Consider the following 72,089-nt stretch of genomic DNA (forward strand, 5'->3'; position numbering starts at 1 on the left):
TTACTTTTGTGAATCGGGCCCTTGGTGCGGGGGATGTGGTTAAATGCAACACCAACTTACTGCTTGATCTTCTACTACCTTGCTCCCAAGTGCTGGAATGTCTTGCCCCCAGACTTGCGTCTTGAGCCATCAGAGGCCCTGTTTAGGAAAAAATTAAAAACTTACCTTTTTAGCAGGTAGTTCCTGGGAGAGGGGGGGATGGCAACTGCTCACTTATCATAGCGCGGGGACACGCCTTCTGGCGTCACCAGGCGCTTTAAAAATGTCCAAATATATATATAAATATATATACCTGAGCAATAGCCACACCAGCCCCACTCAAACTAACCACGCATAAGTAAGAATGTCATTCCTCAATGTAAACATCATCATTCAGGCCTTTGTTATGCACAAATAAAACGCTTAACCTTGTTGACTACAGAGTACAGACTTTTGGTGCATTTTTCCTGAATTGAGGATTTCATAACTTTGGTTTTCAAATTCCATGCTCACCATTGCTCAGAATAATTTACTATTGCTAGTTTTTGTTGTATTATGTGGTATTCTTTAGTGTGTCATGGTGGTAGTAGTCTGCCCTTGGTCTTTCTAAAGCTAAAATATAAATGTATATGCATAACCTACTAACTCTCGGTTTTTCTTTCAATTTAGTTACCTTTGATTCTTTTGATTAATCCTACTTTTGGGGTTCACCTAGGTGGGAGTGGGACCTCACTGTGATGCCTTCCTACTCAGCGCACTACCTTAAGAAAGGAACCCTGGGAAACCATGAAGTAAGGTGTTGGAAGAGGGACAGAGAGAGCAGCCACCAGCCATCACTTCATCGATTTAGGTAAGAGAACCATGGGAGGAAGTGAAGTACTTACTTTGTACGTAACTAACTTGTACTATAGATGAGATAAGTAATTGTTTATTCTATAGGCAATACAGGGAATGCAGCATACCCTACTAACTGGAATACACTTTTGAGAAATAGATGAAAATTCAGTGCAAAGTTAAAGTAAAACATTAAAAAAACTTCAAACATAAAGTGGATTTTAAAAGCTTTCCCCTTTACTAGAGTAGATATATTAAAAATAAAACCCACCCTCTCCACCCACAATAGGCCTACCCCTCTCCACATCCTTCCCCCTTCCCAACCAATGTCCAAAATAAACCTCCAAAATGCCCTGCCCAAATTCCCACCCTCTCCACCCACGACAACTTCCTCCCACCAAAACAAAACATTTAAACAGGGCTACAAGAGAGCATTCTCTACAAGGCTCTCCAGATGTTTAATGCAGGCCTTGAGAGGTGCCAGGCTATGACCCATGTGTGCCAGCTTTCACAGCACACAGCGATGGTGGAGCAGCTCTGAAATGTGGCAGCTTAGCGACGGGCATGGGCAGCTCCAAGTTGCCGGCAGCACTGGTGTGGCCTAGTGGATGATGGCACAGGTGGTTGGCTGGTAAAACTGGGCCCAGATGAGGGGGCATGTGCTGGGGCCTCTTCATCCACCAGCCACTGATAGGGTGCCCTGGTGGCTACCAGCCTCTGCCGCCGGTCACAATCTCCTGCCGGTTCAGTGGTGATGGTGGACCAGCGGGATCAGCCATATCAAGAAAGGAAAAAAAACAAATACTAAAGAAACACTTGCTTTTTTTAAATTATATAGTGGTACAGTATAAGTACATTGCTGGTTTCATATGGCCATTGGAATCTTTGATGTTATTAGGAGAGTCAGTCACAAGGGCATGATTTTAACAAGACATGCCTCACATAAAAGCACTGACTAGCTAAAAGAAGGCAGCAGAAGAATAAAAAAACAGAGTGATATTTTTTCTTGTAAAGGATTTCCTAGAAAAAAGATTACCGACACAGACACTTTACGTGGAAAAAAGAGAAATAACTCTGTTTAATGAGTAAGGCATCTATCCACTATGGAGTACAAGCATTCAATTCTTGTTGTGCTAAATGGCTGGAAGCGTGCTAGCTAGCGCATCGGGTACAATTTTGCTACACTCTGCAGTCTCTGCAGCTGGGGCAGCTGCAATGGACAAAAAAATATCTTTGATTCCAATTGTCTTGCTCTTCTCCAAATGCCTTTCAATTCTGCCCTGACTCCAAAGAGGCAGATGATTAATATGTCCCACACATCAAGTATAACATGCGGATACAGGATATCCTGTCTGCCATAAGTAGACAGTCATAAAAATGATGCACTGTAGTACAGGGAAAGGAATGGGATATATTGATTTTATTGGGCACATTCGTAACAGAGTATTTCATTTACAAAACACAAAATCATAGACACTTATTCCCTCTGTACTTCTGGGCCTCACCCTCAAACACAAGTTATTTGAATCAAACACATTCGTTTGGCAGTAAGGGAAGGAAGCTTGACTTGGGGACTGATTTGGACTAGAGTCTGACAAAGGGTTACTCTGTTACAAATGTGAGAGATATCAAGTTCAACATATTACGATTCACAATAAGGGAGATGGAATATCTGTTACTTTTGTGCGAGGAGGGTCACTGATGATTGAGTAGGTAGGCGTAGTCAAGCACTTCATTGGAAGTTGAAAGTTCATGAATGTCAAATTTGAACAGGCATACATCCATTATGGAAGCCATATGATGAACCACTTGTCCCATAACATGTGGTACATGCCAACATGTTTTTTTATTTTAATGCTTTTGGTAAGCTAGGACAGAACTTAGGAACAATAAAGGAGTCCAGCACTAGGAGGTGACTGAGTGGGCACTTGGAGGGAAGAGTAAAGCACCTTGTTTTCGTTTCAGTTTGCAATCCATTGAAAGCTTTGTAAATGCTACATTATCAGAAACAGACACACATTGCACTGCCAACACTGCAGTGCCAGATTGAACCATGCTGTATTTGGGTAGGGTCATGGCCTATGGGTCGCGACTCACGATGAGCCATGGACAGGGTGGTCATGGATGAATGATGATGGGTGGGATCTTCCTCAATTAACAAATACAGTGGGAATACTAGTAATTGTCAATAACCAAGCAATGTGACTTACCATCACCCATCCTGGCGTCACCCAGATTCCTCCTTCAGCTGCTGCTGGTGCACTGGTACTGCTGGTGCCATCACTGGGGTTCTTTGCGGCTAAAAACAAACATCACCCATTTTATATGCCAGGTACACCTCCCACTATTAATTTTTTAAACAAAATACAATACATGACTACAGTTCAGTTTGCAGTATCTCTTCTCCCTAAAATATCATGTTGGGCATTTTGCTGGTTGACAGTGTTAGAAATTCCAGTAGTCAAGCCAACTGAAATGGCTGGGAAAAGATATGATGATCACTGTGAGTCATTTAAGGCGCAATGAAAGGTAGAATAAATTGGTCAATAAAAGACATATGGTTTTGGTTGGCAAATGCATTGGGACCGTCCTCGTAGTAATTTCCAGCCATTCTGCACTGTCATTGAAATTGCTGGGTACTGATACAAAAGAGCATTAGGGGTGCAGGGTCACCATGGGGCGTGCTTTGGACGCTGAAGAAGATGGTGGCTTAAGCGCCCTCCTCCTCGCATGGCCCAGCTTCTTATTCCTTTCTAGTGTGCTTTTGTGAGCAACGGTAATGCATTTTTCCGCATTTCCAAGGGGCCGATTATGTGGAGGATACACCGGCCCTATTTTGATTGATCTCACTGCTTGCTTGGTGACAGGTTCAGACGAGGAACGGCACCATGGCTCTGGCCTGATCTCCCCCGCCCCCGCCGGGGGTCTGACTGCGGGAACGCTTCACACAAAGATCCTGCCACTGCAAAAAGGTGAATGGTGTCCCAGCTCTCACACTCTCGAACGTACGAGTGAGTGTGTGCCCTTGAAGCCTACGACCCACGGAGCTCCGACAAAGGAATGCTAGCGCCTGAGTAAGTGCGTGAAACAACATATGCGGCCAGCATAAGGGAAAGCCTTAGAATATCGGCGATTGCATGAAACCACTTTAACGATTACACCGCTTGGGGCTGCCACGTATTCTAGGTTGCCAGCTCTCATATCGGGCGCCGCGGACGGACTACTAGGTCCAAGGAGGAACCAGACCGAACTACTCGGTCTCTTTCTCTGCCAGGCGACCCATGAGGCTTTTTACTGAGAAATAACAGAAAAAGCTTGAGGGAATCCCCCTCTAACAGTTATAGCGCCTTAGCGTGCGCAACACATAGTAAAAATCAGACACACACTTAAGTTAAGTTTATTATAATTTTGCACCTTTTCACATTTCTCTTTGGTCCTGAGGAAAGCCAGCTTAGAATTAAAAGGCACTGGCTGAAACATGTAGACCACACTGGACGCCGGAGGTCATCTTAACACTCCTTTAACGTCCTCTTGCCTTTTTAACCTGCTAACAGAGGCCCAGTTTATTAAATATTGTTAACCCTCGGGTGCATTTTAAACTTCACTTATCACACCCCTTCACTGCACACTCAGCAATATACCAGCTCCGCAGTCACCTGGCGTTGTAGCACACCCGGGGCACATTCGGTGCCACTGTGGTGGGCCCGATGATGAAGCATGCCACCGACTAGGTCGGTGGGCGAGGGCTTTCTAAGGAAAACAGTGCTTTTTCCTTATCCATTTGCTGACGTACCTGAGTCATTTAATAATCTCCCCCTTAAACTAGCTAGTCCACATTGATTTACATATATAATACTGGGGATACGGGCTAGCTTACCTAGTCCTCTCTCTCTCGTTGATCTGTATAACGTATTCTAGGTTGCCAGCTCTGAAAATGAACTCTTTATACTTAATATTTTATGACCTTGTGATCGCCTACCAACGTTTTTGCGACCACGGAGCGCAATGCACACACATCTACACAATATGGCGGGCGCTCTCACCGCGATCTGCATTACTGATCTTTCCTGACCTCAATTGGCCTGCAATCAGCATGTTCTGCCTTTGCGCCTAGAGGGGCTATAAGCGCATGCTTCACTCAAATAGTGTTATGTGTATTATGACCAATGTAAATCTCGTGCCACCATCACCCCTGCTTTCCTGCTGCCTTGCTGCCTGACCCTAAAATGGCCGCCTTCGGACACTTTCATGCTTTTCCAGGCTCCGCCTCTGCCTGACCTTAAGATGGATGCCTAATAAAAGTTTGCAGTATCCAATTAAGTGCTTCTTTGCTCCCTGCTAATGAGTTGGCGCATCTGTAGTCTCCATATCTCAGCTAGTAAGGCCAGTGCCCACAGCTTCAGAGCTGAATCTGCAGGATTCTACACCAAATCTAGAAGGAACATCATTAGTGTTTGTTGAGGTGCATTAAGGAGCATTAAAGATCATAGCTTTGGCTCTTGCTCTAGCTCATTCGTCTTATCTTTGAATCTCTGAGGTAACGGGCTTTGAGGTGACACTGGTTTATGTCACAATACCCTGCCTATATTTCACAAAGATGGGAGATGAGGACACTAAAAACCTCAAAAGGCTCAACGCTGAACCACCGAACCCGGACTCACCCACCAAGGGCAGGAAAGACTTAAATGCTACTATGGACACTATACTACATAAGCTTGCAGAAGTACATGACCTGGCTAAATCCACCAAAGAAGAGACATCAGCGATCAGGCAGGACATTAGAGAAACCAATGCGAGGCTGGCTGAAACCGAGAATAGGATAAGCCACCTTGAAAACGCAGAAGCAAAAGTCTGCAAGTCCCTCAAAAACTTATCAACCACGACAGACTCACTAGGCAGGAGGCTATCTGAGCTTGAAGACAGGAATCGTAGAGGGAACCTCCGCATTTTCGGAATAACGGAAGGATCAGAGGATACTTCTGACTCTTGCATTTCCTTTCTAGAATCTTGGTTCTCACAAGCTATTAATCTCACCTTTATTCACCCACTCGAATTCGACAGGGCCCACAGGGTCCCTACTAGAATATCTCCAAGCCAAAGAGGTCCAAGACCAATTCTATGTAAGCCTCTTCGCTACCAACATGTCGAACAGATTTTGGCCTTCATGCGCAAAAACAATCACATATTATGGAAGTCCAATAAAATCTAAATCTACATCTTGCCAGACTATAGCAAAGAGATGGTGGACATTCGGAAAGGTTTTCTTGCTCTTCGTCCCAGATTGCGTGCCTTAAATAACAAGTATGGATTTATCGGACCAGTAAGGTTCCTGGTGTTCATTCAAGGGACTCCCCAGGTATTCGTTGATCCCAAAAGCCTCAAATGCCTCCTCGATGGTCCAGAGGATCTATCCATGGACACAACAACGTCTGGTCAATCCGCTTCTGGCCCTTCTACTAGTGGCACATGAACATCACCCTGAATCACTGTATTACATTGCTGTTGGTACACTATACTGAGTATGTTAATGCTCATGCCCATTTGTAGTAAGCTTGAACTATTATTTTCTCATTGGGCTTAGGCCCACTTCTAATTTGCACTTAGTGTTTTACCAAGACCCCAGTTATGTCATTGTCTCACATTAGGTGTTAATGGATCTTTACCAATTGCTAGGCTCTGTTTTCATGCATAATTGTGAATGCTTATATGTATAAATGCTTCATTCGTGCATGTCTTTAGTTCCATAGGCTAGAGTATGTTATCAGCCCAGACCGATCTCAGTAGTCACACTGGGGTTTCACATAGATCTGTTCTTTGTGAAGGTTTTATGCAATTATTCCTGCACTTAACGCCTTAATATGGTGCAACTTGGGTCAATACTCACACATGTATTTCATATTCTGGCCCCAGGCCTGCTCTAACTAGTTCCTAGTATCCTCATCAGCGCATACTTGACTTTTAGGCCCACAATGTTATAAATGTTATCTGTTTATTCACATCTAGCAGTCTTGCTGATAGTCCCTGCAGTCAGGGTCCTTACAGCCAAGTCAGCGGCTGTCTCGCATTTAGTTACTGCCAGTTATGCAGTTATCCTACATTGTTTTGAGGATGTAAACATTTTCAATAGCCTAACATGGTTTTGGTAATTGCAATGGGAGGGGAGTTATCTTCCCCTGGTCACCATGCTTACTAGTTTTTCTCTGGGAAGAGTGGGTGGGAGGGGGTGGGTGAAGAGCGGATGGGAGGGGTTTTTGCTCTGTTATTTTACTTTGTTTGCTCTTTTTACTTTGTTTGCTCCTCTATGTATGTCATTATTATTTTCCTTGCTCAAATGCCATTCCGTGCTCAAGTACCAATCTCCAGTTCTCGAGTGCCAATCTCCAGTTTTCAAATGCCACTTCCCGATACCTGCCTGTAACTTCAGATGTCGGCATGTCGGGCAATCCACCACATGTTAAACTATTAAGGGTCCCAATATGCTACAATTAACACCTGTTTGTCTCACCTATACAAGTCAGCCTGGACTCTGCGTCCTTCGGTCATAGGTACAACAAAGGGCTCCGGCGCCCGGTACCAGTACTATACCCCCTTACACTACAGTGGTCGATCCCAATCTTAACCTTGGTCCATACTTACAATTCGCTATAATGCCAAACACTACACTCAAATCCCCTCCGGGGACCTCCTCTTTAAATGATCTAAAAATACTTTTGCTTAACGTCAAAGGACTTAACCATCCGGTTAAGCGTAAGAAGATCTTGGACTACATAAAGAGATTGAAAGGTGATATTGTCCTCTTACAAGAGAAAAAAATTGACGCCAAACAATTCAGCACACTCAGGAACAGATTTTACAATGAGGTTGTTGGCTCAGAAGCGGTAGGCAAGAAAAATGGTGTTCTGACACTCGTAGCGAAAAGATCAAACATTGAAAGAGCATCTCATACGGCGGATACACATGGGAAATGAGTCACAACTAAATAACTTAAAGACAACACAGAATTTTTCATTACCAATGTTTATGCGCCCAATATCAGCGAGTTAGATTTTTGGAGTCATCTCTAGAACAGATCGAAACTATCCCAGACTCTAGTATGCATATACTGGCGGGAGATTTTAATCTACCCTTTGACCCCGCGTTGGACTGGGATTCCCGCTGTGCCTATCACAATAACAACTCCCATAGAGCCTTTACTAACTTCTGCTCCCGATTCAACCTGTTAGATTCATGGAGACTACAAAACCCCACATGTATGGAATACACGTTTGACTCTCCACCACACAATTCTTACTCACGTATAGATTACCTATTATTACCAGCAACGCCACTGCTAGAATAGTTGAGACGGCAATTGAACCCAGGGTGATTTCAGACCACTCCTGCTTTTCCTTGTCCATATCCCTCTGGAGACTAAATGATGAGGTACTAGAGGAAGAACAACATAGGAAAACCATAGAGCAAGTAATTAAGAGTTACCTCTCCAGTAATAAACGGAATGACACGTCCGACCTAACCCGCTGGGAGGCCATGAAAAGCACAATCAGGGGTGAGATCATCAAAATCAGATCAGCTATTAATAAGAACTATAATAAAATACTTGACGAACTAGAAAAGGAAATCTTAACCCTTGAAAGCCAGCATATACCATCTAAAGATGCATCAATATTGAACGATTTGGTAAACAAAAAATATGAATATAACAAAATAATAACTAATAGAGCTGGGGTATGGCTTAATAAACAGAAGAAGTTCAGGTATTGTGAATCCAACAAGGCTTGTAAAAGCCTCGCAGCATATCTAAATTTCAAAGAACAGAAAAATATGATAAATAGTATACGAAATCATAAAGGTGCAGCCCACTCAGAGCCAGATAAGATTGCTGATATTTTTAAAATCTTTTATGACACTTTATATTCTAAGAACAAAGATGTTGATGAAAGTAAAATTCAGGATTATCTCAATGAATGCGACCTCCCAGCCCTGTCAGATTTAGAACGATTAGAACTCAACAGTCCAATAACCACCCTGGAAATTGAAAAGTGGGAAAGCCCCAGGCCCAGGTGGGTTTAGTGCAAAATTTTATAAGTGCTTTCCCTCGCTTCTGGTTCCTCCTCCCTTGAACCTATTCCATGAATTCAGTGAGACAGGCAAAGTCACGGGTACTCTGGCTGAAGCTATTATTGCAGTACTACCTAAAGAGGGGAAAGATTAAACACTTCCCAAAAACTATAGGCCGATTTCCCTCATCAACTTAGACTGTAAGATTTACTCCATGATTTTAGCTAACCGTTTACAAAAATTCTTACCTAAACTGATTCATCCATCTCAGGTGGGTTTCTTAAAGAATAGATTGTCTAGTGACAACACCAGGGTCTTAGCACAAGTTTTGGAAAAGGCGAAATTAACCACTTCACCCACAGTAGCCATCACGCTCGATGCTGAAAAGGCATTCGACAAAGTTGATTGGACTTATCTAGAAGCAGCACTGAATAAATTTGGATTGGGTGAAAATTTCACGCGTATGGTCATGCCATTATATTTCAACCCCTTGGCCAGGGTCCGGGCAGGAGGTTCGATCTCGTCCGCCTTCCAGCTCAAACAAGGAACTAGACAGGGCTGCCCCCTCTCCCCCTCACTTTTCCTACTGGCCATCGAACCGTTCCTGTTTTACATCAGGAACAATAAACATATATCTGGGGTCCGCTTTAATGATTACACCGTCAAGATTAAGGCTTACGCTGATGATGTCCTAGTTGTCGCTGAAGAGGCTGATAAGGCCATTTCAGCACTGATGTCTACGATAGATAATTTCTCAAGGGTGTCTGGATATAAACTAAACAAGGATAAAACTGAAGTTAAACTCCTAAACAATATCGGCAGTAAGGACATTATGGGCAACTCCGGTCTGTCGTGGCAATCTAAAAGCTTTAAATATTTAAGCTTTGACTTCGAGAAAGACTTAATATCTACTCTCCATGTCAATGAAGCTTCGGTCTACAAGAAGACATCCACATTATTGGAAGGATGGTCATCCAAATACCTCTAATGGTGGGGCAGGGCTGAAACCCTAAAAATTATGGTGACTCCCCCGGTCAATTACCTTGCTAGCATGCTCCCATTGACCGTCTCTCCTGATTTTTTAAACCAAATATATAAACTCTTTTACTCGTTCCTATGGCAGGGTAAGAAGCCCAGAATATCATTGAGTAAGCTACAGCTTTCTAAAGACAAAGGCGGTCTGGGTCTGCCCAACTTTGGGAACTATTAAACGGCATTTCTCTGTAAGCAAGGAGCTAACTGGTTGACAGGGTATCCAGACTATACTCCAATATGGCTGGAAATAGAAAGGTCACTCATTGATAGAATGCCTCTATCTGCTCTCCTATCCATGGACCTATCTCACCTTCCTCATTCACGATATGTTCTCCTCAACACCAAAAGAGCTCTTCTACGGTTAGACCATCTTTATAAGCTTAAGATAAACAGGTTTTCCATGGCCTCTTTATGGAAAAAACACATAGGTATAAACCTAGTTGAAGACCTTTTTTCAGGTACACAACCGCTACCTTTCTCAACTCTCCAAAGCCAATACAACTTAACCCCCATGGACTTCTATGAATTCCTAAAATTGAAATCCCTCCTCTCTTCGCACCCTACGTCCCATCGTTAGCTACCCAATTACCATTGTTATTGAATTCAGGCCACACTGTATCCAGAATATACAAGCTCCTGACACCTAACCCAAGGAAAGCACAGAAACGGAATGAAGCTAAGTGGGAATCCGAACCCAACACTACTAATAATTCATTTGACTGGGGAAAAATATATAGCACAGCCTTCTCGAATACAATATCCCTTATCTTATCACAGACTAAGTACATGTTACTCAATAGGTCATACTGGACACCAGAAAAACTTTTCAAACTCCATCTGCGAAACAGTCCAAGTTGTTGGAATTGCAACTCTGCTATTGGCGACTTCACACACACCCTCTTCACCTGCCCCACTCTACAGTCATATTGGGATAAAATCTACCAATGCATAGGCCACATTTTTAACACTCACCCTCCCAGGGAGTTCTCATATACTTTATTGGGCGTCTTGGATCCAACACTGGTCAATGATAACGACCGACACCTGATGGACCTCTTGTTTACCCTAGCCTGTAAGGTTATATTGTACATTGGCAAGAATGGCTGTCCTTTCTGAGAGGTGCGGACAACCCGGCACTTCATTCCTCCCCGTGGCGCAAATCCCACCGGAAACTGTGGAAATTCTTAGACGCATCAACACTGTCATTTGAACCCCCGTGAAACTAGCCTATTATGAAATGTATAGTTTTGTACCGTATCGCCATTGTTATGAAGAAGTATGCTGTGTTCTTGTCTCACTCTTCCATATGGCACTTAATGATTACTTAACTGGACGCTTTTGGTATTTTACTATGTCTGAGGTTTCTTTTCTTACCCTGCGACCCACAATCGATCTATGGCTGAATTTTATAGGCACTTGAGCATAATAGTATTGCATTGCATAGTACGTATTATTTTTCGTTAGCTTGTATCTTCTAGCTAGTTTGCATACAATGATTGTCTTGTATTATGTACCGAGATGTCATTTGTATTGCTATTTTCTTTCACTTTTTCTTTATTCATTGTTGTATTCTTTTTTTGTTTCTGTGCGATTTTTTGTTTCCAATAAAAATGATTTGAACCCAAAAAAAGGGGTGCAGGGTCACCATACCCATGGCCACACTCTCATCAATTGAGAATGAGCAAGAAATAGAAACCCTTTTCAACAAACACGCGTAGACAAGCTTGCTTTTTTCTGCAAACTCGGCAATTTTTGCAGTAAACTACCTAATTTAGGGCTAGATGTAGGTAATCATGAAATACCGATTCCTTAATACCGAATTTTACTGATTCGATATTAAGGAATCGGAATCTCCGATGTACGTAAAGATTGGCTAAAAATTGCCGAATTGGTAAAAAAATAGCGATTCGGAATGGATCAGTAAAAAAAAAAAATACTGAAACCCCAATACTGAATCGTAAATACCAAATCCCAATACCGAATCGGTAAATACCGATTCAGTAATTTAAAAATTCAGAAATTGTGGAATCAGCCAATCCTGTGCATCCCAATTACCTCCCAAACAGGAAGTGCACTGAACCTGGAGCTGACTGTGAGGCAGGTAGCTGAGCAGAGGAGCCAGGAGCCAGTAGCAACACAGCCTCTTTTTGCAAATCTGGCTTGCTATTCAGAGCAAGATCAATGCCATCGGAGTCACCCAGCGCTCGATAGAGGACATTAAAAAAAGATGGTATGACCTGAGGAAGACTGCGAAGGCGAGGATGGCGGAGAGGCAGAAGCAGGCCAGAAAAAGTGGTGGAGGGTTGAGCAGAGCACCTGCACCAACAGCCCTGGAGCTCATGGTTGAGTCCACCCTCCAGCTGGAGAGTGTCAGTGGCATTGACGACGCAGACAGCTCAGCCAGAGCTGCCACCAAACAAGGTAAGATACATGCACAGCATGCTGTGCACCCCCCTCCCTAACCCCAATCCACAGAGAGGCATAGGGACTCCCACTTCAGTCCATGTTTTACTCATAACCTGCAATGCATTATGGGAGATGTAGACAGAAGTAACACATGTTCTGCACAGTACGTCTAGCAAACCCAAAGGCATGTGACAGCAATTAGCAAGCAGAGGTCAGTCAGTGTGATTGGAAGGCATAATGCTTATTGCAAGGCAAATGCTGCCAAATAAGTGAGCATACCTATATTCTGTCTTTACAGGCGAGACATCTCGCAGTGCAGCAGAGGGGAGCAGAGGGAAGGTACCCAGGCCAGAGGGGAGACAACAGGTGGAGGACCAGTCACTGCAGGGCACACAACCACACCACAAACGCCACCACCACCACCACCACCATCACCACAGCTCCAGACAACGCCACCACCACTGCCATCACCACAGCTCCAGACAACGCCACCATCATCACCATCACCACTGCCACAATCAACGCCACCACCAACGTCACGCAGGAGGCATGCCGTGGACACCCTACAGCAGATGGATGTGTCCGAGGAAGACAGCATAGGAGGCCAACATTCCACAGTGGCTGAGGACGGCAACAGGGAAAGATCACCGTCCCCATCAGAGCGTGCCCACACATCCTCCAGACGCTGCAGGGCAAGGGCAGCCAGTCCTCACATCCAGGGCGAAGATGGCAGTGTGTTCGCTGGGCTTGAAGGCAACATGCTGAAGGTCCAGCGCCTGCAGGGGAGAGCGATTTGGTCAGTGCAGCAGGAGATGGCACACATGAATGAACATATGCATTGCATAGAAAAGGGCATCAGTGCCATTAACACCACCATGGCTGAGGGCATGAGTGACGTGGCGTTGGCTCTGAGGCAGCCCTGCAGCAAGTTGGAGGAGGACCGCCTGTCTAGGCCCTGGGAGAAGCAGAGACTGGATGCTTACACCAAGGCGGTAAACCGTCAGTCCACTGTTACCTCCCTCATGTGCAGATGCTCTTTAGCCATGCAGGAGGAGATGGCACACTGTAGTCGGGATGTGGCTAGGGGAATGGTCACAGTGACCTCAGCACTTGAACTGCTGCAAACAGACAAGGTGGCCCCTACAGCAGATGGGGGAAGTGAGGAGGCTACTAGCCATAGTAGCATTACTCCCTCTCCCACCGACCCAGGAGGCACAGCGAACGCCAAAGTGCTGGCCCAGGACAAACTGGCAGTGCAGAGAGTGGGGCTAAGGAACGTGGCAGTGCAGCACGTGGGCGCAAAAAATAGAGCCAGCCATGGTTGTACAGAAATGGGTGATGTAACCCATGGGTGTATGGACACTGCTTCTGATCATGGTGGTGTGCACTGGTCATTAAACACCATCACTCAAATACAGTAACTGGCTTGTAGTTCCGTGAGTTTGTGGGTCTGGTTCGGTGGTTCCAAACCCGTTCAATAAAGGTCGTTGGAAATAGACGATTTTGGTGTCAGCAGACCGCAAATGGCGAGTGTAGCGTGTATGAGTGTTTTCGCATGAATCGATCTGTGAGAACACTACGTATTCAGTGATTCCGTTTAAACCTTCGGGTTCCATTTTGTGTACGGCAGCCATTTTGTATGGTTGCCCTCACATAGGCCGATGACTGCGGCCGAACGAGTCCTTGAGACACGTATGCCTTAGCTGACTTCTGAATGACTTGGCCAATCTGACTCCTTGCCCGAGGCTGACCTCGCTGAGCCAGTTCCTTGTTAAGCAGCTGGTCAGATAAAGATCAAAGGGTAGGACATGCCCGAGTTTATAGTACACTGCTCCCACCTTTCTATCTTGCTTCCAATCTGTTTCTGTTCCTTACTTTACAACATAATCACTGATTTGGGTTGAGGGTTTTATGATGGGTTTGTCGGCCTGACTGAACAAGATAATGGAATGTGCTTGGTCATTTCTGGTGGGCTGGACAACGGAAAATGGGATTGTCGTCATACGCTACTTTTAAATTGTCACACTGTCATTGGTCGGTTTGTATGAACCCAATGCTAATTTTGAATGTTGCCTGAGGCTTAATTTTTGGCATAAAAGACCATGCTCCGCTCATTGAATTTGTGCAGTCTCTAGCGAACCACCCGTGTGTGCTTCGTAGATCTCTGTTCCTGGTTGCAGCCAATAAACTCTGGTCTTTGACGTCGTGAAAGAGCTTTCCAACCCCAGCGCAGGAAACAACGACATCACCCCATCGCAAGACCTCTGCAACTCCCTCGCCTCATACTTCCACAACAAGATCGCGGACATACACAACAGCTTCAACAACCAACCAACGCACACCACGACCGAACCACCACCCCCTACCACCACCCTCCGCGCCTGGACTCCGATCAGCACCGAAGACACCGTCCGCACGATGAACTCCATCCATTCAGGATCTCCGACCGACCCCTGACCCCACCACGTCTTCAACAAGGCCGACGCTATCATCGCACCCCACCTGTGAGACATCATCAACACATCCTTCGACACCGCCACCTTCCCTGAGAGCTGGAACTCAGCGCTCTACTCAAGAAACCCACAGCGGACCCCACCGAACTCAAGAATTACCGCCCCATCTCGCTCCTCCCGTTTCCAGCCAAAGTCATCGAGAAGACCGTCAGACAAGCAGCTGGCCGCCTTCCTTGACACGAATGGATCCCTCGACCCCTCACAGTCTGGCTTCCGGGCCAACCACAGCACCGAGACCGCCCTCATCGCCGCCACCGATGACATCCGAGCCCTGATGGACAACGGAGAAACAGCGGCCCTCATCCTCCTAGACCTCTCCGCGGCATTCGACACTGTCTGCCACCGCACCCTAGTACAGCGCCTCAGCAACGTCGGAATCCAGGAGAAGGCTCTGGAATGGATCATCTCCTTCCTCAACGGAAGAACACAGAGAGTCCGCCTACCACCGTACAAGTCAGAGGCCACCGAAGTCATCTGCGGCGTCCCTCAAGGATCCTCGCTGAGCCCCACCCTCTTCAACGTCTACATGAGCCCCCTCGCGGCCATCGCACGCCAACACAACCTCAACATAATCTCCTACGCCGACGACACCCAGCTGATCCTCTCCCTGACCAACGACCCCGCCGCCGCCAGAGCCAATCTGCACGAAGGGATGAAAGAGGTAGCCGAGTGGATGACGACCAGCCGCCTGAAACTGAACTCAGACAAGACGGAGGTCCTCATCCTAGGCTCTTCGCCCTCCGCCTGGGACGACTCCTGGTGGCCTCCCGCCCTGGGCACCGCACCCAAACCAACAGACCACGCATGCAACCTGGGCTTCATCCTGGACTCCTCCCTCTCCATGACCAGGCAAGTCAACACCGTCTCCTCGGCGTGCTTCAACATCCTAGGCATGCTACGGAAGATCTTCTGGTGGATCCCCACCGAGACCAGGAAGACCGTCACCCAGGCCCTCGTCACCAGTCGACTGGACTACGGCAACGCCCTCTACGCCGGCACCACCGCCAAGCTCCAGAAGAGACTCCAGCGGATCCAGAACGCCTCAGCCAGACTCATCCTCGACATCCCACGAACCAGCCACATCTCCGGACATCTCAGAGACCTGCACTGGCTCCCCGTCAACAAAAGAATCACCTTCCGCCTCCTCACCCACGCACACAAAGCCCTACACGACCAAGGCCCGAGCTACCTCAACAACCGAATCAACTTCTACGCTCCCAAACGCCACCTCCGCTCAGCCAACCACGCCCTCGCCGCCGTCCCCCGCATCCGAAGAGCGACTACAGGAGGAAGGTCCTTCTCCTACCTGGCCGCCAAGACCTGGAACTCCCTCCCGACCGACCTGCGCCTGACCCAAGACCACCTCTCCTTCAGGAAGAAGCTGAAGACCTGGCTGTTCGAGCAGTAACGGCACCCTCCCACCCCCCAGCGCCTTGAGACCCTACGGGTAGGTAGTGCGCTCTATAAATGTCTTTGATTGATTGATTGATTGATCAAGAAGTATCCTGTGTCTCTGTTTGCCAAGGCAGGGGAACTTGAAGGCATCGGGCGTTCTCCCTGACGCCGCTGGGTTCTAAAACCCGGTCCTTCAGGCTATGTCGCCTTACTCACTCAGAAATAGTTACGTGTGATCTCAGCCCGTCTGTGTCTCCCATCCGGTGCTGCTGCCACACCAGCTGCGCTGTGCTCTGGTTGTGGATTGTCCTCACCCTCGTCCTCAGAGTCAGTTAGTTCCACTGCTGTTGCTTTCTTTGTGGCAAGGTTATGCAGCATTGCACATGTTGCTATTATTTTGCAGCAGATGATGGGGCGGTACTGACATGCACCTCCACTTTTGTGGAGGCAACGGAACCTGCTTTTTAGTAGTCCAAAAGTGCGCTCCACAACGTTGCATGTGCTTTTATGTGCCACATTGTATCTCCTCTCCCTTAGGTTAGATGGGTTGCAGATGGAGTTAGTATGAATGAGCGGAAGGCATATGCGCTGTCACCTAAATGGGAAAGAAAGTGCCATCAATTTGGGTCACCAATACGTTCATCCAAGGTATACATCAGGGTGTGTCACATTGATTTACCTAGAAGGCATCCTTCTCCAAATTCACCAGCAGCCAGATGTGTATAGATCCCACTGTTCCTGAATATGTAGGAGTCATGGCTACTCCCTGGGAATTTGGCCACAATGTCAGTAATGATGAAGTCTGCATCACATATCACTTGCACGTTGATGGAGTGAGTGGATTTGCGGTTGTGGTATATGTATTCTGTTGCAGCAGGTGGGCAGATTGGTATGTGGGTCCCATCGATGCAGCCTATTACATGTGGGAACTGTGCCTTTTGGTAGAAATCCAGTTTAGTCTTCTGCAGCTCCGCCTGTGTGCTGGGGAAGCGTAGGTAGTGATGCATTCTCGGCATCATGGCGTCCAGAAAGGAGTTGAAGAAATGGGACAGGCAGCTCTGTGACACACCACCTGCTACGGCTATCACACTCGGAGAACTTCCTGATGCCAGGAGGTGCAGGCAAAAGAGTACCTGTACATGAGTGGGTATTGCGTGCGCCCTTGGTGTCTGATGCTCCAGGTATGGTTGCAGGTCCCGTATCAGGTCAAGGATGGTGTGTGGGTGTAGCCTGTACCTGTAACATATTTCTGGCTCAGTCATTTGGAACAGTGTGACATGCAGTCTGTAAACACGCTCTTCCCATTTCCAAACCCTCAGTCCTGCTGCTTGCAAACGTAGCCGCCTTGCTATGATGTAGAGGGCCGCCATTGTGTTCACACTGTTGCATTTTGGGGCTGTTTTTATGCACTACACCTGATTACCACCTGCTCTGGGTCAGTGGTATTTACCGATTCTTAAATACCGAATTTGGACAAATTACGTTCTACCGAATTTTGGTACATCGCATTACCGAATTTTTACTGATTCCTTATTTACCGAATCAGTATTTTGGGGTTTCGGTGTCGACCGATCAGTAAATAAGGAATCGGTAACTGATTTCTCTTCAATTTACCAATTTGTTATTACCGATGGCATTCGGTAATACCTACATTGCACAGGGCTAAATACCGGTCGGTAACGCTGAAATTTACCGAATTTCGGCCTTACCGACCGGTATTTGGACACCTACATCTAGCCCCTAGTGTCTTAGTCTCACAGTACCAGTCCACATAATAATGTTAGGGGAGAGGGACAGCATAACCAAGCAGAAGAAAGCTTAAGCTACAGATTAGTACAGACGCAGGAGGGTGTCAGCCACAGAAATAAGAAATAAAGAAAATGGGATAATGCAGGGAGGGATAACAAGAATAAACATTATATAGAACAAAGAGCATTTAAAAAAAAATCATAGTATGAGAGAAAGGAAGAAAAATTCCTCTAATGGGGAGAGGTAAAAGTTAGAGTAATAAATAATATTGCTAAGAACTTACTGGGGCCTGCAGAGCCCTCTACCGTGAAGCCGGTGGTGGAACTTCCAACCGCCAAGGCACTGGTGGTGGCACTCTCCTTTCCCTCACCCACTGATGCCCTCGACTTGCCTTTGGGTGCAGATGTTAGAAATAAAGAAGATTTCAAAAATAGATTAATGATACAGTAAATCTCTCCTAGAAAATATTTTGACAGGCAAAGGCAAACGCAGTAACATATTGACATAATACTTTTCTAAATCAAATTGCCTATATTATCGAGTTGAACTATTCCTAATTTCCGAAACCCTACCTAAGCCCTAATCTGAATTTCCTAAACCACGTTTGAAATACTAATGCATTGCAATGAATGATCTTTGCTTCACAAATCACACCCCCTTTGATGCGCAACTCAGTCAGTTTACCTTTTCAATGCATAGATGCATATTTTGCATACTACATCACTGGAAGATTGCTTGGGAATGTACAAGCTACGTTTAAAGAAAGACACAGTGAACGCTAACTCACGGATATTATATCACTACTACTACCACAGTACCACTATCTTAGTGACAGGATGACAAATGAGCCAGCATAACTTCTTAAGTTATCAGCCCAAGCGAGCGCCTACAGCAAAGAGCATAACCAGGTAGCACCTAGCACCTAGTTCCCTGAAATTTGATCAAGTAATATTCATAATGGTACATTACGTGAACTTAACTTACCTCTAAGTATGATTTATAGGATAAAACAAAACAAAATTAGTAATAATGAATTACTAGTACTCACCAAGCCCCACAACCTGAACATGCAGCAGGTCGAGCAGGTCCCTCTCCCGGTCCAGGATATTGGCCTAGCGGTGCATCAGCTGCTGCTAGGTGCACCGAACCCCAGAACAATGGCAACTGCAATGGTGCATTCTCCTCCACAGCAGTCGACACTCCCGCAGGCCATACCTGATGGAGATGGTGCTGCACAAAAGACCACATGCTGCCACCTCCTCCTCGCTAAAAAGGGTGCAAGGCTGAACCCCCTTTTGGCGCAGGCACCTGCAGGGTGTGCAGTTCACTGCACCACTAGCATTGGTGCCAACTCTCCCACACTCTGCCATGGCGCTGGGTGGAATATAAAAAAAAGAGAAAGACATGAGGAGGAGAAGGAACACAGAGGGAGAAATTAGGAAGTTAGGAGAAAAAAAATAAAGGGACAAAAAAGTCACAAAAAATGAAAAAAGAAGCAAACATGTAAAACACACCAACACAAATGTACACACCAAGGAAATAAATGTAAAACAGGGGAATATAAGTTGGATGAAGTAAGGAATACAAAGATATAGCAAGGATTGAAAAGTAGACCCAGCACCATGCACAGAATAGTATAAAAAACAAAATAGCTGCACGCACGGGCGACTGCATAGTGGCGTTTAAGCTCGAGCTTGTTTTCACTCGGTGGAATCCCGCAAACCCGGCCCACCCCACGGGAGATCATTCCAGGTCTTGGTGGCGATGTAGGAGAAGGAGCAACCTCCTGCACTTCTTCTGTGAATGTGAGGGATGTGTGCAAGAGAAAGAGACCCTGATCGCAGTTGACTGATGGGTTGATAGAGTTCCTTTTTCAGAAGACCCCGACGGGAAGGTCATCACCCCTTGGTCTGGCACACCTTCCAATGAGTCAGGTCTTCCAACAGGGCTAACTGTCCTATAAAAGGTACAGGCAGTATTACTAAGACCATCTGAGAAGATGGTCTTATTACTTGGCAGCCTTTGCTTTATGGCTGGATTACAGAAGAGCTCTAGGAACACTGCTGGCATTTGTACTCATCCTTTGTACATCTAGTACCCTCCTGTACTACAGAGTGGGCCACAAATGTTTACACTGACTAAGCTGTAATACCCATTGCATGTTTCCTGCTTGTACAATGTGAAACAATCATTCCATATCATGTCATGCAAATGAGGGTGCATGTTTGCCCACGTGGTCTTGCCATATGCTTCACAACACCCCTTTTTGGGGTATCAGTGTACTCTGCAAATATGATTCCTTTGTTCGTTCATTCATTCACATGAACAACAGCAGTGCACAGTCATGGGTCCAGGATAAAGCCATCCTATCAAAAAGATCTCACGCATGGATGGTATTGAACACATACCAGACACAAGTCTCCCAGCCTTATCTCGGTCTAGGTTATGCAAAAAAAACTAAATTGACCTTCTTAAGATACAGACTGGGCTTGCTACCATGTATTCAACACCTTCCTCACTGGCTGAGATCGAAAGCAGGAACACTATGTAGGCTATGCGGCACCGGGGCAGAAGATATGCTGCACCTGCTTTGCTCGTGTGAGGAACTGCAAAAAGAAAGGAAGCTCCTGTTGAAACGCCATTTCATTCTACAGGGGGTACGCACACGAAGGAGCGCAGTGCGAACCTGCTTCTCAGCACAGGACCCTCATCTGAGCTGCAGCTTCGTGAAATTTTTAAAAGCAGTGGGAAAAAATTACCAAAAGTTGATCCATGAAAACCCAACAATTTAGGACACCTGTTCTAACTTATACTGCGGAAATCATCTATGTCGCAAAATTGCATGAAAAATTTTATGCAAAACATGAATGGACTAGCAGGCTTTCATGGTAGATGGGAAGCATAGTATGGCATGCGGCCTGCAAACAAAATCACCCTTTTATGTTGAATTGTTTATTTTTATCTCGCTACTGTATAGCATTGGTCTTAAACGCATGTCTTTTATGCTACATTTTAACTTTTCTTATTGTGTTATTGTATCGCATTGGTTTTAATTAACTGTACAATAAACTATAAACTATACACTATAAACATTTAAAGAGGCTAACTTTTGAATCTTACAAGTCTATTATAGTTAGTGTATGCTCTAAGCAAGCTCCTGGGATGGCACATGGAAACACCCAGCTCCAAAGGCTATTCACTAAGCCCTAGCGCAGTTGGCAGAGTGCCACTACGCTGAGTTCCACTGAGTTGGAAAAAAACTCTGTGGAACTCCGCTCCGCTTCCTTCCACCCTCCCTAATTTAATTATAACGTCAAACAGGCACTTTCCTGCTGTGGCGTTTCCGGGCTGCTTCCTCCCTGCCGTGGTCTCGCTCTCCTCCTCGTCCTCACCGTCCTCATCCATGCAAACCCTACGTTGTACGTCTTGCACGCGGGTGGGTGAAGTGGCCGGCTAGCTCCCCTACAGAGTCGGAGAATTGCCTGAACTCCGCGCTCTCAACGGAGCACGGAGTAGGCAAATCCCTGTAAACTCCGCTGTTGGAGCAGAGTTCTCCGCCCAGGATTACTATACTCCCCTGGTATGAGTCACTTTAATATATAATGGAATTCTGCATGTGTTTTTCACACATGCCTTTGGAGCTCCACCATTTGAACGAATGCGTCTTTAGCACCCATTTGCTCTGCACGCAAATCGTTTTAACAACTTGCTTTAGGGGGGCTCTAGATATTGGAATAGTTTAATTTACTATGGATGGATGTGATATCAGTTTAATAATATGCTTGAGGATCATTGCAGTATGTGTATATTAAGTATATAATTTTGGTGAAAAGTGCTTATACAATATGTGCATTTTTTTACCTTTTTTATATATATTTTGCACCTCTTTGCCTCACAATGTGTTTTCTGATCCTCCTATGCAAACATCGTCAATTATTGATTTTTTTATTTTAATGTTTTATTTTAATTGAATGCACAGCACGATTCTGGCTTTGTCCTAAAGGACATTTCCCGGGTCACTGACAGGCTGATTGGCAGGTAGGAAAGCACTGTGCCATCATTCACTGATGCACTCTCTTCGGCAGAGTTTTCACCTGTGCTATAGGTCCAGGCATGATGAACTGGACCGACCAGGTTTCATTTTTGCATTTTGAGGCTGGTAGCCTTGTTTATCCTTCTATAAACCACTCACTGGGGCAGCTAGTGACACCTGCATCTGGGAAACTTGGTAGCTACAGAAATTACTAGTGCAGACCCATAATCAAAAAGCTTCTGGGGGGGTCACTAACTGTGGGCCACCCAGGAAGAGCCATGTTGTTAATATGCACTCCGAGAGTGCCCTTTGGGAAGGGGCGTTTAGGGTTCATAGACCCTTCAGATACCCCCATGGCAGACAGCTGGTAGGTCCCTGCCTGACATCTGAGGATAGTAGGGACCATGAGTATGGTTTGTAAATGCCAAGCCTGCTCCTCAGTGCTTTCACTCTAATGCCTTACACACTCTCTCTGAATGCCTTCCCCAGTCAACCCTACCACACCCCTACCACTGTGGGTCCCATCGATGCAGCCTATTACATGTGGGAACTGTGCCATTTGGTAGAAATCCAGTTTTGTCTTCCGCCTGTGTGCTGGGGAAGCATATGTAGTGATGCATTCTCTGCATCATGGCGTCCAGAAAGGAGTTGAAGAAACAGGACAGGCAGCTCTGTGACACACCACCTGCTGCGGCTATCACACTCAGGTAACTTCCTGGTGCCAGGAGGTGCTGGCAACAGAGTACCTGTACATGGGTGGGTATTACATGCACCCTTGGTGTCTGATGCTCTAGGTATGGTTGCAGGTCCCGTATCAGGTCAAGGATGGTGTGTGGGTGTAGCCTGTACCTGTCATATATTTCTGGCTCTGTCATTTGGAACAGTGTGACATGCAGTCTGTAAACACGCTCTTCCCATCTCCAAACCCTCAGTCCTGCTGCTTGCAAACGTAGCCGCCTTGTTATGATGTGGCTCAGTGGTAATTACCGATTCTTAAATACCGAATTTGGACAAATTCCGTTTTACCGAATTTTGGTACATCGCATTACCGAATTTTTACTGATTCCTTATTTACCGAATCGGTATTTTGGGGTTTCGGTGTCGACCGATCGGTAAATAAGGAATCGGTAACTGATTTCCCTTTAATTTACCAATTTGTTATTACCAATGGCATTCGGTAATACCTACATCGCACAGGGCTAAATACCGGTCGGTAATGCTGAAATTTACCGAATTTCGGCCTTGCCGACCGGTATTCGGACACCTACATCTACCCCTAGTGTCTTAGTCTCACAGTACCAGTCCACATAATAATGTTAGGGGAGAGGGACAGCATAACCAAGCAGAAGAAAGCTTAAGCTACAAGTTAGTACAGACACAGGAGGGTGTCAGCTACAGAAATAAGAAATAAAGAAAATGGGATAATGTAGGGAGGGATAACAAGAATAAACATTAAATAGAACAAAGAGCATTTAAAAAAAATCACAGTATGAGAGAATGGAAGAAAAATTCATCTAATGGGGAGAGGTAAAAGTTGGAGAAATAAATAATATTGCTAAGAACTTACTGGGGCCTGCAGAGCCCTCTACCGTAAGCTGGTGGTGAAACTTCCAACCGCCAAGGCACTGGTGGTGGCACTCTCCATCCCCTTGCCACCTGATGCCGTCGACTTGCCCTTGGGTGCAGATGTTAGAAATAAAGAAGAGTTCAAAAATAGATTAATGATACAGTAAATCTCTCCTAGAAAATATTTTGACAGGCAAAGGCAAACGCAGTAACATATTGACATCATACTTTTCGAAATCAAATTGCCTATATTATCGAGTTGAACTATTCCTAATTTCTGAAACCCTACCTAAGCCCTATTCTGAATTTCCTAAACTACGTTTTGAAATACTAATGCATTGCAATGAATGATCTTTGCTTCACAAATCACACCCCTTTTGATGCCCAACTCAGTCAGTTTACCTTTTCAATGCATAGATGCATATTTTGCATACTACATCACTGGAAGATTGCTTGGGAATGTACAAGCTACGTTTAAAGAAAGACACAGTGAACACTAACTCACGGATATTATATCACTACTACTACCACAGTACCACTATCTTAGTGACATGAGGACAAATGAGCCAGCATAACTTCTTAAGTAATCAGCCCAAGCGAGCGCCTACAGCAAAGAGCATAACCAGGTAGCACCTAGCACCTAGTTCCATGAAATTTGATCAAGTAATATTCATAATGGTACATTACGTGAACTTAACTTACCTCTAAGTATGATTTATAGGATAAGACAAAACAAAATTAGTAATAATGAATTACTAGTACTCACCAAGCCCCACAACCTGAACATGCAGCAGGTCGAGCAGGTCCCTCTCCCGGTCCAGGATATTGGCCTAGCGGTGCATCAGCTGCTGCTAGGTGCACCGAACCCCAGAACATTGGCAACTGCAATGGTGCATTCTCCTCCACAGCAGCCGACACTCCCGCAGGCCATACCCACTCTCGGACCTGATGGAGATGGTGCTGCACAAAAGAACACAAGCTGCCACGTCCTCCTCGATAAAAATGGTGCAAGGCTGAACCCCCTTTTGGCGCAGGCACCTGCAGGGTGTGCAGTTCACTGCACCACTAGCACTGGCGCCAACTCTCCCACACTCTGCCATGGCGCTGGGTGGAATATATATGGCTGAGATACCCGCCACCCCCTCTCAACACAATCCCCAAAGGAGGGAAACCGGAGACAGTTCTTGAAGTTTTTGGAAGAGGGAGGGAGTGACCCTCCCCGGCCATATTTATTAAAACAAAAAATTAAAACATTAACAGTTTCATATTAATGTACAATTTCATTACCACATTGCGATGTTTGGCTAACCTTAACAGATTCTCTAATACAGAGGTTCTCCTAGCCGAACTAACAACCTACAAAACATTTTCTTGAAATTTTGAAATTGTACATCCTAACGTTTAAGGGCCAACGGCAAGGTCGTAACCGGTGTCAAGATCCCTAACCAGAAATACCCCCCCCCCACTGGGGAGGGGCGACAGCACTGAGGCGTACCTCAAGTGCAACTACCAATTTCCCTTGACTTGACGGGGGCCCCACTAAACTCGACGCCACTTAAAGGTCGTTCGAGGACTCGTGTGAGTTATCTAGAAGGTAGCGTAGACCTCCCCCCAAACCCACACAACTTACCACATCTGCCGTCGCAGACGTCACTGGCCCCGGGAAATTCCCCAGGAGGGGGCTGTAACCCCTCCTACACAGGAAGGGGCCTTGACCGCCTTTCCTTTTCTTTCGGCGACCCATCCTTAGAAGGGACCGCCTCCCCGTTGAGGGGCCAAAGGCCACCTCTCCCGAGCGCTCCCATCCGTGTTGGGTGACGCCCACTCATAGGGATCTTCCAATTACTGCTCACCGATCATGACCTTACCGCCCGACCAAAATAAATACGACAATGATAACTAAATAACTAAAGACTAAATATAACAGACAGTAGCAACCACAACTTTATTCAAAGCATGCCTACTGATGAACACTAAAGCAGAATTACTTTATTTGCAAAACATAACACAAAACGATCATTCTTTATTGCATACTCAAAATCTTCAGGATAATACCGCAACCTGTAAACGAAAATCAGAATTACCAATCAAACTTTATTTAAAACCACTCGCTGTCTTCAGGGGCTGGTGGGTGGGTCAAAATTGGCTCTTCGTTCCGTCTCGAGCTCACGTGCAGCGAGGAGGTGCAGCTTCAGAGCACAGGAACAAGAGGATGCCTTCTGGTCTTGCGTCCCTTTTTATCCGTCTTCAGGGCGGGCGTAAACCCGCCCCTGCCTGCCCCGAGGGCGTGGCCAGCCGCGTCAGTGTCTAGGCCAGCCCACTCTGGGGCGGGAACAAGCGCGCCCCGGCTACGCCGCTTTGGGCATACCAGCCGAGACGCGCCTCCCGCCCAAAATGGCTTCCCGGGGGGATCGAGGTACTCTGCCATACGTTCGGGGGGACCGAGTGGTCGCCCCTTTCCATATGGCTGAGATACCCGCCACCCCCTCTCAACACAATCCCCAAAGGAGGGAAACCGGAGACAGTTCTTGAAGTTTTTGGAAGAGGGAGGGAGTGACCCTCCCCGGCCGTATTTATTAAAACAAAAAATTAAAACATTAACAGTTTCATATTAATGTACAATTTCATTACCACATTGCGATGTTTGGCTAACCTTAACAGATTCTCTAATACAGAGGTTCTCCTAGCCGAACTAACAACCTACAAAACATTTTCTTGAAATTTTGAAATTGTACATCCTAACGTTTAAGGGCCAACGGCAAGGTCGTAACCGGTGTCAAGATCCCTAACCAGAAATACCCCCCCCCACTGGGGAGGGGCGACAGCACTGAGGCGTACCTCAAGTGCAACTACCAATTTCCCTTGACTTGACGGGGGCCCCACTAAACTCGACACCACTTAAAGGTCGTTCGAGGACTCGTGTGAGTTATCTAGAAGGTAGCGTAGACCTCCCCCCAAACCCACACAACTTACCACATCTGCCGTCGCAGACGTCACTGGCCCCGGGAAATTCCCCAGGAGGGGGCTGTAACCCCTCCTACACAGGAAGGGGCCTTGACCGCCTTTCCTTTTCTTTCGGCGACCCATCCTTAGAAGGGACCGCCTCCCCGTTGAGGGGCCAAAGGCCACCTCTCCCGAGCGCTCCCATCCGTGTTGGGTGACGCCCACTCATAGGGATCTTCCAATTACTGCTCACCGATCATGACCTTACCGCCACAGGCCGGATAGTTGACCGGCTATCCGGACCCCCCACAAAGCTCCTACCTAAAGGTCATGTTTTAACGTTTTCAACCATGCTAAGAAGTCTCCTATGAGTAACTCATTCCCCACCCGAGACAAATGCACACCATCCCCCAAATACATACTGTCATCATTAATACAGCCATGCGGAATAGAATGCAATGTCCTGGAACGGAACAACCTACTCACTTTGTTATTAAGCTTTCTAACAGACTGATTCAAAGCAGGAATAGAAATAGCCCCCCGCCACACCTTTCGTGGGATCATATGGGACCACGCAATTGTGCACCCCGGAACTCTCCTCGCCAACCAACTTACAGTGGAAAGCATTGCCTCCAGGAGAAGTCGTCTACCGGTGGTGACCAAATCATTGCCCCCCAAGTGTACTATGACTATAGACGGCGGTGACCTCGTCCGCCCTAACATACCCTCGAAAAATGCTTGAAACTGGTCAATACAGAGACCGCCTCTTCCGTAGAAGGACACCCTGTACCCGTATTCCCCAGCTACGTGAATCATGTCACCTGCTTTGAATACGTCCGCGGCACGCCTCACGTATGAGTGGCCCACGACCCACACCTCCTTTTTCACAGCCGGTGATGTCTGACCGCTGGCCCGGTGTTGGGTCGACTGCATAGTCCGCCCCGCCTCGTAGGCTTGCGCAACTGAAAACCAAACAAAAACAAGAGGCGTGAGTACATCGTTACAGCTTTACAACATGTGCAACCGTACATACCTCTTATAACAATTGGAGGAACAACGCCCCACTCGTTTCACTTGTTCAACATTAAGACCCCTGGCTGTAGCTTCCGTAGCAGCCCCTATCCGAAAGGAATGGGTCCCAAACTCGCCCGGGTTCAAGCCCGCAGCGGCAATTGACATCGCAAGCACCCGCTGAAACTGAAGTCTTGTCAGTGGGGTGGCGTCAGCGTGTCTCAACAAGGCCCCCCCCCATAATGCCACCCTTCGTGCTAGGTAATCTTCTAAACACTTTACCGGACACATGGAGGACCCGGGAATCCTGCGTATGATTATGCAATCACCCATCCCGTCTTGATCGGTCTTGGACCTGACAAAGGAGACAGTCATTGCCTCTCCTCTGATCTGAACGTGTTCTTGGCACAAACCCCCCGCCACATCCTGTTTGTTCCTTGCCACCAGTTCGCTTACCCGCATCGCCCCGTGAAATGCTAGCGTAAAAGCGGCTCGGAACAACACCGCCTCAAACTGAGATGAACATGTGGCAGGGAGTGTAGCCAACAACTGGGCCAACCTATCCAAACCTATCGGGCGCCTCTCATCTACTCTGCGACCCTCAAGGCGTTGCCACCCACGCAGCGCTTTTTGTACAACGAAAGACGCTGTCGGGTCCTGGATACTATGAGCCCTGGCAACAAAGGAAATAGCAGCACGATGCCTCTGGGCCGTAGCCACCGATTTCCCAGCCCTACGTAAGGACATCAGAAAATTCACTACCCATTCCTCGTGGCCCCAAAGCCTCTCTCTATCAGTCCCCAAAAAGGCTAAATAGGACCGAAACGCCCCTTCATATGCCTTCCTCGTCCTTGGTGCTAGACTCTCTCCCACGAGGTGACGAAGTTCGGGGCACCGAGAGACCAGAGAGCTTCGGGAAAGGGTGCCGGCTCTGGGTCCGCTGAGGGAAGGAAACCCGAGAAAGCCTGCATATGAAAACGAGACAGTGCATCAGCCGCCTGATTCATTACCCCTGGGACATGTTTTGCTCTGAATAGCACATTCAGTTGCATACACAGTAAAACAATTTCTTTAAGCAGTCTTAAAATCAGTTTACATCGTGCTGCCTGACTGTTGATGCACTCAACCACGGTCATATTGTCAGACCAAAATATCACAGAGTGATCTTTGAACCCTTCTGGCCAGGTTCTCAGGGCCACAAAAATGGGGAAGAGTTCCAGGAAAGCAATATTACTTGTCAGACCATTGTCATGCCACCATGTCGGCCACCTTTGTGCCGACCATTTTGTGCCGAAGATGGCACCAAAACCTATGCTACCTGCTGAATCTGTCCAGAGCCCCAGCTCTTCAGAGGACACGGCTGGTTTGTTCCAGATGACCCGACCATTAAAGTCCGCCAGAAATGCTAACCAAATACGCACGTCCTGGCGGACCTCAGCCGATAGTCTCGTGCGATGATGGCCCTCCTTTAGGCCGACCATAGCTTGGGCAATTGAACGGGAAAAGGGGCGGGCCATCGGTATAACTCTTAGTGCAAAATTCAACTGTCCCACCAACTGCTGTAATTGATGCAGCGTAACTTTAGATCCATTTAGACACACTTGCAGAGCTGCCCTGAACTTCCCCACTTTGTCAGTTGGCAAACGAAAACAACCCTCTCTGGAGTCTAGCTCGATCCCCAGAAACTCGAGGCAAGTCGTAGGACCCACCGTCTTACCTGGAGCCAATGGCACACCAAACTGCTTCATTAATACACAAAACTCGGCCAAGGCCCGGCCACATTTGAGTTCCCCGGCTGCCCCCAGAAACAGAAAATCATCCAGGTAATGCATTACATGCCGGAAACCCGTCTTCTTTGTGAAGACCCATTGTATAAAACTACTGAATTTCTCGAAATAAGCACAAGATATAGAGCACCCCATCGGCATACACCTATCCATGTAATAATAACCCTGAAACATGAAACCCAGGAGACGCTGGTCGTCTGGGTGTACCGGGAGCAACCGGAACGCTGACTCGATATCTGACTTCGCCATCAGCGCCCCGGGCCCCAGGCGATTCAAAATGGCTACGGCCTCATCGAAGGATGCGTACCGCACCGAACACACTTCAGGATCTATTGCATCGTTTACAGAAAGACCACGTGGGGCTGACAAATTATGAATCAGTCGGAACTCACCCGGGTCCTTCTTGGGGACCACCCCTAAAGGAGAACAAACAAAATTCTGTACCGGGGGTACACTAAACGGGCCGGCGACCCGACCTCGGGTAACCTCTTTCCGGATCTTATCCTGAACCACGGTCGTATGCTGCAGGACGGAAAGTTGATTTTTACACTTCTCCACACCCTGAAAGTCCCCTACCGGGATGCGGAAACCATACGAAAATCCGTTCCGCAGCACCCCAGCAGAAGTACGATCCGGGTATTCACTGAGCCAGGGAATCATCGCCAAGGTATCAATCGGGGTAGGTAAAGGCGCCCCTCGGACTACGTTAGACCTGTTTGGCGCCTCCTCTCCCCCCGTTATCACCCGTTTTGGCTCTGCACGTGGACTCAGGATGGGACGACCCGCACCCACTACATTCATGTTTAAATTTACACGATCCCTGGGGCCTGGTACATTTACCTCTGTTGAAATTGAAGCAGAAACCCCTTTTTCCTGTATTGCCGGCAGATTTCGAGTAATCGTCGGTACTCGCACCTGAACGAAAGGGCGTCCCCCATAATGGCGGGAGGATTCGCCAACATTACTTCCGACCAATGGCATTTTCAACATATCTGTCTCCTTCATTTTATCCCATGTCAAAGAATCATAACAATCCCATGTTAAGCTTTTATTATGCTCTTTAGCCTTTCTAAAAAGGTTATCGTAGCAGAACCAATGGTTACCCTGGTATGATGTCGAGTACCCCATGATTCGTGACTGATATGTCGGCAACTCGGAAAGCAACTCAGGCCTACGTTCCCCCAAGATCGACGTAAAAATTCCCCATGCATTGCCCCAATTGCCAATATTCTCATTCACTTTAAAGGCGGCCATCTTTGCGCGCCAAACACTCGGATGCATAAGATCTTTCTGACCCTTAACATGCTCCACCTCATAATGATCAACAAGCAACGAGAAGATGTTCACATATTCCCCCGCCCAAATCTTCTCCTTAATTGCCAAAGGCACATGTTGACCCAACCGTTCTCTACGAGAGGGTGCTGACTCATCCCTCGCAATCGGCAAAGGCCGCTTACCTGCACCGGACGCTGCATCCGCGGTCGCAGTCGTCCCTCGTGGCTTGTCAACTACTGCAGCCGGCGCGGACACCTTGGCTGCCTCCCGTTTCTCGCGCAATTGCTTCATCAGCGCCTGGGCCTCGGCAGCCGTGGCGCCCTCACTACTGTCGCCCATCCACGCTGCAAGTTGCGCCGCCAGCTCGGGCGGCATATCCTCATTGGACACCGGGGTGACCACCACAGGAATCGGATTCCCCTCCGCCGGTACTGGGATTGGCGCTTCGAGCGGGGTACAGGGAACCGGGACGTCTCCCCCAGCTGGTCCCCTCCTTGGCCTCTTGGCTCTTCCTCCTGGAGCTGCTCCAGCCGACGGACGTTCCGGCCCCCCCTCCCCGTCTTTCTCCGCCACCCGCTTCTTCAGCTCAGTCATCTCTTTCATGAGGACCCGAACCATCTGTTCAGTCGTCATTCTCTTCCCGCCTTTCTTGGGCATTTCTCCGACAGAGTAACTGTAAGACAAAAGAAAAGATTATAACGCTCAAAATTGGCTCTTCGTTCCGTCTCGAGCTCACGTGCAGCGAGGAGGTGCAGCTTCAGAGCACAGGAACAAGAGGATGCCTTCTGGTCTTGCGTCCCTTTTTATCCGTCTTCAGGGCGGGCGTAAACCCGCCCCTGCCTGCCCCGAGGGCGTGGCCAGCCGTGTCAGTGTCTAGGCCAGCCCACTCTAGGGCGGGAACAAGCGCGCCCCGGCAACGCCGCTTCGGGCATACCAGCCGAGACGCGCCTCCCGCCCAAAATGGCTTCCCGGGGGGATCGAGGTACTCTGCCATACGTTCGGGGGGACCGAGTGGTCGCCCCTTTCCAAAAAAAAGAGAAAGACATGAGGAGGAGAAGGAATACAGAGGGAGAAATTAGGAAGATAGGAGAAAAAAAATAAAGGGACAAAAAAGTCACAAAAAATGAAAAAAAGAAGCAAACATGTAAAACACACCAACACAAATGTGCACACCAAGGAAATAAATGTAAAACAGGGGAATATAAGTTGGATGAAGTAAGGATGACAAAGATATAGCAAGGATTGAAAAGTAGACCCAGCACCATGCTCAGAATAGTATAAAAACAAAATAACTGCACGCACAGGCGACTGCATGGTGGCTTTTAAGCTCGAGCTTTTTTTCACTCGGTGGAATACCGCAAACCAGGCCCACCCCTAGGGAGATCATTCCAGGTCTTGGCGGCGATGTAGGAGAAGGAGCAACCTCCTGCACTTCTTCTGTGAATGTGAGGGATGTGTGCAAGAGAAAGAGACCCTGATCGCAGTTGTCTGATGGGTTGATAGAGTTCCTTTTTCAGAAGACCCCTAGGTGAAGGTCATCACCCCTTGGTCTGGCACACCTTCCAATGAGTCAGGTCTTCCAACAGGGCTAACTGTCCTATAAAAGACACAGGCAGTATTACTAAGACCATCTGAGAAGATGGTCTTATTACTTGGCAGCTTTTGCTTTATGGCTGGATTACAGAAGAGCTCTAGGAACACTGCTGGCATTTGTACTCATCCTTTGTACATCTAGTACCCTCCTGTACTACAGAGTGGGCCACAAATGTTTACACTGACTAAGCTGTAATACCCATTGCATGTTTCCTGCTTGTACAATTTGAAACAATCATTCCATATCATGTCTTGCAAATGAGGGTGCATGTTTGCCCACGTAGTCTTGCCACATGCTTCACAACACCCCTTTTTGGGGTATCAGTGTACTCTACAAATATGATTCCTTCATTCATTCATTCATATGAACAACAGCAGTGCACATTTAAAGAGGCGATGTTTGGAATCTTACAAGTCTATTATAGTTAGTGTATGCTATAAGAAAGCTCCTGGGATGGCACATGGAAACACCCAGCTCCATAGGCTATTCACTAAGCCCTAGCGCAGTTGGCGGAGTGCCACTACACGGAGTTCCACTGAGTTGGAAAAAAACTCTGTGGAACTCCGCTCCGCTTCCTTCCACCCTCCCTAATTTAAATATAACGTAAAAAAGGCACTTACCTGCTGTGGCGTTTCCGGGCTGCTTCCTCCTTGCCGTGGTCTCACTCTCCTCCTCGTCCTCACCATCCTCATCCACGCAAACCCTAACGTTGTACGTCTTGCACGCGGGAGGGTGAAGTGGCCGGCTAGCTCCGCTACAGAGTCGGAGAATTGCCTGAACTCTGCGCTCTCAACGGAGCACAGAGTAGGCAAAACTCTGTAAACTCCGCTGTTGGAGCAGAGTTCTCCTCCCGGGATTACTATACTCCCCTGGGATGGGTCACTGGAATGTATAATGGAATTCTGCATGTGTTTTTCACTCATGCCTTTGGAGCTCCAACATTTGAACAAATGTGTCTTTATCACCCATTTGCTCTGCACGCAAATCGTTTTAACAACTTGCTTTAGGGGGGGCTCTATGTAGAAAATAAGAAGTATTGATGTACATAGGCAACGTTCATTTCCCTTTTCCCACTCCCCTCCCTGCACGCACCATGAATATTATAAAGCATTGACTGCATCCCTCAGCCCGCAAAGGCCTGTACCCATGTGTACATGATAGCCATTTTAGGCACCTTGGCCTCTTGCCCACTCATTAGAATCACTGGCTTCCCTCCTGCGCGCATTTGAGCACCCCCCCCCTCTCCCACTCTCACATACATAGACCATGAAACCCAGCACTCTGCGCGACCCTGCTATGAAAGGCAACCCTCCTGCTTGACCCAGGCACCCCCCCCCCATTTCCCTCTTGAAGAGGCATCCTTCGCCTCAGCTGACATAGCCCCCCAGTTGTATCTGACTGCCCCTGTTCTCTCATATACAGGTCATAAGATCTCTCTCTCTCTCTCTCTCTCTCTCTCTGCGCGACTCTGGCCCTGCATGCACCCTGACCCCCCCCCTCCTTCTCCTCATATGAGCAAGTCATAAACCCTCTTCTTTCGCAAAGCCCTGTCCTTGAGAGTCACGGCCGCGCCTGACCAGCACCTCCTTCCCTTCCATGAATGCCCCTCTATTGACGAGCCCTCCCTCCGCGTTCGATTGTCCACACAGGCATGAATACCACTCCTTTGATGACCCCTTCCCCCGAGTTCGGCTGACCACACATGTCCGAGGCCATCGCCTAAGCCAGGAGATACCATTTACTGCCCTTATTGTATGCCTAGCCACCCCACCCCCTGGGCCATGATCAGGCGCACACATCCTACGACACACTCAGTTGCACGATCGCCCTTCCCTCTTATCAGCAGGTCAAGGGTCCCCATTGTGAACGTATGTGGAATAGGATCATCACGAGGATTATAGGAATGTTTTCCTTTTGCGACACACTGACCTGATTGTATCATCAAATGTTCTGCAAATGTATAAAAGCCAGAGTCTCAAGCTCACTTGTTAGAGCACCTCCCGAAAGACACTGTGTTTCGTGTCCGAAATGACTGGCTCTCCTCATGAGAAATAAACTCTGTTCTTGATTCCTGCTCCCAGCGCCCGTCTCTTTATTTGGTAAATTATTCGGAATGGAAACTAAGAGGCGGTTTGCGCCAGCAGCCTGGGCATTGATAGAATTATGGGCTCACTTTCAACAATTGGCGTCCCAACGCGGGGTCCATCAGTGACATAGGGTTCGGTAAGAGAGATCCAGACGAAGAAGTGAACGTCTAAAATGATCGGAGTATACCTGCCTTGAGAGGGCCCTAGCCCGGCTGCCGATCGACAGAACTTCACCAATTCTGAACGGACCTCTCTTGAGTGACCTATTGTCCTGACTGGAATCCCACAGGAATGCTACATGGAGTAAGAGAACGATCGGGCGCTGGAGGAGGGAGTCGAAGAACTGTCCGTATGGTCCGGTCCGGGTAAGATTAAGTAGGGTGTTTTTACGCCTGATTGGTAGGGTGGTTCTATCCACCTGATTGATTGATTGATTGTATTGAAATCGGTATTTGTATACTGATATTGTATTGGTTGGTATTGGTTCATTTAGCTTTGAGGGCTACTTGACATATTGGTTCTCTTTTGAGAACGAGACATTCTCTGTTTGCAAACAGCGGCGAATAGGAACGTCGTCCCTCTTTGCAGATAGAGAAGGGTAGGTAATGCAGACTTTTGTCCCCGTTGTAATCCGTCATGCCTACTTTTCTCCCCACTGATTGTTTGAAGTCGATTAATAATCGATTGTTGCTCTTTGAGATCTTCCCTGTCTACAAACTGAGACGAGTAGAAATATTCTGTCTTCCTTTTTGGATAGCGAAGGGCAGGTAATGCAGACATTTGTCCCCGTTGTAATCCGTCATGCCTGTTTTTCTCCCCACTGATTGGTTGGTTGCCTGGACATTGTTGTTCCAGGAATTGTTTCGTTTGAGGTATTTTCTATTTGCAAACAACGTGAAATAGAAACACTCTGTCTAGTCTTTGCAAGTAGAAAAGGGTAGGTTATGCCCCTTTGTGAATTCGTCAGTCCTACCCACTCCCCACTGGTTGGTTATTGTGGGGTAGCTCGCATGGTCCGCCCAGGAGACTACTCTTATGGAGGACATATGCTCTCTACTCATGGGCCATTTAATAGAAATAGACCGACTGGTCCGTCCAGGAGGCTACCCTAGTAAGTGGAAGTACATCGCTCGGTCTGTCCAGGATGATACCCTAATGAAGGAATATATGTTCCCCTTTTGATCGATAATCTCGTTCCACCCCGGACCATTTATTGGAGGGGACTCGTCTGGTCCGTCCAGATGTACCCCCCCCTAGTGAAAAGGACACATAAAAATATGAAGTGATCACCGTTCCCTACTAACAGAAAGCTTTAGCTCGAAACACGCTAAGGAAGAGAAAGAAAAATAAAAAGAAATCAGGCTAAGTCAGTAACCCCCTGATGAGCTTTTGACTTCACCAAAAATAAGAAACATTAGAAATAATTCGTAATAAGAAATGTAAAAATGGCGAAAAGATTCGATAGCAGAACATAGCCACGAGGTAGCTAGGCTTCACTGCCTGTTCCTGTTCCCAACATGTCTGCCTCATTGCCCGCCCCGCCCAAATAACGGTCACATGAAATAGAAACAACTCGATAGGCACCTACCCCCGTTCCGGAAGCTCCCGAAGTGCAACAGGTCCGCGGTTACGCCCATCCGGAAGGCGAGGCCTGGAGGCACGAGGGACTCGCCTGGCCACGGTCAGGAGGAGATGACGTTGGGCAGGCGGTCCAAAGGATGACAAGGACCTCTCCGTCCTCTCCCTTCTGCCGCCCTGCAGGCCGCGGGGAGAGAGGGGGCTGTCTTGCCTTGGCCACCGACCACCCCTCTCTCTCACCCGATCCGGCTTTTGCCAAAGGCCGACGCCAAAGCGAGAACGGCGGCGAATCAAGTAGTCCCGCCACATTTCAAATTCGCCGCATGCCATCGCCTGCTGGTCCAGAGCCGAAGCCAAGGCAAGAACGGCGGCAAATCAAATAGTCCCGCCAGATGCCAAATTCGCCGCCTGCCTGCATAGGTGCAGGCAGTCCCGCCACATTCCACGCTCCCTGGAGAGTTGAAGGTAGTCCCGCCACATGTCGCCAAGGGAAGGGGGGGGGGGCTGTCTTGCCTCAGCCGCCGACCACCCCCCCCCCATCATCAATGGCTGGCACAGCCAATGTCGAAAACGATGGAGCCGGGGAACGGCGCGGGGTCGCTGGAAGGGGGAGGTGGCGCGAACGACCCTCCCCCACCTCCCTCCAGGTGGAGGCTTCCAGCGACACCCCAACACTCTTTGCTTAAAGAGGGTCAACATCAAAAAGCGGTCTTCTGCCCAGGACGGGCACACGCTCCATATCGTCTCTCCTCGACCTTGAAGATTCTATAAGAGCCGGGGGGCCCCCGACCCTCTGCATGGGTGCCCCCGCCCCCTTCACTGGGAACCACGACATCGGTGCTACTCCTGCCGGCACCAGACTCGGATCGGAAATGGCTAAGATGCCGCCACGGCACAGGCTTGTTCAGTTCCGGAGGAACACCAGAATGACCCGGTAGGAAAATTGTTGCCGGCCTTCCCACTCTTTGACTCATGGTCCATATTGTTAGACTGTTAACCACATAGCACGAGACTTTTTGAACTGCCAACGGAAAGTCTGAGCCAACCATGTGAGACTAGAGACACTCTGACTGTGCTGGAACTTGCCTGACCCCACCCAAAATGGCGCCGACACAAAATGAGACGTTTTTAATGAACTTTGTTGCACCCTGATTGCGCAAGCTTTTTGCCCCGAGATATATATAACGTTTTGGATAATGAAAGTAGATATGAAGGATATTGAGCATGTGCTTGGACAATGAATTGACTTAGGGTGGGTACTGATTATGAGTTGGAAAATGAATTGGTGTAATTTAAGGTAATGAATGATTATTGGATGATGTATCTATGAATGTATTAAAGATGAATTACTGACATGCATCATGCTTGCTCTGTAGGGGAGTTTAATATGATTTTATTGCACTGCCGCACTTTATGCAATGAACTGCCACCAGCTTCGTTCTTCCCATGTACAGTTCCAATCTGCTCCGTGGCTAGCCCACCGGGTTGTAGGCCTGTATTTATGTGTCAACCCTCTTTATTAAAGGTATTTTGGAAACGAAAGCATAGTTGTAGCGGATTGCATTAATGAGTTTTGAATGTATTACTACTATGAGCAACGAGAAAGTATGATGAAGGCTAAAGGTTAAAAAGGACCCGATATTTAGCAGCCACACTATGTGTGACAGGCAGCCGGAAAGGTGCTTTAGAAGCCCTAAAACGACACCACAGAAATGCCACCTGACCGCCACCCTTGTACCCGATCAAAAGGGGTTACGACCAAGTAGCTCATGTCGCACAGATCGTCAATGATTATCTGTCTGACCTTTCTGGTCCATCTGGGCTTAAACGCCGTGATGGTAGGGAAATGCACTACGTGAAAATAGGTCGAGTATGTGGTAGGTAAAGCATTTCCGGATTACTGCACGTTGATAAGGTTTTGAATGTTGCCCCCACCCCTTCTTTTTCCTCCCTTCTGCAGGTCACGTCGGAACACTGGCTGATGTATGGATGGACGACGACCGAACCGCCGATGAGAGGGGGAAAAAGGGAATATGAGCATGGTCCTTAGGACAAATAAAAGTTTAAAAAAAAAAAAAAAAAAGACGTAGACTTAAACATGACTGTTCCTCCTTAGAACATAGCAACGGGAGGATGGACTGACATAGAGACTGGACAAGTACTGAATGACAAAAAAAAAAAAAAATTTGACTAGAAACGACGCGTTAAATAATGTAACTGGACGTTTCGACTAGGTAGGGAAAGGACAAAGAAAAATTGTACGGGTAAGGGTTGCCACGGCACCACCCGCCTAGGAAGTTAGAAATGTTGCCGATGTTCAAAATGCACTGCCCCCTTTCTCACACTCTTACAGATATAGCCAAGCTGTCCGACTGTTTTCCCGATCAATACTTGCCGTTGCCTCAGCCTGGAGAACTTCCCACCAAAGGAGGGAACAGAAAAAATGGTTTAAGATCCAACCATGGGTAACTAGCGCGACCAGGTTAATTTCCGATCAACCAACCGAGGTGTGAGTATTGGTAATTGGGAACGCTCGCAGGCGTGACAAACGAGAAGGAAAAGGGGGGAAGGGCAGAAAGAGCTAAGCACGTAGATAAATAGGATAGTAAAGATACGTAGGATATATATAAAAACAAATGTTGTAGACTAACAATTGTTTCCTGTCTTGTTGTGAATGTCTTGTATATGTGTAATACATGTGCCGTCTTCCCTGTCTGAGTCTGTGTGTGTGTAACGTACGAATATATGTCTCCCCTCTGTCTATATCTGCTTGTTACCCGACCTTTGCTGTTCTGTGTTGTGAGCGCACTAAATGACCTATTTTCGTACACGTCTCTCTCTACATGTCATACGTGTACCGAATGGCTCGTTTAGATTGCGGACGACTCTCACTCTCTATGAGAGTCTCCCTATTTTCTCTCCCTCTTTTTGGTAAAATTGTGCCCCACCGGCACCAGTCTGATTTGATACATATTGAACACGAAGGTGTTCAGCGAAATTGACCGAAACTAAAATGACTGTATCTCGCCATGTTACTGCCTCTCCTTTCTGCAAAATGAATGAACTTGAATTGGCTGAGAAGGAAAGGACAGGTAAGACGGCTAAGGTCCCCCAATTTGGCCTTTTATAGGGGAACTATATGTCAATGGCATCCTAATTTTTATTGTTAGAGACAAGCGCCAAGGTCCAGATTGACCCCCAATGCCCAGATTGCCCCACCCCTTTGCACCCAAGCACGAATGCCCGAAGCGTCCCCGCCCCACTTGATCGACCCCAGCTACTGCCCCCGATATATATATATGATGACCATGAGTAACTGCCGCCCCTCGAGAAAAACATGTTTGACTCTGTCTTTCAATGATTGCACCCCCGCTCTGTTTTAAAGAGTTAGCCAGCTCTAAAGGGAAATGTAAGACTGTTAAGGCTCGAATTAGAAGGACGAGTCTCTCCTGAATGTTGTCAATCTTGGGGTTTTTGTTGAAATACGCAGGTGATAAGAGTCCGACCTCTGTCCATATATGTCATCAACGAACGCCGATTAGACCTGGTGCGAACGCAGTAGAAATACCCACCTACTTACTTCATGGTAATAGACTTCTGACTATGACCAATGAGCATAACGCCAGGTGCTAGGATTGCGAGTGGAATTCATATGTAAAAATCTCTCCTCCTGCCAGTTCTCTAAAACTTGTTTTTACCCATTTAAAGATACTCAATCACCGGAGGAGAAGGGCCGGACGTGACGCACAGCGTAGCTGCAGATCATGAGACACATGCGACCTCAACCAAAGGTGGAGCCGCAGGACAACAAGAAACGGGACGAGGCAGCACTCTCAAAGGCGGTAAAAGAAAGAATGAAGGGCTGTCCTGAAGCTCTCTGTCCGCCAACCCACGTGTGCCTGGAGCCTCCGTCCCTCTTTTCAAGCCCGATTGATGGGCCTGCTTGCTTGTTACCCATTGCTCCCTTGGTCCCTTTGGTGTGTCCCGGGAAAATCTGCCCCCACTCCGCCCTCTCACTCCCATCGACTAACGAAACCGCACACCCTCTTTTCCATGCGACTCTCTGCTGAAAGGAAGAACAGCATCTAGATGGAAATGGGGTTACGCCACGGAAATATAGGTGCCAAGCTTAAGGCGCCACTCAAAGGATTGGTTAGGGAACAGGACTGTGGTCTAACAGCAGAGGACTGACCGCACCCTGCAACGCGTAAGGATAGAACCGAGCTGGACCTATAGCTCCACCGCGGGTGCTCAACAGCGCCAACGAAAGGACACGGACTAGAGCCTACCAGTGATGGCTCACTGATAAAAGACACTGTGACGAAGAGATCTTGCGTATTGAACTGAATTCCTCCCTTGACTACTTGGTCAAAATGTTCATTGGTCACATTTTTAAGTCAGAAACATTTATGCTATGTAGTGATTTGAAATGATAGGAACTCGACAAATGCCATCCCCTATGTGCTGCGTTCTGCCAAACACATCAACTGTCCATGATTATATGCCATATGTTAGTATTGACAAATGCAAATTCTTCGATCGCACCTGTTTATATGTACCTTCATCGACTGCAAAAATGAACTTTGCTATGTAAAAAGGGGCGACTGTAGAAAATAAGAAGTATTGATGTACATAGGCAACGTTCATTTCCCTTTTCCCACTCCCCTCCCTGCACGCACCATGAATATTATAAAGCATTGACTGCATCCCTCAGCCCGCAAAGGCCTGTACCCATGTGTACATGATAGCCATTTTAGGCACCTTGGCCTCTTGCCCACTCATTAGAATCACTGGCTTCCCTCCTGCGCGCATTTGAGCACCCCCCCCCTCTCCCACTCTCACATACATAGACCATGAAACCCAGCACTCTGCGCGACCCTGCTATGAAAGGCAACCCTCCTGCTTGACCCAGGCACCCCCCCCCCCATTTCCCTCTTGAAGAGGCATCCTTCGCCTCAGCTGACATAGCCCCCCAGTTGTATCTGACTGCCCCTGTTCTCTCATATACAGGTCATAAGATCTCTCTCTCTCTCTCTCTCTCTCTCTCTGCGCGACTCTGGCCCTGCATGCACCCTGACCCCCCCCCTCCTTCTCCTCATATGAGCAAGTCATAAACCCTCTTCTTTCGCAAAGCCCTGTCCTTGAGAGTCACGGCCGCGCCTGACCAGCACCTCCTTCCCTTCCATGAATGCCCCTCTATTGACGAGCCCTCCCTCCGCGTTCGATTGTCCACACAGGCATGAATACCACTCCTTTGATGACCCCTTCCCCCGAGTTCGGCTGACCACACATGTCCGAGGCCATCGCCTAAGCCAGGAGATACCATTTACTGCCCTTATTGTATGCCTAGCCACCCCACCCCCTGGGCCATGATCAGGCGCACACATCCTACGACACACTCAGTTGCACGATCGCCCTTCCCTCTTATCAGCAGGTCAAGGGTCCCCATTGTGAACGTATGTGGAATAGGATCATCACGAGGATTATAGGAATGTTTTCCTTTTGCGACACACTGACCTGATTGTATCATCAAATGTTCTGCAAATGTATAAAAGCCAGAGTCTCAAGCTCACTTGTTAGAGCACCTCCCGAAAGACACTGTGTTTCGTGTCCGAAATGACTGGCTCTCCTCATGAGAAATAAACTCTGTTCTTGATTCCTGCTCCCAGCGCCCGTCTCTTTATTTGGTAAATTATTCGGAATGGAAACTAAGAGGCGGTTTGCGCCAGCAGCCTGGGCATTGATAGAATTATGGGCTCACTTTCAACATCTAGATATTGGAATAGTTTAATTTACTACGGATGGATGTGATATCAGTTTAATAATATGCTTGAGGATCATTGCAGTATATTTATATTAAGTATATGATTTTGGTGAAAAGTGCTCATACAATATATGCATTTTTTTGCCTTTTTTATATATATTTTGCACCTCTTTGCCTCACAATGTTTTTTCTGATCCTCCTATGGAAACCTCGTCAATTATTGATTTTTTTATTTTAATGTTTTATTTTAATTGAAACACAGGGGGTCTAACAGCTGAATTATGAGGCTGCACTGTCAATCCGAGTCACCAGGATCTCGGGGTGTATGTATCACATGAAGACAGCGTATATCAATAGAAGGGTGAACACTATATGCATAAGAAAAACCAACACAGCTTAGGTTATTCATACATGGCTGACAAATCCAAAGCAATTAGCAAAGGGTTCCCATCAAATTGACTCAATGATCAGTCCTATCATTTGGCCAAACCCTGGTACATGTCAGGCTGGTCCCCTGATCATTGGGACATCAAACACCGCACCATTTGTTGCTAGTTAAGGATTTGGTCCACCAACATAAACGAACCGTCCGTGATGGCTGATCTTTGATGGTAAAGTAAACAACAGTGCAACAAGAAATATAGTGACTTTAAAATAGGATGGAGTGTCCTCCTAATAATAACTTTATTCTACGGACAAGACACGCCTCCTAATTAAAAAACCAGAACAGTGCAAGAGAGACAGTCAACAAATATCTGTCCAGTAACGGGCCAACATGTTTCTGCCTAACGGGTATTTAATCCCTTGGCATTCATCAGGGCCTCTGTTCTTTCAATAGTTGCACTCCTAGTAGTGAAACAAAGGAAACACCACCATCACCAAGAGGAAAAAGAGGAAAATATGATCAAAAATGGTTGAATACGGTACAACCTGTAGCAACCGACGACATTAACCCTCCATATCAATTGGGAAATATGAATTCTGTGGAGGGAAATGTATGATCATTAATTGTAAATTAGCTGTGTCAGTCACATATGCATTGTGTATCACCAAAAATAATTGAAAAAAGTAATATGTTTATGCTCACCCTTAATGGTAGGGGGATGGACCTCACCTCACCTGGACTGTGCTCAGGTTGTACGAGGCCCGCACTACATAGATATAGGAAGTAGAACAGAAATAGAGCACCATAAAGCAAAAAAAATTAAAGCTTTTCGTAATGCCCAACCTCATTCCTGTGGGACAAATCCCCTATATCTAAGGCCAACATGTGAGAGAATTTAACCCTCAAACTCTGTGTGCCCAGCCTCAAAGAATCCCAAAACTACCTTCTAACACCAATCTATTCTCATGCAGATTAGTAACCTATTCCTAGTGGGACCTGTAATAGGCTACAAACTATTTCAGCAGCAGTGAATATGGCTAAGATTTCCATGCGTATATGCAAAATGACTCTCACATACTATGATCCCCTGTAGACTCACCTATCTGTCGGTACCTCAAGCTCCCATCTGAATCTTGGGGGAGGCACCGACTTGTAGATGGTCTCATCATTCATAGGTTCCGGGGGGGGGGGGGTGTTGGTGTGGTATCCCTCCGCCTAAGTATTCTGAAATAGCACCATACAGCACTGTTGAATTACGCCCCAGGGACTCCCTCTACTTATCAAGTAAAACAAGGAGAAAATTTCCGCGGGAGCATGCTTAATAATCATGTTTTTGGTATAAACCGAAGCGCACTACTTTGCGTTCGAAAAAGCGCGAGAACTCGCGATGAGGACTACTGTATGAGGTTATTTCCTCCATTTTTGTAGTTCACTTACTAGTGGTTTCCTATGGTAATGTCTGACCTAAAGCGCATTACTTAATGCTCAAGCGCGTGGGAGAAATCACATTATGGACTACTATGTGAGGTGATATCCTCCATCTTTGTAGTTCAATGGCCTGTGTTGTAACGGTCCTTCGCCCAGCTTCGCTCTATCTTCAGGATAATGGCAGCGATCCTTGAAGCGAGAAGGGTCGATTTTGTAACTTGTATGGGCGCGAAAAAATGCGTGTTCATGGCATCGCGTTCTAAAAACCAAGGCGATATGTGTCTTGCCGATATTATCGCGAGATCTTGTATGCCTGGAACTACAACGTGATGTCATATCGCCCATTGCAGTAGTTGCCTTGCTGTGGCGATACCGGCAATCAGAATATATTGCTAGTAGTGTATCGGATACAGAAACAAAAGGAACCTCTAAATGTACAGACAAGTTTTTGATTAAGTCTCTGTTCTAACCCTCACTCCAAATAGGCTTTAAGTGTACCTGAATGAAAACGTGTATGTCTGCAATCTTAGTTTTTCCCTTATGGTATATACCAAATGCCACAGGCTCATCTTGATAGTATGCAAATATCTCCCTTTGGAATAAGAAGACCATCCTCATTATACAGAGGGTCATGTTTGTAAGGTGTCTATTACTCCTGATAGTGCGTGTCACAACCACAACTTGCAGTATTGATCATGATAACCCACATATGTAGTTATATTAGTTGGAGTATAACGACTATATGGGATTGCTGTAAAGTGGGGGCTTAACCTAAGTTAGTGCTGGAGTCCGCTAGACACAGGGGCGGATTCCTATAACAAGGTTCAAGGAATATCATCGTTCAATCCACATTTATCTGACTGAAGCTTGTTAATCCACTTTTGTTCCTTTAAGAAAAGGTAACTCGACACATCACTTATATGACCAGGTATATAAGGCTTCTCAAGGACTGTCCATTGGAAGTCCGTTTCAAGATGTTCTTGCTCCAAGAAATGTCTTGTGAGTTTTGTGTGGGACTTCTTACAGCGAAAAGAGCTCTTAGGCTCTAACATTCTTGTGCGGACTTTTCGAGTGGTCATGCCCACATATCGAATGGAACAGGGGCATTTCAGCATATAGATTAAGTTGTTGCTGTTGCAATTGCTAAAATTGCACTGCACCCAAGGTCTGTTTGTACCTATATCTATTTCACTCGTGTGTTTGGTCTGCGGACAAACTGAACAAGTACCACAAGGATGGTGCCCTACCACAGGAGGGAGATTCCATAGGGTTTCACCAATTTTCTTAATGGTCTCTTTGGGGCGTGTATGTACAAGCTGGTCTCGGATGCTACTGGCCCTTTCAAAAGCAAATAGGGGCTGCGCTATCTTCTCCTTGCCATGATTAAGAAGGTGCCAGTGTCTTCTTACAATTTTTTGGACGACATTGCTTCTGGTGCTAAAAGTACTCACGAATGTAACTCTTTCTAGCGGTGGTTTGGGAATGGACGGTTCAAGGAGTGCTTCTCTGTTGTTATTCATTGCTCTTTTCCTTGACCTCCTGATGAGCGAGTTTGGGTAATGTCTCTCCCTCAGTTGTGCACAAAGGTTTCTTGCATGTACATCAAAGTCCTCCTTACTCGAGCAGTTCCTACGAACCCGTAGGAACTGTCCATAGGGTAAATTCTGGCGTAAGGACTTGGGGTGCTAGCTTTCGTAAAGGAGCAGAGAGTTCCGCGCCATGGGTTTCCTGTAGAGCTCACTCTGCAAGCCTGCAGGTGTAGCATAAATAGACAAATCCAAGAATGCAATTCTTTCTTTATGTGCCTCCATCGTGAATTTAAGATACTGATTCCTGCTGTTCAACCACAGATGGAATTCTTTGACCGAATCTAAAGTGCCTCTCCACACCACCAACACGTCGTCAATATAACACTTCCACCACCTAATAGAGGTGTGGAAGGGGTTGGTGGTGGTCAGTACGTGTTGTTGCTCGAACTGATGTACGTAAAAGTTCGTCAGGCTCGGCGCAAAAACGCTGCCCATGCTTGTACCAGATATCTGGAGAAACAATTTGTCCTCATATTTGAAATAGTTCATTTTCGTGGCCATGGTGGCTAAAGCCATTATGAACTGTACTCGGTGATGGTCTCACCAATACTATTCCTCAGGATGGATGTTACAACTTCCAAAGTCTCATCCTGAGGGATAGAGGTATACAAAGATTCTACATCGAAAGAGACCAACAGGTCTCTTTCAGTATCAAATTCAATTTCAGGAAGGACACGTAGCACATCTTTAGTGTCCTGCAAATAGGTGGGCATTTGTTGTACAATGGGCCGCAAAAAGACGTCTACAAAGGTGGAAAGCGGCTCCAATGCAGACCCTATTCCGATAGAGCGAAGCCGGGCGAAGGACCGTTACAACACAGGCCATTGAACTACAAAGATGGATGATATTACCTCACATAGTAGTCCATAATGTGATTTCTCCCGCGCGCTTGAGCATTAAGTAATGCGCTTTAGGTCAGAAATTACCATAGGAAACCACTAGTAAGTGAACTACAAAAATGGAGGAAATAACCTCATACAGTAGTCCTCAGCGCGAGTTCTCGTCCTTTTTTTCGAGCGCAAAGTAGTGCGCTTCGGTTTATACTAAAAACATGATTATTAAGCATGCTCCCGAGTAAATTTTCTCCTTGTTTTACTTGATAAGTAGAGGGAGTCCCTGGGGCGTAATTCAACAGTGCTGTATGGTGCTATTTCAGAATACTTAGGTGGAGGGATACCACACCAACACCCCCCGGGAACTTATGAATGATGAGACCATCTACAAGTCGGTGCCTACCCCAAGACTCAGATGGGAGCTTGAGGTACCGACGGATAGGTGAGTCTACAGGGGATCATAGTATGTAAGAGTCATTTTGCATATACGCATGGAAATCTTAACCATATTCAATGCTGCGGAAAGAGTTTGTAGCCTATTACAGGCCCCACTAGGAATAGGTTACTAATCTGCATGAGAATAGATTGTGTTAGAAGGTAGTTTTGGGATTCTTTGAGGCTGGGCACACAGAGTTTGAGGGTTAAATTCTCTCACATGTTGGCCTTAGATATAGGGGATTTGTCCCACAGGAATGATGTTGGGTATTACAAAAAGCTTTACAATTTTGATTTATGGTGCTCTATTTCTGTTCTACTTCCTATATCTATGTAGTGCGGGGCCTCGTACAACCTGAGCACGGTCCAGGTGAGGTGAGGTCCATTCCCCTACCATTAAGGGTGAGCATAAACATATTACTTTTTTCAATTATTTTTGGTGATACACAATGCATATGTGACTGACACAGCTAATTTACAATTAATGATCATACATTTTCCTCCACAGAATTCATATTTCCCATTTGATATGGAGGGTTAATGTCGTCGGTTGTTACAGGTTGTACCATATTCAACCATTTTTGATCATATTTTCCTCTTTTTCCTCTTGGTGATGGTGGTGTTTCCTTTGTTTCACTACTAGGAGTGCAACTATTGAAAGAACAGAGGCCCTGATGATTTTAAAGTCACTATATTTCTTGGGTGAACACTATATGCGTAAGAAAAACCAACACAGCTTAGGTTATTCATACATGGCTGACAAATCCAAAGCAATTAGCAAAGGGTTCCCATCAAATTGACTCAATGATCAGTCCTATCATTTGGCCAAACCCTGGTGCATGTCAGGCTGGTCCCCTGATCATTGGGACATCAAACACCGCACCATTTGTTGCTGGTTAAGGATTTGGTCCACCAACATAAACGAACGGTCCGTGATGGCTGATCTTTGATGGTAAAGTAAACAACAGTGCAACAAGAAATATAGTGACTTTAAAATAGGATGGAGTGTCCTCCTAATAATAACTTTATTCTACGGACAAGACATGCCTCCTAATTAAAAAACCAGAACAGTGCAAGAGAGACAGTCAACAAATATATGTCCAGTAACGGGCCAACATGTTTCTGCCTAACGGGTATTTAATCCCTTGGCATTCATCAGGGCCTCTGTTCTTTCAATAGTTGCACTCCTAGTAGTGAAACAAAGGAAACACCACCATCACCAAGGAGAAAAAGAGGAAAATATGATCAAAAATGGTTGAATACGGTACAACCTGTAACAACCGACGACATTAACCCTCCATATCAATTGGGAAATATGAATTCTGTGGAGGAAAATGTATGATCATTAATTGTAAATTAGCTGTGTCAGTCACATATGCATTGTGTATCACCAAAAATAATTGAAAAAAGTAATATGTTTATGCTCACCCTTAATGGTAGGGGAATGGACCTCACCTCACCTGGACCGTGCTCAGGTTGTACGAGGCCCCGCACTACATAGATATAGGAAGTAGAACAGAAATAGAGCACCATAAAGCAAAATTGTAAAGCTTTTCGTAATGCCCAAATCATTCCTGTGGGACAAATCCCCTATATCTGAGGCCAACATGTGAGAGAATTTAACCCTCAAACTCTGTGTGCCCAGCCTCAAAGAATCCCAAAACTACCTTCTAACATGAATCTATTCTCATGCAGATTAGTAACCTATTCCTAGTGGGACCTGTAATAGGCTACAAACTCTTTCAGCAGCAGTGAATATGGCTAAGATTTCCATGCGTATATGCAAAATGACTCTCACATACTATGATCCCCTGTAGACTCACCTATCCGTCGGTACCTCAAGCTCCCATCTGAATCTTGGGGGAGGCACCGACTTGTAGATGGTCTCATCATTCATAGGTTCCCGGGGGGGGGTGTTGGTGTGGTATCCCTCCGCCTAAGTATTCTGAACAAGCACCATACAGCACTGTTGAATTACGCCCCAGGGACTCCCTCTACTTATCAAGTAAAACAAGGAGAAAATTTCTCGGGAGCATGCTTAGTAATCATGTTTTTGGTATAAACCGAAGCGCACTACTTTGCGCTCGAAAAAGCGCGAGAACTCGCGATGAGGACTACTGTATGAGGTTATTTCCTCCATTTTTGTAGTTCACTTACTAGTGGTTTCCTATGTTAATGTCTGACCTAAAGCGCATTACTTAGTGCTCAAGCGAGCGGGAGAAATCACGTTATGGACTACTATGTGAGGTAATATCCTCCATCTTTGTAGTTCAATGACCTGTGTTGTAACGGTCCTTCGCCCAGCTTCGCTCTATCTTCAGGATAATGGCAGTGATCCTTGAAGCGAGATGGGTCGATTTTGTAACTCGTATGGGCGCGAAAAAATGCGTGTTCATGGCATCGCGTTCTAAAAACCAAGGCGATATGTGTCTTGCCGATATTATCGCGAGATCATGTATGCCTGGAACTACAACGTGATGTCATATCGCCCATTGCAGTAGTTGCCTTGCTGTGGCGATACCGGCAATCAGAATATATTGCTAGTAGTGTATCAGATACAGAAACAAAAGGAACCTCTAAATGTACAGACAAGTTTTTGATTAAGTCTCTGTTCTAACCCTCACTCCAAATAGGCGTTAAGTGTACCTGAATGAAAATGTGTATGTCTGCAATCTTAGTTTTTCCCTTATGGTATATACCAAATGCCACAGGCTCATCTTGATAGTATGCAAATATCTCCCTTTGGAATAAGCAGACCATCCTTATTATACAGAGGGTCATGTTTGTAAGGTGTCTATTACTCTTGATAGTGCGTGTCACAACCACAACTTGCAGTATTGATCAGAGTGATAACCCACACATGTAGTTATATTAGTTGGAGTATAACAACTATATGGGATTGATGTAAAGCGGGGGGCTTAACCTACGTTAGTGCTGGAGTCCGCTAGACACAGGGGCGGATTCCTATAACAAGGTCCAAGGAATATCATTGTTCAATCCACATTTATCTGACTGAAGCTTGTTAATCCACTTTTGTTCCTTTAAGAAAAGGTAACTCGACACATCACTTATATGACCAGGTATATAAGGCTTCTCAAGGACTGTCCATTGGAAGTCCGTTTCAAGATGTTCTTGCTCCAAGAAACGTCTTGTGAGTTTTGTGTGGGACTTCTTACAGCGAAAAGAGCTCTTATGCTCTAACATTCTTGTGCGGACTTTTCGAGTGGTCATGCCCACATATCGAATGGAACAGGGGCATTTCAGCATATAGATTAAGTTGTTGCTGTTGCAATTGCTAAAATTGCACTGCACCCAAGGTCTGTTTGTACCTATATCTATTTCACTCGTGTGTTTGGTCTGCGGACAAACTGAACAAGTACCACAAGGATGGTTCCCTACCACAGGAGGGAGATTCCATAGGGTTTCACCAATTTTCTTAATGGTCTCTTTGAGGCGTGTATGTACAAGCCGGTCTCGGATGCTACTGGCCCTTTTAAAAGCAAATAGGGGCTGCGCTATCTTCTCCTTGCCATAATTAAGAAGGCGCCAGTGTCTTCTTACAATTTTCTGGACGACATTGCTTCTGGTGCTAAAAGTACTCACGAATGTAACTCTTTCTAGCGGTGGTTAGGGAATGGAAGGTTCAAGGAGTGCTTCTCTGTTGTTATTCATTGCTCTTTTCCTTGACCTCTTGATGAGCGAGTTTGGGTAATGTCTCTCCCTCAGTTGTGTACAAAGGTTTCTTGCATGTACATCAAAGTCCTCCTTACTCGAGCAGTTCCTACGAACTGTCCATAGAGTAAATTCTGGCGTAAGGACTTGGGGTGATAGCTTTCGTAAAGGAGCAGAGAGTTCCGGGCCGTGGGTTTCCTGTAGAGCTCACTCTGCAAGCCTGCAGGTGTAGCATAAATAGACAAATCCAAGAATGCAATTCTTTCTTTATGTGCCTCCATCGTGAATTTAAGATACTGATTCCTGCTGTTCAACCACAGATGGAATTCTTTGACCAAATCTAAAGTGCCTCTCCACACCACCAACACGTCGTCAATATAACGCTTCCACCACCTAATAGAGGTGTGGAAGGGGTTGGTGGGGGTCAGTACGTGTTGTTGCTCGAACTGATGTACGTACAAGTTCGTCAGGCTCGGCGCAAAAACGCTGCCCATGCTTGTACCAGATATCTGGAGAAACAATTTGTCCTCATATTTGAAATAGTTCATTTTCGTGGCCATGGTGGCTGAAGCCATTATGAACTGTACTGGGGTGATGGTCTCACCAATACTATTTCTCAGGATGGATGTTACAACTTCTAAAGTCTCATCCTGAGGGATAGAGGTATACAAAGATTCTACATTGAAAGAGACCAACAGGTCTCTTTCAGTATCAAATTCAATTTCAGGAAGGACACGTAGCACATCTTTAGTGTCCTGCAAATAGGTGGGCATTTGTTGTACAATAGGCCGCAAAAAGACGACTACAAAGGTGGAAAGCGGCTCCAATGCAGACCCTATTCCGATAGAGAGAAGCCGGGCGAAGGACCGTTACAACACAGGCCATTGAACTCCAAAGATGGATGATATTACCTCACATAGTAGTCCATAACGTGATTTCTCCCGCGCGCTTGAGCATTAAGTAATGCGCTTTAGGTCAGAAATTACCATAGGAAACCACTAGTAAGTGAACTACAAAAATGGAGGTAATAACCTCATACAGTAGTCCTCAGCGCGCTTTATTTCGAGCGCAAAGTAGTGCGCTTCGGTTTATACTAAAAACATGATTATTAAGCATGCTCCCGAGTAAATTTTCTCCTTGTTTTACTTGATAAGTAGAGGGAGTCCCTGGGGCATAATTCAACAGTGCTGTATGGTGCTATTTCAGAATACTTAGGTAGAGGGATACCACACCAACACCCCCCCCGGGAACTTATGAATGATGAGACCATCTACAAGTCGGTGCCTCCCCCAAGACTCAGATGGGAGCTTGAGGTACCGACGGATAGGTGAGTCTACAGGGGATCATAGTATGTAAGAGTCATTTTGCATATACGCATGGAAATCTTAGCCATATTCAATGCTGCTGAAAGAGTTTGTAGCCTATTACAGGCCCCACTAGGAATAGGTTACTAATCTGCATGAGAATAGATTGTGTTAGAAGGTAGTTTTGGGATTCTTTGAGGCTGGGCACACAGAGTTTGAGGGTTAAATTCTCTCACATGTTGGCCTTAGATATAGGGGATTTGTCCCACAGGAATGATTTGGGCATTACGAAAAGCTTTACAATTTTGCTTTATGGTGCTCTATTTCTGTTCTACTTCCTATATCTATGTAGTGCGGGCCTCGTACAACCTGAGCACAGTCCAGGTGAGGTGAGGTCCATTCCCCTACCATTAAGGGTGAGCATAAACATATTACTTTTTTCAATTATTTTTGGTGATACACAATGCATATGTGACTGACACAGCTAATTTACAATTAATGATCATACATTTTCCTCCACAGAATTCATATTTCCCAATTGATATGGAGGGTTAATGTCGTCGGTTGCTACAGGTTGTACCGTATTCAACCATTTTTGATCATATTTTCCTCTTTTTCCTCTTGGTGATGGTGGTGTTTCCTTTGTTTCACTACTAGGAGTGCAACTATTGAAAGAACAGAGGCCCTGATGAATGCCAAGGGATTAAATACCCGTTAGGCAGAAACATGTTGGCCCGTTACTGGACATATATTTGTTGACTGTCTCTCTTGCACTGTTCTGGTTTTTTAATTAGGAGGCGTGTCTTGTCCGTAGAATAAAGTTATTATTAGGAGGACACTCCATCCTATTTTAAAGTCACAATATTTCTTGTTGCACTGTTGTTTACTTTACCATCAAAGATCAGCCATCACCGACGGTTCGTTTATGTTGGTGGACCAAATCCTTAACCAGTAACAAATGGTGCGGTGTTGGATGTCCCAATGATCAGGGGACCAGCCTGACATGCACCAGGGTTTGGCCAAATTATAGGACTGATCATTGAGTCAATTTGATGGGAACCCTTTGCTAATTGCTTTGGATTTGTCAGCCATGTATGAATAACCTACGCTATGTTGGTTTTTCTTACGCATATAGTGTTCACCCTTCTATTGAAATACGCTGTCTTCATGTGATACATACATCCCCCGAGATCCTGGTGACTCGGATTGACAGTGCAGCCTCATAATTAAGCTGTTAGACCCCCTGTGTTTTTTGTGTTATACATATAGTAGGAGCTGGGGATAAGAATCAGGTACGGGTCTTTAAACTATATATCCCTTGGACCCTCTCTAAACTGTTTTGTTGTTGTTTAAAAGGACATTTTTCCGGGTCACTGACAGGCTGAATGGCAGGTGGGAAAGTACTGTGCCATCATTCACTGATTCACTCTCTTCTGCAGAGTTTTCACCTGTGCTATAGGTTCAGGCATGATGAACTGGACCGACCAGGTTTCATTTTTGTATTTTGAGGCTGGTAGCCTTGTTTATCCTTCTATAAACCACTCACTGGGGCAGCTAGTGACACCTGCATCTGGGACACTTGGTAGCTACAGAAATGACTAGTGCAGACCTATAAACAAAAAGCTTCTGGGGGGTCACTAACTGTGGGCCACTTCGGAAGAGCCATGTTGATAACATGCCCTCCGAATGTGCCCTTTGGGAAGGGGCGTTTAGGGTCCATAGACCCTTCAGATACCCCCATGGCAGACAGCTGGTAGGTCCCTGCCTGACATCTGAGGTTAGTAGGGACCATGAGTATGGTTTGTAAATGCCAAGCCTGCTCCTCAGTGCTTTCACTACAATGCCTTACACACCCTCTCTGAATGCCTTCCCCAGTCAACCCTACCACACCCCTACCACAGAGGTTGCCATGCCTGTTGTCCAGCACACGGATTGGCACAGTGCCACCCTCCACCAGCACAAGCGAGTACTATGTTCTTCCTTGTCATTAAATACAAGGTAGTACATTCATTTATCATAAGTAAAGAAAGAAAAAAAACTGGACTGATGCATATAAAAAAATGGAAAATCATTTTGAAAATCACACAACACACCTAGCAGATGCATACTCCAGGCAGTATGAAAGCTGGAAAGTACATGGTGCATCAGGGGCTCCTTGCCTCCCTCCAGCAGTGAGCGAGTGCAAGGATAGGTGAAACACCAGGGGCTCCTTGTCTCCTTCAAGCAGTGAGCATTCGAATGAAGGTAGGCGGATCATCAGGGCTAATCATCTCCCTCCAGCAGTGAAAACGCTGAAAGGTAGGTGAAACACCAGGGGCTCCTTGCATCCCTCCAGCAGTGAGCGCGTGTGAAGGTAGGTGGACCACCAGGGAGGGGCTCCTCATCTCCCTCCAGCAGGGAGCGCGTGCAAAGGTAAGTGAAAGACCAGGGGCTCCTTGCATCCCTCCAGCAGTGAGCGTGTGTGAAGGTAGGTGGACCACCAGGGAGGGGCTCCTCATCTCCCTCCAGCAGGGAGCACGTGCAAAGGTAGGTGGAACACCAGGGGCTCCTTGCACCCCTCCAGCAGTGAACGCGTGCGAAGGTAGGTGGACCACCAGGGGCTCCTTGCACCCCTCCAGCAGTGAACGCGTGCGAAGGTAGATGGACCACCAGGGAGGTGCTCCTCATCTCCCTCCAGCAGTGAGCGCGCGCAAATCAATATTCGAGCCCAGGAACAGCTGCGTCTCCCATTGGAAATCGTGCTGGGCAAAAGAGGATGAGATGAAATCTGCACAGGAAAATAAAGAAGCACTGGCAATGCCAGCAAGCCTTGGTTAATAATGCTAAAGATTGATAGTGTAACCTTTCATAATTATTGTTATAGGGCCATTATTTGTTTTGGGAGGTGTGGCTAAGAATGTAGAGGAGCCCTGCCTCAGCTTCATGCACAAAGGGCCTTGTGCTGCAATCAGACACACAGCCATGACTAGCTGGGATTGTACTACTGAATGTAGACCCCCAGAAAATCATGGTACAAGAATATCAAGGACAGAATATCGAAAGCTAGGTGCATATAGGGAAGCACAGATTTACTCTTCCTAACACCATATCTACGTACCGTTAGGATGTATGTACCGCTTAGGTAATAATAGTGACACATTTTTCAAATGTAACTTTCTGTTTCATAGAGCTGCATCAGAAGTTAATTCTGCATACATTAATGCCAGTGAAAATATCAGCCCCAGAAGGATGATTGGCTGAGTTCACCCTGCTTAGATTTGACATGTTCACCTGTAGATTACAAATTAACTTCTTCAACAATTCTTGACTTCCTGAGCCACCTGACAAAAATAAAAAGGGAAGGGATTCTGCTTAGTGATATAAAGCTATGTTTTGAACATTATCTACAAAAGTAGAGAGTTATGTTATGTTATGTTATGGTATTAAGTATTTTGTAGCGCGCTCTGTTACTACAAAGTATCCTGGCGCGGTAAGTTTTAGAAAAAGAGAGTGTCAAAACATAGCATAACCAACCCAACTAGAGAGGGGCATTAAACAGATGGGTTTTTAACCCCTTCTTAAAGATAGAGATGGTCGGAGAGGCTCTAAGGTACAGAGGAAGTGCATTCCAGGCTCTGGCGGCTTTAACTGCAATGGACTGCCCTCCCAGTCTGGCATATTTGTATCTAGGCAGGGCCATTTGACATTGGTTGGCAGAGCGCAGTGCACGGTTTGGGGTGTAAAATGAGAACCGTTTCTGCAGATAAACCGGTCCAAGACGATGGACCGCTCGAAATGCCAGAACCAGAACCTTAAAAAGAATTCGATGCGGCACTGGAAGCCAGTGAAGGCTTCGTATGTGGCTCCGCACACTGGATCTCCTAGGTAGCGAGAATAGCAGACGTACCGCCGCATTTTGGATCACCTGCAAGCGGTGTACCATGTAGTCAGGCAAGCCACTAAATAGTGCGTTTGCATAGTCGAGCCGAGACAGAATCAGGGCTCGTAATACAGTCTCTTTGGCTACTCTAGGGAGAAGAGGGAAAAATCTTCTCAAAGTTTTAAGAGTGGCGAAGCAAATGCCAGTCAGTTTTTTTATGTGGTCCGAAAATTTAAGGTCCTGTCCAAACCAGACCCCCAAATTCTTGGCTGGACCTCCCACTGAGTTAGGGCAGGGCAGGTCCGAGGGCCATATCTGGTCCTTAAAGTTGTCAGGGAAGGAAACAAAGAAAAGGACCTCGGACTTGTCTTCATTGCACTTAAGTTGGACCTGTGCACGCCACCGAAAGACCGCTGACAGGCAGAGCCGTACTGTAGATGGATCAAAGATACCCTTAGGCCAGGTGAAAAGCAGCTGCGTATCATCAGCATAGGCCATTATTTTGGCTCCCAGCTGTTCCGCCAGATAAAGTAGGGGACGACGAGGGACAGGACAGGCCATCCCTCTAACACTCAGGATCCTGCACCATGGGTAAGCGCAAACTGCACTCTCCTACTGCCAGTGGGGCACTAAAGGCTAAAGTCCCTCGTAACTCTGAGAGTATTTTATCGTACCTGACCAATGCGGTGGGAGTGCTCAGTACAGAAATTGCTAACACTGAACGAGAACTTGGTTTAGAGGCTTCTAAAGATAAAATTGAGGGTAAAGCTAGATCTAGGCAAGCCACAGCCCAAATACCCCTGGAACCTAGGATTATAATCGAGAATCCTAAGGCTCCCACTCCAGTTAACCGTACAAGACAAGCCGTCCCAGGTCTGGAAACCTTAGAACCCATAACTCCAGTGATCACCTCCCAAGGGGTTGGGCCAAACCACAATACAAAACAAGGAAAGAGACAATACAAAAGAGGGAAGACTCAAAAAACTGACCAGCTGGTTAAAGGAACATTGAGCCCACTGGAGTCTACGTTTAGGGATATGGTGGAGAATATCCTTACAGAAAAAGTGGAATCCACACTGACATCAATTGCTAAGGACATAATCGATGTATTAAATGAATGTGTTGCTGGGATTTTAAAAAAATGTGAATGATTGAACACTTACTTGGCCACTAAAGAGCTACCCTCTCCTGAGTCTGGAGCCGATATCCCGATAGCCCAGGGTCTTGAGGAAAAACAGTTTATAAGCGGGAGGAAAGGGAATCCTAAGCAATTGACCAGTAAGGTAACGGACTGACTGTACTTCCAAGTTGTCCTGGTCAACAACAGGTTGATTCTAACACACAGGATCGAGGGACGATATCTCCTCCCTTTGACCTAGATACAAAAAATAGGAAGGACCTTACTAAAGTTAAATTCATCCCCCAGCCAATTATTAACCTCACCCCAGAGGCTGCTCCTTTTGTTGCTATTATAGCTAATGTCCCTCAGTTAAGGGTAGGAGAGAGGGAATCACCACAGTCACTATTAACCAACATTAAAACTTGGTGCAACGAAAACTGTACAGGGGAGAAAGATATAGCTTCCAGAATTCTAACAGGTAGACGGGTGGGGTGGCTGGGTCGAACAAAAAAATCTATGACAGGGGACTGTGTGATCGTAAATTTTGACAACCCGAAGGAGGCTTCTCGACTTTTCTGGGATGCATCATGCCTGGATAGGGCAGACCAAGGAATCCATGCACTCCCACTAGGATTCTTTTCTCCCCCCTTTTATCCTCCCCCTCTAGAAGATAGGGGTACACTTTTTAGAAGAGACTCTAGCTGGAGGGATTCTCTACGTACTTCACTACCGAACACAAAGCAGGAGCTGGTCCACAGTTGGACCACGATTAATACAGCTTTACGCCCGAAACCATGCATAGATCCCAGAACTAAAAAGAGGGAGGCTTAGTCTCTACAAAATAGATTTTCACCATTGTCACAACTGGGTGAGACGGACTGACGTATAGATTCTCACAGGGAACCCCAAATACCTCTTCAAACTAAAGAACCCAATCCTGATACTCTCAATAGAAAGGTGAAATTGATGAGCTGGAATATTGCAGGGTTATGCTCCAAAAGAGATGATAATATCTGGCTAAGTTATATAAAGCAATACGACATCATAGCGCTCCAAGAGACATGGGACAGTGGGTGTGATTTTTGGGTTACAGGTTATTCACCATTCTTCACCCCAGCAAGTGGCACGGTAGCAGGAAGAGACAAAGGGGGCCTTATGCTCTTGGTAACTGTTAATATAGCGGGCTTAGCCAAGCAGATCGCTTCTCCCTCCTTAAACCTACTAATAGTGAAAATTAGTTTGACGAACGATACCAAATTATTATTTATTAACTTCTATAATTCCATGTTAGACGGCTCACATAATGAGCATCTTTGCACTCTTGAAAATTTTCTCCTGAAATACAAGGAGCAGCAATCCACTTTTGTACACTTCATTTTGATGGGGGATTTTATTATTCACTTGAGTAATTTAAATTGTCAATTCAAAGATAGGGACGGACCAGCAAATGCAGTTCATCAACATTTTGAACATAGTCCCAAAGGAGAAGCTCTAGAGGCCCTTCTTTCAAGTGCTGATCTTTATGAACCTGGGTTCCAGGATAGGAATGACCGAGTTGTGACCTACAGTGCCAGGAACTCGGAATCAATAATTGATTACATATTCATGTCGCCTGGTTTGCTTGGCTTTGTGATCATCTATAATGCAGTGGTATCTGCCTTTAGTGAGCACAACCCGGTAATCCTTGAACTGGATAATACCATTAAATTCGTAAATTGCCAGGCTAACCCAGTGGCAGAAACTGCTATATTAGCGAAAGACCCAGGGGCCGATTCACAGAACTAACTGAAGACAAAATCCTAAACTTACTACTTTTGGAATTCACAGAAGTTAGGATTTTGTCTTAAGACAGACTTAAGACAAAATCCTACTTAAGTCTGTCTTAAGTCTGTCTTAAGACAAACTTAAGACAAAATACTAACTTCTGTGAATACCAAAAGTAGTACGTTTAGGATTTTGTCTTAAGTTAGTTCTGTGAATCGGGCCCCAAGTGAGGAGGTTAAAGTGGAGCAAAGTAACCACACCGGATTTTTTTAATACTTTAAACACGATAGCTAGCCATGAACTAGACATTTGTATGGATCCCTCCAAGATGGGGGAGGAAATGATTACTTCATTTGAAAAAATCTGTACCCTCGTGGCAAAAGAATTAACTGTTAATACTAGGGAAAAAAACTCCCTAGCTAGGGGATGGTTTGATAACAAATGCTCCAGAGCCCATAATAACCTTCTGAGGGCCCTTAAAAAGTCCTCCAGGGATAAATATGAAGTTATCACCCTTAGGAAGGAATATAAAGTAACGTTGCAGGCGCACAAAAGTGTTTTAAAAAAGGATGCTTGGTCAGCCTTCATGGACAAGGCGACATTGAGGGACAGCTCTAGTTTCTGGGCTATCGTCAACAACCCCCTGTTCACAGGTATTGAGAATGATACCCTAGAAGTCAACATAAGTGAGAAAGACTGGTTGACCCATTTTAAAGATATTTACGGGAGTAACATGGAACTAGAACCCTTTGTACCATTAGAACTAGATACTGACTGCCCGCCACTTCATTTTTCACTAGAAGAAGTTAGGAAGGCAATTGAAAATACAGCAGGGAAAAAAGCTCCAGGGCCCGACGGTGTCCCAGTGCACATGTATAAGGCCGATGTTAGTTTCTGGGCTAAATTATTAACAAATGTTTTTAATGCCTCCATAACATCAGGGCTCCCAGAATCATGGTCCCGTTCAACTATTATACCTGTATTTAAGAAGGGTCAAAGAGGAGATCCAAGGTGCTACAGGCCCATATCGCTCCTAGATTCATCTGTCAAAATACTAGGGAAGGTGATTTTAGCTAGAATAGACGACTGGGCTGGGAAAAATAACATCCTTTAAAACGCACAATATAAGTTTAGAGCAGGTAGAGGGACGGAAGATCAGTGTCTCAACCTGCACCTTATCTTGAATAAATATACGGAGGCATCAAGGGGTTCGGTCTACCTTGGGTTCATGGACCTGTCCACAGCCTTTGATCTTGTAAACCGGACCAGGCTGTGGACTATGCTCCTGGACCTAGGGCTGGACCGACCTCTGGTGCACTTTTTGGCTGAGGTACACCGGGATTTACATGCCTCAATAAGAATGACTCAAGAGGGTGTTTGCACTACAAAGTTCAAGTCTGGTAGAGGGGTACGCCAAGGGTGTATTTTAGCTCCGATGCTATTTACGCTGTATATAAATAACCTGGAAGAGTCTTTGGGTAAGGCTACTCTAGACGTACCGCGTTTTGGAGGAATTTCGACACCAGTTCTCCTCTACGCGGACAATGCCGTTTTACTGGCACAAACTCCCTTAGGCCTAAAAAGACTATTGACCTCTTTTGGTGCTTTTATGTCTTCACTTGATCTTTTGATAAATACTGGAAAGTCGCATGATATAGTAGTGGGTGGAAGGAAAAACAATGTCAACACCTTTTACTGCAATGAGTCAGTAATTTCGAGAGTTAAGGTCTTCACCAACCTAGGGGTGGTATTTGATGATAGTGGTACTTGGGCCCCCCAACTTTTGGCAAAGGCTAATGCGATGAAAAGATCTTCAGCAGCTATATTGGGCTTTGCTAAACGTCTAGGGGGGAAACCAACTGAAGCCATCTTATCCATATATAGAGCCAAAACAGTCTCAATTGCAAGATATGGGGCCACCATATGGGGATATAAACAACCTGAAGCTATTCAAAGAGAGGAGAACAAACTCCTATGTGCACTCTTAGGCTTACCCCAATCGCCAGCTACTTTTGCCACCCATCAGGAGCTCGGGATGGGCTACATCACAGACATTATAAATGTGGCCCCTATCCTACTGTGGATAAAAACTTGGCTGAATCCCCACCTCCCTCTTAATCATGCGATTTTAAAGGACTGTATGCATTTGAAGAATACGAAAAGTATCCAGTGGATGTCCTATATTAAAAATACATCTAGGGAATTGGGGCGTCCAGAAATCTTCACTAACCCAGAGGGACTACTAAAAGCAGATCTGGCTTGGGTCAAAACCAACTTTATTAAGAACAGAGAATTGGAGCAGGAGGCGATTCAACTAAGGAAGCCATCGGTAAGGGAAAACTACCTATTAATTTCATCCCTTTTTATCCAACCGTACCTCACTGTTGTGACGCTCCCTTTCCATCGTTGGGTTTCGACCAAATTCAGATTCAATCAAATCCATTTGCTGCTAATCGACTCGAAAGGCCGGCGGACGCGTCCCCATGTAACTGTGACGGCTATTCCCTGCAGGACACAATGCACTTTACTTTTTTTTGCTCGTATTACAGTTTGCCCAGGAAAAAGTTTATCATTCCTTTACTAAAGGGTAAGGGGTTTGTGCAAGCTAAACCTGCGTTGCTATTTCTAAAACTAATGGAGTCCCCGTTTACTATGTTTGGAGTGGCAAATTTCTTTGTAGCTTCCATTCGCCGCAGGAAATGTATATTGATGGGTCTTAACAAAACTGCTGGTGTAAATAAATGATTTCATATTGACAATATAATGTTTTTAATCTGTAATGTAACTATTTCAAAAAAATGTGTTTTAAAATTGTGCTCTTTTTAATGTTTTTAATGTATTCTACTTACCCCCAAATCGATTTGCATACTGTACTTATTATGATTTTAATTAATCGAAATAAAGTGGTATTGAATCTACATATTAGGATAAATGAAAATAGAAGCCTAGAAGGTAAGGTGAAGTCCTGGTCTGGAAGAATTAGGCATCGACCTGATAAACATCTAAGCACAGAAGTAACTTTTTGTTTTATGTTTATCGAGTTCAATGTATAACACCATTCCTTTGATTTCAAGGCCTTGCTGCTGCTTCAGCTGAAGGCCACAGTTGTGCCTACAAATAGAAATACTCTGGGGCGTAGCACCAGGGTGAGTGACCGGTAGTGTGATACCCTCAAAATAAAAAAATATATTTGGGTCTGGGGGCCCTGAGCTGGGTCTGCTCTGTCTGTGTTTTTTTCTTCCTGATTTCACCAAGAGGCTTCAACTTGTTCATTGTTTGGATCAGGAACGTAAATATCTTTAAGCCAAGATTTACACAGATTTTGAGTTGTAGTTGTGTACCTTTTTTGACACAGGCATCGCAAAAATATTTTTGGCATGTAAGAAAAAGTAATGCATTGTGCTGTTTTCTATTACTTTACGCCAGTTAGGAATTTCATGAGTGGTCATGGGCATTCCTGTGCATTCACTAATGGATGTTGATGCAAATGAGTATTTACAAAGAGTTGTAGACATGGGTTTGTGTCAAAATGGTATGCCTTCCTGAGGCCAGCCTAACAAGGAGAAATATCTTTATTTTTCTTTATTATTTCCTCTTTTCATGTGTGCTGCAAGCAATGAAAATAAACCTCCAAGGATAATTTTCGTACAGGAAGGTGCTACTTCCTGCACAAAGACTATCCAGGCCATAACACAGACTCCCTAGCACTATGGTGCAAGGATGCCTGCTTTGGATCTAGGCACCATAAAGTGTGCCAGTGAAGGAGAGAGCAGAACTGTGCTGTTTCTTCAAAGAGATGGTGCAATTCTGCTCTCTTCAGGTGATGCCAAGCAGCACAGTAACTTTGCTGGCGGCACTATGTTGCACCACTTGTTTGTAAATAGGACCCTTAGTAACCTGTTTACTAAAAATGTAGCAAATCTGCACAAATTAAAGTACTCCTTTGATTCAATGCAACTTTACCACTTTTTAGAATTCACAAACACTGGCAGTGCTAGGCTTGCATAGCTGCACCAGTCTCTGGTTTCCAGGCTTACTACTGGCTATGAAACACCCAAAAGGTGATAAGACGAAAGCTAGCAAATTACTCTAACCACTGTCAATCTCTCGTAGTGGTCTTCCAAGCCATTGTTTTTCACCCTCAGTGCAACACTAAATGGAGGGCCTGATTTAGGATGTGGTTAAATACAAAAGTGGTTCTGTTGAGTGAAAACAATCACTTTGAAAAAGGCGTGGTGTGCTCAATACATATTGAAAACAAACTCTCTGAAACAAGAACATATGGAGAAATAGGAATAGATTTCCACCATTGCTTTATATTAAATAAAAAACAAACAAGTTACATCTGAATTGATTCATTCAGTGATGTCAATAGTTTCAATAAATGATGATCAGACAATTGAACATCACATGGGTGTAAGAAATGTGACTGGTGGTGAATAAAGTGCTTTACCACTGGTTCAGACTCTCCAGGAGCATGCACATGGACTTTATTGTCTCCTTGGAGAAGAATTAATACTCTGGCCACCCCTATTCCCTGTATCGAATTTGTATATATGTGTCACTGTATTTAATGCACTGAGCACTTTATTCCCGCTCAATGTTATCAGAGAGTGCTACCACCAGCTGAGTATCGTCAGCATAGGAGACCATGGTCAAGCCCCCGCTAATGGCTACTGCAGCCAGAGGTTATGTTAAATAACAGGGGACTAAGGGAGAAGCTCTGTGGCACCCCTTAGTTGATGGAATGTTCGCCAGACGCGAACGGGGGAGTGGATACTGAGATTCTATGACAAAGAAACGTACCTGGTTTACCTTATGTTTGTTTGTGTGTAGATGGTCTTTGTGGTGTGTGTGTGTGTTTTTTGTCTATTCAGATGCAAATATTCGTGGTGCCTGCATATGTTTGTATACATGCACTTGCGCTGCATGTTTATGCTCTGTGCGTACGGGTGCCCGTATGTGTTGTGTGCCTGTGTGGTGTGTGTGTTGGTGTTGTGTAGGGGTCGTCAGAAGTCGCGTAAGGGACTTTCGAAGAGAGGCACCAAGATTGAACCAATCTCCATGCCTCTCTGCATATTTCCGTTACGTGGCACCCACCCGCCCGCCGCCCGCCACCTGCTACCCACCTCCCGCTTGCCATATTGGCACCCGCCCGCCCGCCGCCCGCTACCCACCTCCCGCTTGCCATATTAACATTATTAAAGCCTAAAATAAAGATTTTAAAAACTTACCTTATCGCGAGGTCATCTTCCTTGGCTGTATAGCCGTCTTCTTGGAACTGCACATGCGCGAGAGCCTGGACATGCGCATTCCTCGCCTGGTTTCCAAGTTTGTTCTACAGAATAAGTACATCAGGCTTCCAGATATCACACAAAGAGCTTGAATGCTTGAATGAATTGTGTCATCGCTGACACAGGGGAGACACTGCACCAGTGGGTGGGGAGGGGTACAGAGTAAAATAAAATCTCAATATATTTTGTCCGCATTTTTTCACAAAGGAACTCTCAGATTTTTCATTGTATGCAGTGGCGTAGCTAGAACTTTTGCCGCCCGGGGCCATCCCTGAGTTTGCTACCCAGTGACGGTCAGAGCACGTAAGAGTGGGGGGAGCAGAAAACGACGAACTGGGTATGCTGGCGACAGACGGCGACGAGCGGGGGGAGGCAACCGATGTCAAGAGACAATAATATATATTTTTTTAATAATGTACCTTGCTCTCGCCGTTGCCCACCAAAAAAGTGCCACCCGGGGCTGGCCAATCCCTCAGCCCCAACCCTTGCTACGTTGGATCTACACTACTTGAGTAGAACTCTCTGGCAGGGGTCGCTAGTCACAGGCTGACAGAGTGGTCTGCAAGATACAAACTCACAGTTCACATTTGGTGGCATTTGCAGGTGATATGATAAAACTCAGCACCTTAATCCTTCCTTTGTTGTGGGATACCAATCCTGCCTTTGGAAAGAGACACGTCTTGACATAATGCAAAGCGTTTATGCAAAACAAGTAATACTTCACTTTTATTGTCTGTTGTTAAAGATTTGTCTGCATTCCATTTTTCATACAGCTTCAGCCCCCTCCTCCCAGCTGTAGCTGAAATGATTTTCTGCATTTCCTTGTACTTGGCTGAGCACTTAGATGTGTCTGGGGAGCAACTCAAATCAACCGCATGACACAATTATCGCAGCCGTGTGTCTCGTGTTGTGTGGTTTGTGCTCTTTACTGTGACACATGACTAAAGTGCCAACTGAAAGCATTCAACATCCATTCCCCTTAGAATTTGTAATTAATGAAAATTGATATTATTCTGTAGATCAAACCAGGCCTGCAATTGGACATAAATTTGGTTTAGCTTCTAAACAGCAGACAGGTACTGCAAGAGGATGCTGATGAGAAACAGCATACCTGCTGTTCTCCAATGAGATCTGAAATGAATAAAGAGGAACGGTTGGAAGGCCTTTTTCCCCTTAAAATGTAAATTTTTGTATTTTTACATATTTAATTTCTATAGCGTGAAACGAAAAAAAAAGCACTAAGGTAACAAGTACATTTTAAAGCATTTTAAGACTTGTAGAAAAGTAGAAATGGTCCTTTGCTCAAATGTGAGTTCCATGCACTTCCGGTGCAAACCGAAAAAGCTCAACCACCGCAACTGGCCTTCAGAAAGGATGAAATGATCATCAGATTTGCCTGTTGTGATCTTAGAGATCTTGCTGGAACATAGGCAGTACGGTTGTATGACGTTTCAACGCATGCTTTTACAACGCATGCCATTAAGACGCAACTTTTACTACGCAAGTCATTACAACGACTTGCGTTGGGGAGCGCTGGATAGTGAATAGTTTAATTTACTATTCCAACTCCAGTCCCCGTGGATAGTAGGGAAGGTGTTGGATAGTAATTAAACTATTCCCTATACTAGAGCGCCCTCCAGCGCAATTTGTTGTAATGACTTTCGTTGTAAAAGTTGCGTCGTAATGGTAGTGCGTTGTAAAAGTTGAGTTGTAAAGAATGTTTCCCAGGCAGTACTGTAACTAAACTTGAGGGGGGCCACCTGCAAAATACCTAGAGCTCCCTTATCCTCACCCACTCAGGAGCTCTCAGTCCAGGGGGCCACCGCCCGTCCACAGTGCCTAAGGGGTCCCCTGGAACTCAGGGGCTGAGGGGGCTAATGTTACGCCACAGAAAATACGCTTTAAAGAGTTTGGTCCACTTACTTCTGGCCCTTTACTGTATTTTGACGCACAGCAGCGCAGCAAGCCTTCCTGCTGTGCTGCAGTGCGTCAATCTAAAAGAGCAGGAATGCACTGTATCTACAAGAAACGGCACTGTCCTGTCCTTCTGCTCTGCACCAGCGCACAAACAGCAGCCGTGCGGCATAGCAGACACCCTTACCTCTTGTTGCAAGGGGGCCTGTGTTGCGGGGAACATTGTTTTTTGAGCAGGAAGTCAGACCTTCCTGCATAAAAACAATCATTGACGGCATTTTCCTCTTTCTATGAGTAATGCATAATGCAGCATGCATAGAAAGAGGAAAAAACTCTGAGAAATAAAAGGATTTCTCCTCATTGCACCCCTCCTACATCTCCCTTGGGGAGGTGTAGGATTCTGACACATTCCCAGCTTTACAACACGTTGTAAATCTGGAAATGTGTCAGGTTCCACGGATGTTGCGTGGGAACACCCACAGCCAGGGCTTTAAGTGAGTCGGGTCTCACCGGGTCTGAGCACCAGCAGTTTTTTTTACAGAGGCCTCGAAACGGGTCTCTCTCGGGCTCTGTTTTGTGCCCTGGCACAGGCGGTCCTTCTTTTTTCGTGCGTTATAGGGGAAGAGAAATCCTTTAAAGAGAGTCAGTTTCTCTCTGGATTTCTCTTCTCTTTTCGGAACTAAGAAGCAGCAACATTGTCGTGGTGTCACCACCAGGTCTTTATGTGGAAGCTTTTTCAATATTATATACAAGCCACAGTTGCTGTTTATTTATCTTATGCAACTAACAACCATTGACAAAGCCAATAGTCCTGATTTGTTGTAAGTATGATGTTACTTGTTGTATCGTATATCTGGATTTAAAGACAGAAACAACAAAATACCAGTGGGGCGGCACACTATGCTAAGCACAAACTTTTAGCTTACGTGTTTTAAGGCACGCCCTTAATTACATTGGCCACGCCCCCTTGAGAGACCCCCCAGTTTTTTCATCCCACTTACAGCCCTGCCCACAGCCATGCCCATGAAACGCCCTTTTCATGCAGAATAATGCATGAAAGGGGCCCATGAAAGGCTATGAAAAATCTCGCAGGGTGGGTTTATGTTAGGGTGACCAGAATTTTAAAGCCAAAAACCGGGACATTTCACAAAAATAGAAGAAGAACTACAATTTTACTTCAAGCGATGAGAGCAGAGAATTACAGAACAGGCAGTAAGAACATACATAAAAGGCAATTTTTAAGCCCAGTACCTTGCCTGTTAATTAAATTGCTTTCTTGAAACAACTGCTAAGTATCCCTGCTTTGTAAAACATGAAAAACACCTTCCACCGTTTTCAGTCGACCCTCTCCAAAAACGGGGACATGAGCTAAATTTCTTGAAATTTGTTTGGACAGCTGGTTAAAAACAGGGACCGTCCTGGCAAAACGGGGACGCCTGGTCACCCTACTTTATGTAGCCTTGCAAATATGGGCAGGCCCATTGCGCCGCCGGTGAGTCAAACAAAGTGACTCACCGGCAGCACAAGGGGCGTTGAAATGAGGCCCTTTGTGTGTATATCTAAATGGAACGTGGGAAGGGAAGTACAAGGATGAAGAGAGGGAGGAGCACAGAATGGAATACTACAGCGTGCCTGAGTAGATGAGTGGTAGATAGCCTTGTCACACAGCACAAGCACTGTGAAGAGACATCCATACATTCTTTTTTCCTTTGCAGTTTTTTATAGCGCATACTCAACTCGAAGGGATTGGAGTGCTTTATATAAGCACCAGGTACATTAAACACGTACACATTCAGAGAGATGGGGACCCAGGGAAGGTAGAGCTGCTCCGAGTTATGTCAGTACTTAGCCCCAGCACACAGTGAGATGCCACATTCCGAATGCATTGTACCCTTGCTATAAGGAAAAGGGGTTGTCCAAGAAAAAGTTCATTTTCAAGTAGTCTGGGGGAGAGGTGATTAGGGCCTGAACCACTGATTTCGTATTGAATTTCAGCAAGAGGGGGAGAAGTTTCTTAGAGTTTGCAACACTCAAGAAACAGTTGGAGAAGAGTTTGTCAGTATGATTTTCAAAACAGAGATCCATATCAAATGTTTTGTCATACATAAAAAACTCGTGGCAATCCCAGTTGTTCCAGCTACCATGATAAGGAAGGATTGTAGAACAGTCGAGAGTTATGGCACAAGTTAAACTGGGTATCATCAGCATAAGAGAAGGCGTGCTTCCCAAGGGACCATATCCAGTGCTCAATCTGTAAATAAACATAAGTACCCGGGCCCTCATGTGGAGACCACTGCAGCTGGCTCCACCCCTTATTCCTGCCAGCTCTACCAGTGGCAGTACCAACACGACTGCTGACCATTGTCCTTGTATAAGTGCGACAATTCAGACTGTTCAATGACCCCAAAGACGTAAGAATGTCTTGGGCGCCGGTAGTAGTCATTTTAATATATATTTAATTAACAACTGTTGTTGTGCTAATTTCTATGTTTGACAAACAACGCCACCATGTTGCAGACTGTCATAAGTGCTGGTGTTGACAAAGAAGAGCCAGTGCGGAGCACTGGAAATCACAGTCTCAAATTAGGCACTTAGCATATCAACCATGCAAGAGGTTAAATAAGGTAGGGCTTAGTGCTGACCCCTGGGATACTCCACGGTCCACCTTTTTTCAACTCTGACATATACGGTTTGACTATTGTCAACATTGCGAAATTTGTCAACGAGGCAAGACTAGAGCCAGACCTCTGATATCTATGTCCCTAAGAAGTTGGATGAGAATGGAGTGGGACCATATGTCTACGGTAGCAGACAGATCCAATAAAAACAGAGTTACAGGGGGATTATAACATTTGGGTATGATGTACAACTGATACTAAAACAGAAACACTTTCAGAACTAGAAGCGAAAGTCACGTTGCGTATAGCTCAGGATATTATGGTCTTTGATGAATTGTGATGGTTGAGAGATAACATGCTTTCTGAGAAACTGGCTGAAAAAAGCAACGGGATTTAGGATAAAACAGAAAGATTCTTATGGTACAATTTTCTTTTTTGTGAGGGTCTGAGTTAGCTTGCTTCCACCATTAAGAAAGCTTCCTGGATGTAAATGAGAGTTTGTACAGTGGTATCAACTGCGGTGCAAGCAAATCAGTAAGCAATTTATAGTACTTGGCAGGAACAGGATCCAATGAGGAACCTGAGGAAATACCTTGATTTTTTTAGCAGACTTGCTCAGTTATGACCGTGGAGAACTGTGATAGAATTCTTTCCTAAGGGTGAGACAAGCATGACCCAATTTCTGACACGGAACTTTTGCATTTGCATTTTGCTTAGACTATAGGGTAGACCGAATCTTATCAATTTTCTCTACAAAAAAGGTTTGAGAGTATCAAAATGCAGTTATGAAGACCCAAGTAAAGGTAAGTCTAGCTCATGGGAAGCAAATTTTATTTTTTGCACGGCAGAAAGCATCTTTAGTGGGATTCAGAGCCTCATTACTCATGTTGGAATAATACTTAGGGGCCCATTAAGATGACGGGCGGACAAAGTCATATTATCAAGGACGGCGTTACAAATTATCACTGTTTAACGGCAGAAAACTGCTGCTAAAGCGGCGATAATGAGCTTGATAATATGCCCTTGAGCATTCCAATATAAGTCTATGTTCTAGTGTCAACATGGGCTTCTATTGGAATTCTTTGTAGTGTATCAAGGGCCCCCTGGTAAGGATAAAGATCCTGGGTCAGGGAAAAGGTACAATGTGAAGATATCATCCCAGGCTATCTCAAACAAAAAACCATACTAGCTATGTACTGAAATCAAAGAATGATAAGCATAAACTATAACACAACAATAAAAATTGATATCAAAAAGATTTTTTTAATTTAGAAAGAGAAAGTGATTTCACATTTGTATCTTATATACATAATAAATTGATATAAAACGTATATTTTTAAGCATAAAACATATTTGATTAAAAAAGCATTCAATAGACAATCTTGTTCTCTTGTGTAGTAATGCTGCGGCTGTAGTCTTCCAACGTGTTTCGACACGACGTGGTGTCTTCCTCAGGACAAATTATTTTGCAGCCCAATACTCTAGAAAGAACAAGACAGTTTCAGTTTTTGTTTATATATGTATAAAAAAGGAAGTGTTATAGTGCATGATCACATTTTGTTTACTTAACACATAAAAAGAGGAAATTGCTATTGGAATACTGATTATTATTCATTCCTTTATAAGCAATACCTCTCTCTCTAAACATAGCATAGTATTGGATTTATATAAAGGATATTCCATTGGAGGTACATAGGGAAAAGAGGGATTTTAAGAATGTGGGTCCTAAAAGACTTGAATACATAGTCATTTTATTTCACAAAAGACATAGATAGAACAGTATCTTTCTTCTATACAGTTATTTCCTTATATTTTGATGCGATGTCCACTCTTAGTGGCCCTTTAGATGAAAACATATTGATCACGTTTTGGTCAAAAACTCATAATAAGTCACATCAATGCTTTGTAACCCATTCAAAACCTATACTCTAAACCATAGGGTATTTCTTTTCCCCAAATTATTAAGGAAAAGGAAGTTCAAAGTGATGGATTCTATTGGAATTCTCCAGGGCATATTATCAAGCCCTTTATCACCGCTTTAGCTGCAGTTTTCTGCCGCTAAACCGGCGATAAGTTTAACTCTGTCCTTGATAACATGCCCCAAAGTTTGTCAATGGTAGACGGCAAACACTCAGGGGTTGGCATTAGACAGCACTCAGCAGTTGGTACTAGACAGCTAACAATCAGCGGTTGGTAGTAGACAGCTAACACTCAGCGGTTGGTAGTAGACGGCGAACACTCAGCGGTTGGTAGTAGACAGCGAACACTTATCATGGTGGAAAAGGCACTTAGTCCAATCAAGTTTGTTCACACGGGAAGTCATTAAAAAATTAGTTCAGAGGAAATATCATTACTGTGCTTGAGGGGGAAAATAGTTATCCTAAAGATAGATATGGCCATACCGACACTGTCAATAAAAGCATGTAAAAGATGTCACAAGGTTTAATACGTCATAAAAATTGCGTGCTGAGCAAGTCCTAAAGGAATCAACAGGAAATCAGGTTCGAAACTTAAAATCAAATCAGGTTTTTCCCATGTGGTCTGTGATCTCCAGATCCATACTTTAAGTTTCATTTTGACAGGGAGGCAGTAGGAAAGGTTGTTGAACTTGGTGATGCTGAATCATAAACTCGTTATATGTCAGTGTGCAGACTCAGAAGACCCCCGCACAGGAGGTGAAAAACCCCCGCAGGGAAGGGTTTAAGAAAGTGACTTTCAGCATATCTACCTCTTTTGTTTCACGTAACTTCAGTGAAATACAAGGTGGCTACAAAGGAGCGTTATCCATACCTTGGCATTCCAGAGTCTAAATTATTTCGAGAACAAAGACCCCCTTGAAAAAAGTAGGATGTCATCATGTTGGTGCGCCTTACTGTGAGAAGTTGGCCTGTTATATGATGCCCACTATTCTAGTGGGCACCTTGCACCAGTCCAAACGACCCTTATTGATGGTAGGTTATAAAGTCAACCTTATAGAAAGCTATCCTAGTGGTAGCATGAACCAGCAGTCTTCAGGCTAAGATTTGGAGACGAGTTAAGCAAGTTGTTTTACCAATTATAATCTCTTGAATGATCAAATGAAAGCACACCACACAAGGTATATATAAAATATATATGTATTTATTCTAAACACAACCCCTCTGCACTCTTTATGAGGTCAGAGGTACAATACAAGGAACTTAATTAACATACGATAAGTTGCACAGTGTACGTTATGCCCTTGGGGTCTCACAAACCATATACTATAATAGTGGTATAAGAACCACGTGTGAGTTAAAAAGCAGGCCTAGGGCCTGTAGAATCGCTGGGGCTGCCTAGAACCACCAAAGGTTAGGATATAGGAGGCCCACGGGAGACACGTGCAGTGTCAAAACACAGCCGCGGGTTACCATTGACTTTCTATGGAGAACAAATAAGTTACAAAGTTACAGTTTAAGGGTACTTCTAGGTGAACTATGATGGAACCCTTTTAGACTAGGACACTTAGAGAGTCAAGACCCACGGGAGCACCAGAGTACTCGTGTTACCTCACCCAGGGAAGCTGGGTGCATAGGTGTCTTTTGGTGTCTGGTTTCGTCATCGATTCCAATGGAGAGCTGCAAAGAAGTGCTGCAGGCGACCAGAGGAAAAGTGTCCAGGTGGATTCAAGGGTGGATCGGAGGGAGGAGGAGCTTAGTGCGCATCCAAGATGGTCGCGTGAGCAAAGGGCTTCCGAGACCCTCGCCGCCTCCCGCATATATCCTGTCACTGATCCTGATATAAACGACGGGTTCTTATGAATATTACCCTGCTGACATAGAAGCTCTTTTCAGAAATCGATTTGGCTGCCGGGAACCGGACTTATTCCACTTCGAAAGTTGGCGGCCTACACCGATGAGCAGCCCGGGACTCGAGTCCCCGAGATACCCAGGTGGCAATTGAACAACAACGCCCAGTGGAAGTCGACTGGTGCCCCTGAAGTACTTTCGGTTTCGTTTTTGGTCCTTGTCTGCCGCAACCAGCCGCCATTTGACTCTGTTGGCCCATGGTTTTAACTTTGGGTGAGCGCTTGCCCGCTGCGCCTCGTCTCTTGACTTTACAAGTCAGACTTGTGAGGAGCCATTCAAACCAGGTCCCAAAGGCCCCTCCGGGGCGCGTCGCTCAATATGGCGAGCAGGACAGAAAGCGAGAAGTGGACCACCAAAGTCATGCACCGAGGGGTTGCCATCCAATCCAACATTAAGGATCGCTACACTCGTCCAAAAGGATCCCCCAGTGGTATTGGTAA

Source organism: Lissotriton vulgaris, chromosome 5 (genome assembly GCF_964263255.1).
Source record: "Lissotriton vulgaris chromosome 5, aLisVul1.2, whole genome shotgun sequence".
NCBI lineage: Eukaryota > Metazoa > Chordata > Amphibia > Caudata > Salamandridae > Lissotriton > Lissotriton vulgaris.